Consider the following 62,363-nt stretch of genomic DNA (forward strand, 5'->3'; position numbering starts at 1 on the left):
TCCAAGAATGATTTCCTTAAATTATATGAGGCATTTTCATCATACAAAAGAGTCACTACTGGCAATACCGACATGTATTACACACCAGATGAATTCAAAGCACAGAGACCCATGTTTGTCATCAACACTTCAAAAAGAAAACAAGTTGTGGTTAATGACAGGACAAACATTAAAATTATCTGTGAATTCCACGATACACTCCCCGATGACACCATATGTAGTGTTATTCTCATAGGTGAAAAATCATATGTTTATGATATAAGAAATGAGAGAGTCACAGAACAATTCTAGAAGTCCGACTCAAACCCAGTAGCCTCTTGATTACAAGGCAATAATACCTACACTTTGCCGTCAGGGAGGCCCACATATAAGCCATGGAACTATGTCTACAGCACTTCTGCATTTTGCAGGAAAGCTCAAATACAGCACTTCTGCATTTTGTAGGAAAGCTCAAATACAGACAGCACTTCTGCTTATTGCAGGAAAGCTCAAATACTTACCTAAAAATTTAACAGCACTTCTGCTTATTGCAGAAAAGCTCAAATACAGACAGCACTTCTGCTTATTGCAGGAAAGCTCAAATACAGACAGAACTTCTGCGTATTGCAGGAAAGCTCAAATACAGACAGCACTTCTGCTTATTGCAGGAAAGCTCAAATACTTACCTAAAAATTTAACAGCACTTCTGCTTATTGCAGGAAAGCTCAAATACAGACAGTACTTCTGCTTATTGCAGGAAAGCTCAAATACATACAGCACCTCTGCATTTTGCAGGAAAGCTCAAACACTTACCACCCTGGACTTTGAAATATGCAATGAATATTCTTGTAAGTTACACTCGGTATATATTATCACAACAAGACAAAACCTGAACCCTTCAGGCTTGCATGACAAGAGGCCAATATTCTCTTTACTAAGAATTTTCCTTGAAGTTAATGACATGATGGATGGCATGTAATTTCCCCTGAAAGAGCACGTGTAGATTATATCTCTTGCATGCCAGCAGATATAATCTCCCAGGCATGCATGATTTATTGCTGGCCAGGACATGGGACTGATGAAAAGATTAGAAAGAACATGCAAGCAATTTGCACGCCTGCCCTTTGTCCTATTGTATTGATCTGTAAGTTGTAGCACATGAGAAAAATAAGCATTTTTGGTTTAGCTTCAAAACAATATCAAGAGGAGCATATTTTTGACAAGCTTATAGACAACAAACTAAGAGATTCAGCCTTTGTACACATGGCAGAATCAATCTGAGGGGGGGCTCATCTTTTCTACACTAGAATTCAAGATTCCTGGGATTTTGACAGAAAAACACACTGTAAACAATAAGATCATATGGGAACTTGGCATAATTTTAAATATAAGCAAATCTGTCTGTTGAGGCTTCTTCTTTTCTACACTAGAATTCAGAATTCTTAAAATTAAGAGCATATTACACTTGAAGAATTGGGGCATATGCCGCTCTTGACATTGTTTTAAGTGTAGGCAAATCTGGTTGTTCAATCAAATAGCCTCTTCTTTTCTACACTTATAAGTTGGGTTTATAATAGTATCAATCCCACTACTAAGATATGTTTAAATATGTACAACGACCAGTCCCTGAATAAATGATTACACCCCGTATATAACATGATTCGTCGTAGGGCAGTAGGCAAGTAGCCTATGTGGTGCACTGTAGAACGTAACAAATAATAATTCACTAATTGAAGTGTAACACTTTTCTGTCATGTATTCCGAAGCGGATTGAACCAAAATTTGCAATTATGGTAGTCTCAGCGGCATCTCTCGCACGACGTACATGTACGTGACACTGTGAAAACACTTGAATAAATATAGCACTGGTAACACTGATCCGAAGATAAGTTAGTAGGTCTCAAATGTTGAAAAAAATACACAAATAAGTTGATTGTAGACAAAATATGTTCGCAGGAAAAGTTCAGGAACAATATTAATTCGATGCGAAATTCTGCTTGCCACTTATGGATGACTTCTGGATGTACTCTGGAGAAATGACTTCACCTTATATCTATGAGAAGGTACATTAGTGATGACACAGCAAATGATGATTACTATCAGTGTTTAGTATGTCATAAAATAAAATTTTGAGCGTGAACAGGAGCAATTGGTAAATTTAATCAGGGTGTAAATAATGAGATTAGATACATAATATGCATTCGATTATAGCAAAACACAATGAAAAGTCTTCAGAAAAATAAATGGAAGTGCGAGTATCGAATATGTCATAACAGTTAATGTAAATGTGTCATAAAAATGGCAGATGTAACAATAAGAGGTAGGGACTTGATTTGGTATTTCTGTCCAAATCATGTGAGTTGTGTGTCGTATCAGTAAAAAAAATGTGTTTCTGTGTGAGAGTTTGGTCGGTTTTTAACGATGCAGCGCTCTCAGTTCGCTTCATCGATAGCTGGGACACATCTGCACGATAAAAATTTAGAAGTTAACATGCTGTCATATATTAATTAGATTGGTAATATTGCCGTTTATATGTAAGAAGTTATATGAATTGAAGAAATATGAAGAGAGAAGGTGGATAAGACGTTGGCCCATACATGCTCTGTAAAGGCATTTTGGCGTGTTGAAGGTAGTTATGAATTATTGAAAAGTCACAAAATGAGAATTTTACAGCGAATGGTGCATAGCGTGCCACTTTACCTCATCCCAATCTTCCTGCCACGTGTCAAGAAGGTAGCAACGAGTAACATTCTACAGGTCCCTGGCTGGCAGAAGGTGGAATAGAAATTCGCCGTCTGCATAGGTGCAATTGTCGTCAGTATCGACTGCTTGGTTTCCCCTGGATAACCACGTGACTAGGGACCCAGCAGAAGCAGAATTCAGCACTGACACAATGGTCGAACGATGAGATGCACTGAAGTTAGCCATTCCAGAGTCTGAAACGCAATGGTCGAATCAGAACACACGGACAATCTTCAGAGAACGAACATGAGAGAAGTCCACTGTCTTTAGGATTGCGTACAGTTCTGCCACGAGGCAACTGAATTGACTGACTTGGACCCATCCGTACAAAAGACTGTAAAATTGGGTTACTGGATCGAAATTCCACAAACTTCTGCTGATTTTTTACTGAAATACGCTAGAAAATATTGTGATCACCCTGTATTTGTAACAATAAAATAAAAACGATTCTCAAGTTCCAGGAGAAGTCAATAAATGCGATTTTGAAGTTGAATGGAACTGTTGATACTGAAGAATTTATTATAAACGTTCATGATGAGTAATACAATGAAATCTCGTCGTATTGTTTAGTTTATCTCCCTGTGGTAATGCGCACTTTCGCTTTTCATTGGTTATCGTTGATTTTAGAGACAAGATAAGAGGCAAATAGCCTATTTCAGTGTGTTATGTTCTTCCTTTACAGTAAAGATAATTCATATCGGAAGAGTATCAACAATAGGAAAATGGCACTTGTCAGAACAAAGGGTCAGCTATTGAAATCTTCCCTCTTGGATAAGTGCAACATAATTGTTGAAAAATATTATTATTACCTTATCTAATACTTACGAGTGCATTACAAACACTAATAAAAGAGCAATGCGTCTTCTCGGCCTTCTGTACAGATTCGCTGAAATCCAACACCAATCATCCATCAGCATATTTTACAATTCCCCCCCCCCCCACAACCTTATCTCCCCTATTCTTGAATATCTGTACCATGGCTTCAAAAACTAATCTCTCTCGGCTTGATTCTGTCCTCAACTTTCTCCTCGTCATTGCACGCCACAGAATACCTTCTCTGAGGCACCTTCACAAAACAGACATTATGTCTATCTTGAATATCAGACCACCACCACACACACACTCGTCGCGAATTATAAGACATAAATTATTTGCACAAAATCTTAAATGGCGAAATTAAATCAGAATTTCTGATCAGCATATTTCATCTACGAGACCCCACACGACCAACCCGCAACGTACAGCTCTTTCACAATTCCACCACAAGAGCCTTCTATAGCGGTCTCTTATCTACAGGCTTCGTCGCTCATATAATAACCTGCCTCCAAATATTGTCATATTTTTACCAGAGCACATTTTCAGAAAATTGTTAACAATGAATATGCAATCTTATTTCTTTTCTCTGCCATCTTGTACTCTAATGTTTTGTTGTTATTATTGTTGTCTTTCTGCTGTTACTGTTTTAGTATAAAATGCTCATTCTGTACCTGTATCTGAAACTTTTAGTAAATATATAAATACTTCTAATATCAATAAACGTTTCTCTATGTTTGATAAAATTAATTATAAATAAGCACTTACTCATTAACAGGGAATGAATTTTATGTACCAAAAAGTGTCAGATATCTAATTACAAGGTGTACAACTTTGCTTCCGCCGTTTTTCCCCAAAAATATGACGCTGGAATGAAAAACATTGCTTACCCAGGCATTATTCAAAGTATTGTCCATCGCTGGCCACTACTTTCTCCCACCTTTCGGGCAGCGTACGAATGCCGCGTCTAAAAAAATGTTCATCTTTGGAGGCGATCCACGAATCGATCCACTTTTTGACTTCTTCATAAGATCGGAAGTGTTGGTCAGCCAGTTCATGAGCCATTGATCTAAACAGGTGATAATCAGAGGGAGCGATGTCTGGAGAATAAGGCGGGTGGGGTAGGACGTCCCATCTTAATGTTTCCAGGTACGTTTTCACCACTTTGGCAACGTGGGGTCGTGCGTTGTCATGCTGCAAAATCACTTTGTCGTGCCTCTCGCTGTATTGCGGCCGTTTGTCCTTCAATGCTCGGCTCAAACGCATTAATTGCGTTCGATAACGAGCACCTGTGATTGTTTCACTTGGTTTTAACAGCTCATAGTACACGACGCCGAGCTGGTCTTCCACCACTATGCCGGTCTTCGACGTTAAAGTCACCGTTCTTGAAGCGTTGAAACCACTCACGACAGGTTCTCTCACTTATAGCGTCCTCACCATACTTAGTGGAGAGCATTCGATGAGCCTCAGCCGCAGTTTTCTTTACATTGAAACAAAAAAGTAGAACCTCCCGCAAATGGAGAGAATTTGGCTCGTACACTGACATTTTCAATCGTGAACAACTTCACGATGCACACACCACTCGACTAATGTTTTAGTGGGGTTATCTTGACAGAGGTCCAACCTAACTGCGTGACGTCTGCGATCTGCTTCTTAAGACCGCTACTTCCTGTTGTTGCCACCTGTCGGAAAACGGCGGAAGCAAAGTTGTACACCTTGTAGTTATTTTCATCAAAACATGGAATTCGAAATTCAAACGAGCTAAATAAAATGCACTACTGTTCTTACATGGTATTAATTGAATTGTGAAATTGAAATACAAAGTGAGCTGTAATTTTTGTTACGAGAACAATGAGCTTCCAATGAGCTGAAACATTAATTCTCTCCTGTTATCCTAAAGGACAGAATTGTGTTGACTGAAATCGCGTTGAATATCGCATGAAGAAATGGGAGTATACTGGTGAGTGGGTGACACGTACAGTGGCACAGTGTGACGTACGTATTTTAGCTTGATTCTCTCACTGTAAACTTTTTCTAGTGGTATGGGGAAGGGAAGGGTGTGATAGTTACATGTCCAAGTCTATAATTAGCGGTATTAAATGGACGAGTTAAAGTTACAGTGGTGTAAGTCACTTTCTTAAAACGAAAAAAAAAGTCTGACTCGCAGTACTTTGCTGATCAACACAACAGCTGTTTCCTTCATCACTAGACCTTAAACTGTCATCTGTCGACAGTTGAATTAATCTCTGATTTACTTCACGTTTTCTGTTAACAGATTGACTTATATAGATCTGGTTTCTGTGTCTAAGTTTTTTTTTTAAAAAAAAAAAAAACGTGACTTACACCACTGTAACTTTGTTCCGTCCAATTCTTCATTCCCCCAGTACTTTGTGGTATTGCAATGTGAAATATTTGGCTACCAATGACGCTCGTGCCAGTGTACAGCCTGAACGGCGCATCCTACGTTGGAAATTCAAGAACGTTAGATTGAAACTCACCTATTTCTAACAACTTTCATTTCTTTATATTTTTTGCCAAGTGCACTAATAACAGAGTTGCTTATGGGACCAGAATTTAGAATAACCCTGTATTTCTAATAACTGGGAATGTAGACATCAGCCTCACGTACGCTTTTTCAAACAATACTGTATTTCATTTGTGTTATACTTTTACTTTTGAAATATAGTAATTTGTCTATCAAAATATGTTATCATGCATTACCTACCCTTCCCTCCCTACCTTAACTTAACCGAACCAAAATCTATCATAACTCTGGATCTCAGTGGCGTCCCATTTTAAAATGTTGTACAGTTATTGAGTAGAAGCTTACCTACGACACACAATTTTTAAAAAAAAAATTAAGACCCGTTTTTCAGAAAATGTCTACCAACTTTCGTTAACACCACCTTCAATTGTTTCTCACTCTGACATAGGCATGCCGTATCAAGTGTAAAATAGCCCTTCAAGATCTTTCCAATAGAGTTGAATCACTTCCATAGGTGCCCCGATTACTGAACTATTGCTATTTAAATTTAACAAGATGTTGGGGGGGGGGCGGGTGTATGGTTCAAATCGTAGTTTGTACCACTGTAATTTCGGAAATGAAATCTATAAATTTTCATGTTTTCCCACATCAGCTGGCTACTTCAGTATGCCAAATTTCAAATGATTCAAAATCTGTGAGGTTCAAAAGTGCCTCTTGATTAGTTTATTTTATGTGGATCTTTGTCTTGATAAGTTTGAGAATAGTAATTTTATACTCGAAATGAAAAAAAAATGACGTGGTTTGGCAACACTAACAGTATAGGTGCTCAAGTGCTGACCATAAAATAGCAAAAAATACCATGAATGATAATTCTGTTTGTCTGGCTCTCCAACATAAGAATAAAGCTTATATTCAATTTGTTCCGTGCATTGAATTCCTAACAAAATGAAGGGCTTGACAAATTTATTCTAAGCATTTTTATTGTGGCTCTGTGGAATATTCCTTTCAAAGACATCGTTCCGTCATAGATTAAAAATAAGTTCTGTTGCGTCGACAAAGTTTCTGTGCGTTGTCATTATTCCATATTTCTACTACTTGACTATTACTTCCCTAGGGAAGATTGCATCTAAATGTTAAATGCGTATGAGATGCGAAGGTCACACCAAACGTGTCTTCGTATCTGATAAGAATTTCCGGTATATTTCCGTACATTTAATAATTTTCATCAATTCAAGTGTGAGTTATATTGAGATTTGATTGTCAGAATTAACATGACAAAACATTTATGTCAAGTGCTGCAGTCGTGTGACATTCCGATCATAAGCTATAAAAGAAAGCCTTTCGAGATCAAGCAATCATATATTTGAAGACTTCTTATCATTTCTCTGTATTTTCCACCAGGATTGAGAATAGAAAGTAAGTTTTATTTTTTGTGAGCTGTAGGTTAGTTATGTTGATTTTTAAAAATGTTGATAAATTAAATTCACTGTAAGTTTAGTACGAAAGGAATATTTTGTTGATATAAATGATAATAACTCGTTTTAACGTGCATAATTAATCGGACATTGTAATCCCGGTGTTCAAAAATTCACGCCTTATCAAATTTGTATGTATTAATTCAACCAGTAGTGGAGACTGGGTGTCTAGAATAGTTTACGATATCTTCGTAGACAAGGCTTAGCATTAAATGGCCACAGTGCGAGGGCAAAATTGGCAAGAATTGGGGGGCAACTGCCCCAAACGTCCCTCTAATCGCCGACACTGAATTCAACTATAGTATAAATATAGAAATTCTGGTGTTATGTTGGGAGAATAAGGAAAATTATTTTATAATATTAAATTCAATATTTACATGTGTAAGTTGAAATGCACACTATTTGTATTTAGTTATAATTATCACCAATCTAAACACACTCCATTTAGTCAAGATTACTAAAATTATCACGATGTTGCTCTAATTTTCTCACTATCCAAGAAATTTCAAATATAAAAACTGCTGTAAAGTAAAACTATTGTCCTCGAGTCACGAGGTATCCTACATGATACTAGGTGAAAATATATCAGTAGAAAATTGCAACAAAATGTTTTCTGAGCATTCATGAGATTAGAGTAAATATATGCATTCCGTCATAGCATAATAATTGAGGATTTCATTCCTGTATGCAAGAAAGCTGTTTTAATGATATTTTCTTGTCCTATTTTAGGTTATAACTTCTTAACAAGACAATGAAACTCCTGCCTGTCGTTGTGTTGGTGTCGTGTGTCATTTCAGCAATTGGACTCAATGCAGAGACCTTGGTGGCAAGTAAGTGCAAGTTATTTTCTCTTACTCCTATATGAGCTGATGGGTCAATTTTCTTCTCTCTATCCCTTTTTCATTCTTAAGCTTCACTGGATCAAACCAGTCTGTCCCAGTTCTTCTACCCTTCCACTATGAACCTTATAGTTAAGGGTAGTGTCAATATGGTCCAAGAGAAACAGGATCATTTTCTCGGTTTATGTATTATAATTTGTTACATTGTACTCGTAATACATAACTTAACTTAATTATAATAAAGATGATGATAATAATAAAAATAATAAATTCGACTGAATCAAAGTGAAGGAAAGACGTAAGTACAGAAAACTACTGTTATCACGCGTATATAAGTTACTTACTTTGTAGAGAAATTATTTTGTACATAATCTCGGCCATACAAAATAAGAGGTAATACATAAACAACAAATAAATAAACTTCTTCACATTCTTATCTAGTTACTATGAAACTTTAATGTGTGTTAATAATAAAGGCTAAATGAGTTTAGTAAAGGGAATATCAATTTCTTCCAAGGCAAAGGAGTTACTTGGTTCAAGAAGTAACCGAGTGACAGTTTCAATTACTCATTTAGAAAAGTCAGTCACTTACAGATCCAGAAAAATAACTCTAACTTCTATAGTTACTTCTCCACTGGGAATTGTCGTGCACACATATTCAAACAATCAATTATCATTAAGCACAATATAATAAAAATATGAGGACTTAGAGCAATTTCTGGTACTTAATTGGTTTAAGTGTTTATGTATTTATTGCGTTGATGCATAAGTCTGTAGCATTTTAATTGTTTCAATTTTCAAGCATTGGTATCGGTGGGAATCGATGAGAGTATCGATATTGACATGGCTATTGGTTCAAAGTGGAATCGGCACAACCCTACGTAGTAGTACTCTCAACTTGTAAATTATAATTGATTTGAAAATTTAGGGCGCGGGGAAGTAAGCAAGTGCCCTACTTGCTACCGCTATGTTACTCTTAGTAGAACTTCAAGCCCTTCTTGTTACTGATAGATACTTGAAAGATAGAAGTTTATTTTAAAATGGTTTCGAACATACCAAGCCTATACCACGTTTGATACATCCTGTCACGTTTCCCGCGCTTGCCGATCGTTGGCATTTCTAGCAGAAACCACACGACCTTGCCGCTGTAGACAGAGTGAACCCCGCCTTGGGGGAAGCCGAGGTCAGGTTGCGCATAAGATACTCAGGAATGTACGAATTCAACATCACACAAATCAGCACAACGCTTATAAAACACGTTTCTTGCAGACCCCAACAAAACACTTGGGAGTTAGACTGCAACGTGGCAACGCTGTCTACGTAAGCGCCTCTCTGCTGGCTTCCATTCGCTCCTCGCTGCCCAGCGCACGACTCTTTCCTCGTTTCTCATTGGCGTAGAAACTGAGGAATGATCGCTAGTGCGGGAAACTTGACAGGTTGTAACACACGCGGTATAGTTGGGCTGCTTGTGATGAAGCTCTATAGAGTGGATTTTTCCGTGCGACAAGGTTGAAGATGCTACAGAAACCGTGGCGCATTTGAGCCAACGTCGAGCAAGAATGTCGCTCAACGTGGGGTACGTAGCGACAAACTCGGCGGCAAAACAAGTGATTTATCCACACACAGCAACACCCTACAACACCCCCAAACATCCTCTCAAACTTTCCTCAACACCCCTTAAAATGTTTCACATTAGGCTCAATTTGTGGCTCTAAATATGTAGCCTCACACAGAACACAAACGTGTCAATTGACACATATATGTTGACTCCATAACATATTAACGTTCTTAAGCTGCAAATGATGAACTTTTTGGTGTATCTAAATATACACAGAAATGCATAAAAGGGCAATCACATCAGCTGGTGTTCCGTGTGATGTATTAAAAATGCACAGTTGGGAAGTTCAGACAAAATTACACATATAGCTGTGTCAATTCATGCATTAAAAATGAATTTTATAATTGTGTATTTTGATATGTTGCTGTATTTAAACCACTCGTACAATATGTATTCTCAAACTATGTATTATAAGTTTCGCCACTTTCAAAATATAATGGCCTTCAACGTGTTTTATCATGTTAGATGTTTGATCCGTTTATGTCACAAGTTTTTACATTGTGTTTGTAGAGAGAGTGTGATCCTGTCTTCCAGAATAGCACATGAGACTAAATTGCGACAATTGTTTCAAATTCCATCTATTGTAAAGGCGGATAATAAGACTTGATAGTTTTGAGAAGTGTGTTATTACCGAATTGTGGTTATTATAGAATAGTAAACTATAATTTTAAAAGCGTGGTGTTTTGATCATTGCAGATAATGGAAGCAAGGTGTTCGAATATGGACCAGGACACCAAGTGGGACGCCACATTTACCACACGGAGCAAAGAGTGTGGAATGATGCAGTAATTATTTGTACACTGCAAGGAGCATACTTGGCTGTCATCAATTCAGTTGGAGAAGAGACCGCTGTTTCCAACATTTTTTCGAGTTACGGCCCCCCTGCAGAAGGTTATGCGTTCATTGGATTTCACGACAGAAACGCAGAGGGACTCTATGAGACGGTTCTAGGTGAGTGGTCAAATCTTTCGCTTTTATTATTGTAAGTTCGAGTTTTGTACACTTTATGCACAGGAAGGATAATCAGGATTGGATGTATAGTTTAAAATGGGACTACTGGGCCTCCACCGGGAATTGAAGCTGGGACACCTTGATTACAAGCCGACGATGTTGCCACTTAGCCATCGAAGAAGCCATTATTATATCATTAAAACACAGTATAAATTAACATAATGAATTTTCTACGGACAAGCCGATACCGATACCAATGACTCGGTATCGCTAAGTATCTGGTGAATTCTTTTTGCCGATTCCAATGATCTTGAGTTGCTGAAGAGCGTCCAAGTGAAGCAATTCAAAATTTGTCCTTTTCAAAGATTCGTTCAACCTTCCTTGTGACTTGGGAGTCCAACACAGGAAGTTCCATGTAGATTTCCGATAAATCTGTACCCTCTTGGGAACTGTCCAAATTACAAACGCTCATTTATTCTTTACTATTGAAGAAAAATCAATGATTTTACAGGCAATCGGACCAGCTCGACCCTCTCTATCGGTTAAGTGGAAAATGTTCATTCCATTTATAATTTTCATACACGTTACCATGGGAACTGTAGTAACAATAAGAAGTTGAATCTTGCTGTGCACAATTGTAGTCGTTGCCATGGAGATTTAAAATATTTTATTTCCTGTCAGTCACGCCAGGTATGTCAGGGAATTCTTAAAATTAAGACATGGAAGTCTGTGGACGTAACGAAATGAAAGTACTTGGAAATAAGATTCTGACTCTAGAATGGACCAACCTGTTGCAGCATCTCCACGACAAATCATCACCACTATCATTTGAGAAGTAAGCATAAGGCTTTCATATTTATAGTAAAATTTTGGTATATTTGTCACTAAAGTTGTGACACAAAATAACTTTGAGAATGTTCATAATCACCGTGAAAATGGGTCGCATATATACCTATATTGGTGGAATTGCACAAAACTAACACAAAATGTTAGGTGCCGCATTCAGTATCGTGCTCTGCCACAAGCTAGTTGCAGACGAAATCATGTTATTATTGCATGTCGCATGGTTTTGATGTCTCGAGTTGCACAAGAAGTGAATATAGTTAGTAATACGGAGCAAAATGTCTTTGCAATACTAGCCGTGTTGGTATTGCTTGTCTGCGCCATCAGAGACAGAATCAAGAATTGTAGTGCCTTACGTGGCAATGTTGTTCCCTATTACGTTGTTCCACCGCTGGAGAGGTTCTGTTGTTCTTGTCCAGTCTTACGCCGGGCGGCTTACATGCTGGCAAGGGAAGTTTGGAGTGAGAAAGCGACCAATCCAGCACGATAAGAAACACAGCAGACCGTAGAACGAGGTGCGGGCAGCACCTCTTCCCGCGATGTCGTAACTCTCGGCACGACCGCTGTTGTCTGGTTGGTCTCCCCGCTACCAGCTCCACACTTACCTTGATATCATGCGTGTGTTGCCCGAATTCTCCTAAATGAGATTCCACGCTTATGCACGATTCAGTCATTTTATCAAACATTTTAGTCATTTTCGAAACGGCGCCACTCACAGAAGTCCCGTAAGCCTGATTCTTTCTGTGTCCAACAGCATAAAGGGTTGACTTCCGGTCTCGCTCCTGGAAGTGCAGGGCTTGTCAGTGACGGCAGGTAGTAAAAACAATGGACTTCTTTAGTGTGACGTCACAGCAGACGATGAGCTCGGACTGAGTCTAAACAAATAAAAACGTGATTTTCTCCTATTCAAATACACTGAGTCTCCCATTGCAAAGGGTAACTTTAAGAATCGTGACAGCAGTTACGAGACAAAAATGTGATATGCATCGTACATCAATGTAAAGATAAGATTTCGGGGAATACGTCTGTATATAACATGTACCTTACAGATGAGAATGTAAAGAATAAATGGAGTTAGAAAATGAGTAAAGCGAACGTCAGAAAGGAAATCCATTGCTGAATCGCAGCCAATGGGCGCCGCGGGTTTAATCGCCTGAGGCTGCTGGTCTCCCATCATCCATAGCGGCAGCGTGACCGACTTGAAATCGGGTGAACTTCGACTCGGCTTCGGCTGTGCTCGGAAGTGGAATGTTATGAAAATGCATAACTCCGGTTATTATTTACCTTATTCTCTGTAAGATATATGTGATATACGTGTATAGTCACATTCTCCGAAATCTCATCGTTACATCGATGTACAACATGCATCATAATTTTGTTTCATAACTGCTGCACAATAATTAAAACTACCCCTTCCAATGGAAAATCCCATTATTTGAATAGGAAGAAAACACGTTTGCCCGTTGTTTAGACTCAGTTGCAGTTCGTCGCCTGCTTCTGACGTCACAACTAATGGACTCCCTGGGGGACAGACGGGTGACGGGATTATTTTCTGGAAGGTGTACGTGGTGGAAAGAAATACTTCCCCAATAAGACAATTGGTATTAAGGCTATAAGAGGGAAGTATTTTTTTCCATGACTCACCTCACTTTGTATTCCTGAAGTTTGTTTCCTTATACAGCATATTTGCAGAAGACACAATTAAACCTATAAGTGTATCAATATACGCTGTATAAAATACACCATATTACTAACTTCGTTGTCCGTACAGTGGCATTCAGTATTCCACTTTTTACCCCACAGATCTGGTCAATCAGTTGGTGCCCTTTTGCTTGCATCACTTTGGCGCCGTCACTTTTTGAGTCCAGTCCTTAGCATGACAGTTTCTTTGTAAGTGTCCCTTCAGGGAATTCTTAGGCCCGCTTTAGACGAAATCATTTCCATTGACATTTTTGCTAGCATAAATGCTAGGTAAATGCTTCCTAAAATCTTATAGCAGAAACTACTTTACACGGAAGCATTTGATGTAATATTTCGGTTAGATTTTGCGATTACAATGCATAATATATACAGCACGAAAAACACGTCGAGTTACGCCATATATGTTGAGTGTACGATGTTTACGATGAAAACAATAAAATATTCTTCCATACGTGTACTGTATACGTTATAAAGTATGTGTAAGCAGCGCCATTCTTTTGTACCTAAAACCATTTAATATGAAACGTAATTCCTCTCGGTTGAATAGTTATCGTCTTTTAAAATTGTGAAGTGATACATTGTTTACATCTCACGCGGCAGCTATTACATCTGCACTCGTGACCTAGAGGTCGCTTCTGATTGGTTATGCTACGAAAATAGGACGGGTCTTATCCTTGGGAAATGCTAAGAAATATGCCACGGCATCTGAAATGTCATAAGACTTCTCTATTTGCATGGTAGCGGTTTGGTCATGGCATAAATGTTAAGAAAAAATATTAAGGGAAATGCTTTCGTCTAAAGTCTGCCTTAAGAAGTGGGAGATACTGTGGTAGCTTTTGTGTAACAATGTATTTTGCAAAGCCCTTTGTGATTTCTCGTAATCATCTCCACAAGATCGCCTTGCCAAAGAAGGTCCATTCATTTTTTAACCGCAAGAACCAATTCCTTCACCGATTCCGTGACGGACATTGCAGCAGACCTATTTCTTGCCTAAATCTTTGACTCGTGTTTGCGAAGAATACGTGACCATGTACTATATGAAAAGGGGTATGAGATTATCTGTGCCCATGGTAGATTTCACGTAGAATGGTTCCGGGTGCCATAATATCATGATTAACCCTGAACAAACTTTTCCCCTGATGCAATCTAATCACAACACTCGAGCGATGAACATGGATGAACACTGCGCGGAATTTTGTATCTAAGTAACTAACTGAATAACTCTCTAGCTTTCTTAAACCCGAGGGTTCATGGCTGCAGCAACACAAGCCTTCCACCTGTCCCTATCCTTGGTAAGATCAATCCAATCTTTTCCATCCTTACCGATTTCCTTTAGGTCCATCTATACGTTATCCCTCCACCTTCGTGTTGGCCTTTCTACAGGTCTCAACCATTAGGTTTCCCAACAAGAATCCTGTAAACTCTCCTTCCCTCTCCCATTCGTACCACATGGCCTGCACACCTAAGTCTTCTTGATTTGATCATTCTAATAATATCTGAACATGAATACATATTATGCAGCTCTAAATTATGTAACTTTCTCCACTCACCTGTCTCCTCATCTCTTTTAGGTATGTACAAATATATTCCTAAGGATTTTATTTTCAAATACTCTTAATTTATGTTCCTCTCTCGTATCACATGTTGTTATTGTTGAAGAGAGAAAAAGTATTTAATAGGTTTGTTTCGAAGTGCCGTACGATGTCGTTGAAGTGGCACTTAATATCTGCATCTTTGGCAAATTCTTTGCTGTCTGTTTTGACGTACTTACAAGCACCACACTTCCTGCTGCAGTCAAAGAAAGGATAGGGACACTGAGGGACGAGGTCCTCCAGCCTCCACTCGCCACTCACACATATTACCCTCTCTCCTGGCGTACTTGGCGTCGAATGCTAATCTAGCTATAATCTTACCAGGAGCGGTAGTGTCCCAAAGGAAAGGATGACCGGAGGATGCAGGTGATGGTGGAGAGGTAATTAACCTTGGTGCATATCTTGAAAAACCAAGGTGTGTTTACTGTTTGATGTTTTTTCTATGTATAGTATTTTTGTCAGAACAAAGATAAGAAAGAATAAATACTATGAATAAATTCAAACAACATATATAAATAATATAGAAAATAATAATGAAAGTGATATGTCAGAAATGATTGACTTATTCAGTCATGGTCCTTAGACCTATTCCTATGATGTTTGCTCTAGTAAAAGTATTTAAGACATCACAATCACAATTTAGAATCCCTTGTCCTTGCTTAGAAAAATATAATAAAATCTGATATGATATAAAATAGAATAAATAATATGATGATTATATAAGAAATATAACACAGTATACCAAGCACAGAACATTGATACATAATTAAGATTAATACTGTGGATCCTTAGATCCTTTAGCCTCCCAAAGTGAGCGGAGTTACTAGACCGGATGATGGCTTCTTCTTCAATCTCCTTTCTTCGACTTGGATTTAGTCTTCTGCATCTAGAGGTTCCTGGACGTCATCCAATGGATAAATGTAAAGTTCATGACAGATCCGTGGATGAAGTTTCGCTAGTCCATGGTCCATTACCAGGCTTCTTGGAGTGATCACACTCAGTATCCACATATCACACTTTACTTTTAAATCTACACTTGGGGATACTCATACAGTCTTCCACGAATACACTATCCATTGAGGTCCACTAAGGCCAATTGCGGACCGTCTTTTAGTCCATGACGGTGCCTTGGTTGTTATGTCTGCCAACACCAGCCAGAGTTACGTTGTTGACTCTCCTGGTATGGTCCCTCGTAGTGATTTTACATATAATTTCCATTGTTTAATGCTGTAGGGCCCATTTCATAAAATTTCACTTCATTGTATTCTTCAGACACTTCTAATTCTTGTTATTTGGGATTTCCTTTCCAAGTTACTGATTCTGCTACTCTTCCTTCTTGATAGAGTGAGTTGAATTGTGTCTTCATTACGCTTCACTCTCAATTCTGGGATGTAGCTCTCCTCTTGTAAGGTTGAGATTTTCTCTGCCAGCCTATTGATTCTTGGAAACCTTTCAGGTTTCCAGATGTCAGCTGCCAAGGTCTCATCTAGAAGTCCCTGCCTTAGACTCTCAATTTCATTACTAGAATGCTTAGTGCAGTTAACAATTACATTCTCCGGAGTATCTTCAACGCCACATTTCAAACATTGGTTATTGTGACTTAAGTTAAATCGCTTGAAGTAAGACTTGTATGGTCCATGGCCAGAAATCAAATGGACCATACCCCTTGTTGGTTTGAAAAACTTATTCCTTATCCTCACATCAGGAAGATATCTTCTGCTGTGGACTGAGATTTGCTGTTGACTCCATTCTGCCTGCCACTTATCCCATAAACATGAGTCTATTTCAGCAAGGGTATTAATCTGGGTATCCAGAATTCGGTTGGTCTTCATGTAATTTCCTTTTCCACCAATACCTCGAGGCATTCCTTTTAACCTCCAAGTCGATAGGAAGTACTCCTGCAATCGCTATGATTGATGTTGTGGATATAGTTTTAAAGGCTCCGAATATTCTCATTAGTACATTCCGTTGTGAGGATCTCATTTTATTAATCACCTGTTGTTGGTCAGTGAGATGGGCCCATATCGATGCTGGATAGCATATTATACTCAAGAAGATCGATCTATAATATGTCATCGATATTTCTTGTGGGAGTTTGTAAGCTTGATTCCCCATACTGAGGATCTTGTGAAGCTGAACCTTAGCTTTCCCAACCACATTTTCAACGTGCATTCTTAGCTTAAATTGGGCTTGCAAAGTTATGCCTAGGTATTCAATATGCGGAGCTACTTTAACAATTATATTCGCTCTCTTAATAATAGCTGGTCTTTGAAGTTTCCCTCTTAACAGAACATGATGGGATTTTTCAGTTGCTATCTTCATTTTCGATGTTAGGGTCCACTTCTCGACTAGTCGTAGGGGTTTCCCTGCATGGACTTCTATCTCTCTGCGATTGTTTGCTTCTATGAGAATCAGGATATCATCGGCGTATGCCGTTACTTCTGCCACATCCTTGGATTCAAAGAAACTAACGAGTATTATTTCATGCATTATTTTCCCGTGTTTTATTGTATGATAAATGACAGCAAAGAACCCATTTTCCCCTTGATGAGCCGTTTTGCCGCCGAGAAATTGAGCCGGCTTTGACTTCATGCTCTTTTTACGTGTTTCACAGCATTGAATAAAGCCTTGGGAAATTGCATCCCATAGTCTTTGAACCCCGCTTTAAGGCCCGCATTAGACAAAAAACATTGTCCTTTGCATTTTTCTTAACATCTGTGCCATGACCAAAATGCTACCCGTGCAAACCGAAAAACTTTATGGCATTTGAGATGCCATGGCATATTTCATGACCTTTCTTAAGGATAAGATCGGTCCTATTTCCGTAGCATTTTTCGTAACAAAACCAATCAGAAGTGACCTTTAGGTCACGAGTGCAGTTGAAATGGCGGCCGCGTGAAATGCAAACAATGTATCACTTCACAATTTTAAAAGACGATAACTATTCAACCGAGAGGAATAACGTTTTGTATTAAATGGTTTTAGGTACAAAAGAATGGCGCTGCTTACACATAGTACTTTATAACTTATACAGTACATATATGGAAGAATATGTTAGTTGTTTTTATTGTAAACATCGTACACTTAACATATATGGTGTAACTCGATGTGCTTTTCGTGCTGTATATATTATACACTGTAATCGCAAAATTTAACCGAAATGATTCCATGTAAAGTAGTATCTGCTATAAGATTTTAGGAAGCATTTACATAGCATTTATGCAGCAAAAATGTTAAAGGAAATGCTACATCACAAAATATCGTGTCATTCTAGGGATTGTTACGATATACAAGCCCCAGAGCACAAACCAGCGTACAACAATGCACTATATTTTCGTGGAGGCGAACGCTGACGAGCCCCTTTTCTCTCTCAATGACCCGTATAGCGCTCACAACTTAGCCCTTTTATTCAGCATTGGAAATAGCCTTCCAGCTGCTTTGCCGTCGTGCACCACAAGGAGCCAAAGCACAAAACAGAGTTTACTGAAAGATTATGTTTTAAATTTTTCGTCTGCCTTTCTTTTAATTCCCCAAGGTGTTTCACCTTTTTATAGGGGCATCGACAAGGCGGTTGGGTTATTGTAAGGTAATGGAAAATGACGGTTTTGGAAGAGCCCCAGCAAGGAGTGTGGATGCAATATTGGAGAAGTTTTTGCTAGGTTGTATCGTGACGTCAGCCGTCCACACCCCTTGGACGAGTGGGTTCACTCTCTTCTCATGTACTCACGAGGAGTTGAGATCATATTGAGCGAGTTAATATCATTTACATGATTAAATGGAGGCATCATTGACCGTTACATTAACCGGGGGATCTATGTAAATTTGGAAGTTACTGGTTACATCAAATGAATATTTCTGTTTCTTGTAGGAGAGGATCTGTTCGGCATTTACAATTATTGGGATGATATGGAGCCCAACAGCGAATTTGCTGCTGATGAAGACTGCGGTTCAATGAGCAGTGAAGGAAAACTGAACGACATTAGATGCGATCTCGAAAGAGCGTTTGTGTGCGAAAAGTATGCAAGTGAAAACATATAAATTTTGTCAGCTATTAGCTCTACTTACCACTTACCATAAATACCTTCTTGTTTTTCTTTTTCTTTTTCTCTTTTTACCATAAAGATCTGTTGTAAAATGAAGTGATGAATGTTCAATTTATTTTCATATGAAATCGTATGTTGTAAGAATGTTGAGATTAATACCATAGGCTTAAAATATATTCAATACATTTATCATACAGAAGGCCATTTAGAACATACGTACCGTATTCTCGCGTCTATTAGCCGCACGCGTGTATAAGCCGCACCCCCTTTTTTGGCCTTAGGTTTCAGGAAAATAAAACTTCTCGTGTATAAGCCGCACCTCGTGTATAAGCCGCACGATTGACTCTTTTTTTTTTTTTTTTTTTTTTTTTTGAGTAGGTAGCCAATTTCAAGTAAGTATTTTAAAGGTATTTTAACCTTTATTTTAGAGCAATGATCTACATATTAATACCGTATCATTCAGTTTGAGTCCTCAAAGCCCTTATTCACTGCCCTTGCTACTTACTACTCGTTGAAATATTTTCTGCACAAGAGGTATTGTCATCTCCATCACTAGCATTATCATTCCACAACATTTCATCCTGCGTACCACCTAGGGCATTGGATATGTCACACTTCAGAAAACCCTTCACAATTGTCTCCGACTTTACACTTTCCCATGCTGACAGAATCCATTCACACACTTGCTTGACTGTCGGACTTTTGATCTTTCCTGTTGCTGTAAGCTCGTGGTTTCCTGCACTAATCCAGTCATTATACAGACGCCGGAACGCAGCTTTAAACGAGCGAATTACACAAACGTCTAAGGACTGCAGTACAGACGTTAGACTCTCAGGAATCACAGCTACATCCGTTTTCAACTGTTGGAATTTTGTCTGTATTCTGTCTGTTAGGTGATCACGAAAGCTGTCCCACACCAGCAAACTCATTTTCTTCAGCAATGCACCAGACCTTCTATTCCACACTTGTCTATCCAGTCCAATACCAGTTCTTCTTCCATCCATCCTTTCTGCTGGGCACGTATGATAATACCCGGCGGAAATGCCTCCTTTGGCACAATCTTACGCTTCAGCACAACATACGGTGGCAGTTTCCTTCCATCCGCGAGAACACCCAACATTATAGTGCATCGTTGTTTCTCTCCACCCGCGGTCTTGATCGATGCGGTATGCTGAACATAACAGTGTTAGGCATGTCCCAGTAAATAGGTGTTTCATCCGCGTTGCCGTTCTGAGACAAGCTATAATCATTGGACTTTCGCATTCGAATCACGTATTTGTGAAATTTAACCATTTTCTGATCAAAGTCTGCAGGGAAACGTTGCGCATTTGTTGTCCTACGGCGAAGCGATAAACTTTTCCTACGCATAAAACGTGAACACCATCCCGCACTAGCTCGGAAAGCTTGACGACTGATGTCTAACTTTGAAGCTACTTCACGAGCTTGAAAACGTATCATGTCTACGGTTACAGCATAGCCAGCACTTCTTCTCTCATTTACAAAGGCCAAAACTTCTTCTTCTACCTGTGGAAATTTGGCTCCTTTTCCACGAAATGTATTTCTCTTGCCACTTGTTGCAGCAAGTTGTTCCTTCTGATTTCTCCATCGACGAATGTTAGACTCGTCCACATCGTAATATCGCGCTGCAGATCTGTTGCAGTTTCCTTCAGTATATCGTATCGCTTGAAGTTTAAAATGAGCATTCTTCTGCCAGACATCCTCCCTTTGATAGTACCAACCTTGACCTCAGGCCCACAACCTTCTTTAACAACTTCACTTTACTGAATGGTTTCCAGATCAATACGACAGTAAGGATGATTAGTGTTTAAAGATAAGATATTATCATATTGTTGCAAAAAAAAAGTTTGAAGATAAGACATCATATTGTTGCAAAGCCTGCTACAGATGCATTGTTGTTGGATTTGCTGTTAATGAATCCGTTATGTGATAAAGATAACAATTCAACGTACGTATTTTTAGTATCCTAGCAGTAGCTGCACTTTTTTTCATTCGCGTGTATAAGCCGCAAATGTTTTCTCATTCTTGTGTATAAGCCGCACATGCTTTTCATATCATTCGCGTGTATAAGCCGCACCCCATTTTTTGTTCCACTTTTCAGGGAAAAAAAGTGCGGCTTGTAGACGCGAGAATACGGTACTTCTGCTTGTAATCGAAATAACATATGTTTTTTTACTACCATAATTTAAGATTGAAACACTTCACAGTTCAATATCAAGCAATACAGTTTTGACTTACAACACATGAGTTGCAACTTAATTAAATTGAATTATCTAATTATATTTAGTTAATTTCTTGAGCTCGTAGAGAACTGTATTTCATAATCCCTAAAACAAACTTAACCTTACAATCTCTAGCAGGTAGAGATTCTGGATTCCTATATCCTCCAGGTTGTTTTGATGTCCCATTATCATTGTTCTTTCCTCTATTTTATCTAACCACAATTCATTCTCACCATCACAATTAGCCTACAGAAGTAGAAAAACGACATTAAATAATTGTCGAACAAGGCAACCACCATGAAATGTATTATATTCTGTTTATTTCATTTTCAAAAATCTAGTACCTCGAAATTCAAGATATGCTATTTACTAGGAAACCGACTTTTCAGTTAACATTTCATTGTTGCCTGTTCAAGGTAAATGGAAAAAAACAAAGGTCCAACACAACACTATGATGTATGACAGAATCGTCTCGCCTTGCGGAGAACACATTCCATGCTGATGTAGTTCCATTAACAACCCCTGCGTTAATATAGTGTGTTTATGTTTCAATGTCTTCTAATGATTCATAATAGATTTATTTTATTTGTGTGTTCTTTACAAAATATATACATTGCACATACACAACCGCCCTTCCCTGCCAGTGCTGCCACCTATCAAAGCAGTCTGGAACTCGTCTCGCGGACATGTAGCTTACTCCAACCTGGCCTACATATCCCGTACGTTTCATCGCTCTATCACTTTATTTCGCTTTTTCATGACATTAATCCGGTTATTTATTGACCGAACAATTCATATTGAGTGATAACGTCTTTTCATTTTAAATAAGCATGGATGAAGTAGCAGTGAGGGCGTATGGTATTGGTTGTTAGTGTATCTTATTCCCATTCCAATAGTCAGAATCTGTGAATAGTCCTATGTATGTGTAAATATATAATTCAATACATAAAATACTATTTACTTGCTCTCATTTTCCCCCAAATCGTATATGCTGTATCCTTCATTATAATAATAATAATTATTATTATCATTTGTGTTTGTTCTTTTCTTTGTAACCAGATTTTTACTTATATTATTATTATGATCTTGTTTATGTGCAACAGGTAAATGTATAAACGAGGTTAGGTGGGAGAACAGCCACATGCTGAACCTCGCCCTACAATAAAGAAAATTTGAATTTGAATTTGAATTTGAATTATTATTTGCTTTTCCATGCCTATAGTTCTCGGACGGAGTGAATGATGTAAAGATAATCAGTTAGAAGGAGGTAGATAGGATATTAAGATATGTTGTTTATCAGCAATGAGAAAATACAGCTGTAACAAATTATTGTGAAGAATACTTCAAGAATACAAGTCAACATACAAACGTGTGTTACAAGCTGCAAAGAAAGGGCATAATGGAAAATTAATTTCAGACTCTTCGAATAAATTCAGAGCAATGTGGGGCATAATAAAAAGGAAACTGCAGGGAAATTGCAAAAAACTACATAACATCACACTTCATCAAAATGACACAAACGTAAGCGATCCTTTGGTAGTGGCAAACTTGTTTAATAAATACCTAATCAAAGTAAATAAGGATAAAGTCAAAACCAATCAAAACTCTGGTAAAGGTTAAAATTAATACACCAAATGCGTGCATCAATGTTTCTACGCCCAGTTTCTGTTGAGGAACTTACAGACATCATCTTAAAAATGAAAAGCAACTGGTCAACTGACTTGGATGAAATCCCATCCTCAATTATAAAGAAATGTCACACCCATATTCTCCACCCATTATGTTATCTAGTGAACTTATCCTTTGTTACCGGTGTGTTCCCAGATAAACTAAAACAAGCAAAAATCAAACCAGTGTATAAAAAGGGGATAAGCGTAGTGTAGATAATTACAGGCCCATAGCTCTGCTTTCACCCTTCTCAAAAATCATGGAAATTGCAATGAATAAACAAATTACAACTTTCTTAAATAAAAACAACATAATATCTAAATCACAACATGGTTTAGGTAAAGGCAAATCAACAACTACAGCAATATTCGAATACATCGAACATGTCAGACAACTCCTGGACAATAGGGAACAGTGTGTAGGTCTCATTCTCGATTTATCAAAAGCTTTTGACACAGTATCACATAACCAACTTCTGCAAATTAAATCACTATGGAATAAGGGGTGTAGTAAACTACCTTATATGCAGATGACACAAGCATTGCGCTAACTGGCAAAAATTAACAAATTCTAAAATCAAATATAAAAAGAACCTCAAACGAACTCTGCAAATGGTTCCCCACAAATAAGTTGACGATAAATAAAAACAAAACTTTAGCAATAAAATTCCATCATTCAAGAAATAAGAACAATGAAGAACCAGTAATAGAAATAGAAAATGAACACGTCAAATATACAAATTCCATAAAATTCCTGGGTATTTGGAACAGGAAAATCTCAACTGGGACACACATATTGAGCACCTAGGTGGGAATTTAAGCAAACCCATATATGGTATACGAACCTTAAGAATCATAATAAACAGGGAGACAAAAAGAACAACATATGTCAGTCCTTTCCAGTCGCAATTAACATACGGAATTGTTTTTTGGGGGAATACTAGAAACAGGGCAAAATGTTTTTATTCTGCAGAAGAGAGTAGTACGAATTATGGCTGTAAAGAAAATAAATTAACCATGTAGGAAAATCTTCAGGGATCTTGGCATTCTACCATTACCTTGCCTATATAGCTGTATTATGTTTACTGTGCTATGTAAAGCAAGATATGTCTAGTTTCTCCAAACGTATCAAGGAAGTAGTACATCAATACAACACAAGAGAAAAATACAATCTGGTTATACAAACTCCTAATACCACTCCTTTTGAAGAAGGTCCTAAATTCGTAGGTGTCCACCTGTATAATAAATTACCTGATCACATGAATACAATGGAATCAACTACCCAATTTAAGAAGGAATTAACAAAATTCTAATTACGACATTGTTTTTATTCAATAAATGAATTTCTAAATTTGTAAATATTAAATTACATAAATTGTCAACAAAGAGAGTTCGATTGTACAGAAAATGTAATTATACTATTTATATTATCATATACGAAGTATTCACTATATGCTATTATTGTGCCTAAATGATCATTAATCGATTCTGTATATATTTTGCATTCTTCCATGTTGTGTAAGTTACATATTTACTTTTACATTTTATATTTACACTAAAAAAATGTCTTCGCTTATTATTGTGCTCGCCTTAAATATTGTATGTAATTTTATTCCCATAGTGTTTTCTTCCTTTACTTGGATTTCCTTCATGTAGAAGTTCTTCAAATCATTACTGTAATTCTTGTCTAAAATTGTATTAACATTTTATTACTGTATGTATTGTTATATGACGATTTCCTTAGCTATAGACATTGTAATCTGAGATATAATTTGAAACTGTTAAACGCATAATGGCTTCCTATTAATTAACCTATCTGATAAACTTAATAAACCTCGTATTACGCCTAACCCACCAATGAATGCATTGTATAAATTGGGTTGCCCAGAAGAAAATATCGTTGTCCGGAAAATATTGGTGAAGAGTGTAAATACTAAACTTATTCTAATGTAAATTATTTAGTTGGGCATTGTCGTAATTCTGATCTGATTGTACTGCAGCTTTGAGGCTGTATTTAGTATATTAGTATAGAAAGGAATTAGCTGAACTGAACGAAATAGCGCATACCTTAGCATAGTATTTGGTATAGGGTCAGGCTGTGTGAGAGAAATGTAAGCGGGTCCTTGCTGCTAATCGGGACTTTCTGGAGCTAATAGCTGGTTCTTAGAGGTGCAAACAGTGTTTCTACTGATAGTATTGATCCTGACACTGTTGACCTGTTTAAATACTCTCGAATAATGTCAGCAGACGTGCAGAAATCATTTTCTGTATTCAAAAACCTGTTCTCGGATAGAAAATTTGAGGAAGTACCTTGTTTTCATGTGCATTCAATGGCTGACGTGTGATGACAGTTATAATGTGCTATAATGAGAATGTCAATAATGTATTTTTTTTGGAAGTTCCCCTTATGTGAAGTGTACAGTAATGGAAGAAGTACTTCCCCATAGAGGACTAATACCAATAGTTTTATGAGGGAAGCATTTCTTTCCACGACTTTATATGCCTAATTACAGCATGATTTAAAAATGTATTTCATTTGGTAGAAACTTTTTACTACCTATTTTCTAGATTTTAGTGCCTTTTTGCTTACCTACTTTGAATATTTTTAGTGCCTAACATCTGGTCTCTAGTTATTGTATTGGTTTTTTAATAAGAACTACTCAAAATATTGTGGTCACGGTTAAGTTTACAAATTATGAATGGTCGAATGTTCTACTCACACACAAATTTCTTTCGTTGAAATGCAATGATGTTAGTTTTATTCTCACTCATAAAAAAGATGCACACCGCCAGAAAAAAAAAGATATGTGCGTGGGGGTGCGTATGTGTGTGTGTGTGGCGGGGGGTGTCTCTACTGTGGTAGGTACTCAAGGGCATTAGTACACAATCAGACACTGGCGTCGCACAGTCGTGACAAGTGGTACCGGGCACAGAACGTGTCTGTGCCGTGCTTGCAGTCATTCAGTGGAACAGAGTTGGTTGAGGTGGCCCCAATACGGGACACCCAATGAGGTCAGTTTAACTCCCTCCTGAAAAATATTTTAAGCCTAATTATAAAATTTTAATTATTGTTATTATTTATTAAAGCATGAATCACATAAATATTACATCATAGGCAATAAAGGAAATAATGATCTTCTGCTGTCAAAAGGTATTAATTATTATAACCTCAGTATTTATAATCTCACAATGTGTCTGGTCCTTAACATCTACCTATTCCATTGATTCTCATAATCTCAATCTTAAAATGATAGATAATTAAACCTAATTACACTTAATTTAATTTAATTATATATCAGATGTAAGGGACAATGCCTACGACACCCCGGTGAAGTTGATGTCTCCCCCCGGAGGAAAGCGTATGGATTCAACACTGCTTGAAACGCAGTCCAGCTATTTTGCCACATCAACATTTTATTAACATGAAATATCTGTCAAATTTAGACTTGGTTTTTCAAGCTATCTCCTAAACTTTTATAAAACGGGACAAATTGCGATTTTTAATAATATCGACGGGTGAGCACAGATTTTATTTTATCTCTGGGGCAATTTGAAATCCAAGGTTTACACCAAAAACCCACACACGTTGGACGACCTGATGGAAAACGCGCCGTCCCATCCGTTATATTGAAGTGGCAGAATTACATAAGGTGCAGAAGAACATGTTGTGGCACGCCCAGACGTGTATTGAATCTGCACACCATAATTTTCAGCATCTTCTGCAATCAGTAAGTACATACTTCAATTCTTTTCATGATCCTTGGGATATACTGTTGATCGGAGCCTGGCTACTTTTAATTGCGACACACTGTATACACATGTGTGTGTGGGGGAGGGGGATTTTATTCACGAAGTTTTTTTGTAATATTCTGTATAATCCTGTATTTTCCCTTCTATGTTTTTCTTTTATGGGGTTTGTTCAACCTCGTCCAAGAATAGAGCCAATTGAATTAATAATATGCGGCTTCAAAGTCGAGATCTGTTTGCTACAATATGCAGTTCAGCCACAAAGGTTTGCACTCTCTCTCATTTCCCCATCTTGTGCATAACTTTTAATAATTTGTTTTGATATCGCAATAAAAATTTGTTCAGATAATTATTTACGTCCGTTTGTCTAATGTGCTACACACCCAACTATATTGCTAAACTGTCCACTCAGTTGCCCTCTATCACGCCACGGAAGGTGTCAGGTTAGAGTCCTGGCCTGAGCGTAGGTGTTTATTTGTGAGTTCCCATTAATCAATTTCGTCATTCATCATCCTCGTCGCCACGACTGGCCAAACGTGGAAGAAAAAGCGAAGGAAAATACAATCGGAATTTATTGTTAACTTGCAACGAAAATGGTTTAGAATTTCTCAAAACTCAAGATAAAAATAATGAACTGGGGATGTTTGCCTAAATATTGGTTGGGATGTGTTTTATGCGCCAGAATGAGCACCCGTGTGTTTCCTTGGTAACTTTAGCATTATAAGGTTTTAAGTTCTACAAATCCTTTTTTTTGTTATTAAATTTGAAATATGACTGGGATATTAAGAGTAATAATTGCTGACAGCACCTACAACTAAATTTCCCTGTGGGGTCTATGATTGCTTGTTCATCCATATAATGTAACTGCAACACTGTAAGTGCATGGGCATGTGTGTAGGAGTGTACTTGTGTCTGTGTATTGGGGTGGAGGTGTATGTGTGTTCCTTGTGCTTAAATAACATAATATTTTTTAAAATGGTATTTACTTGAATTGTTATTTATATGCTTTTTATTCATTTTTTCGAATTTTTAAATTTAATTGCAGACCCATGAATTTGAGGTGAAATGCAGAACCTCAACTTTCCCCTTCGGTACGTTCTTAGTAGAGAATAAATGTTCTCTCAGCGAGTAGTAATGGAAGACAAATGCTCGAGAAGGATGATACAGGGGCATTACAGCGTTACGTGTGTGAGGTTTTACATGCAAAATTTGGTGTTCTAGATACGCTATTGGATTAAAATATTCATAATGTACTGATTTCATAGAATTATTAAGGACTTTATGGTCTCTGCTAAAAATTAATAAAAATAACTTAGTAAGAAGGCATACGCTGAATGCATGAAAAGCATTAACAAAAGTGTGTTACGTGTGTGACGCTTTAAAAATGTATAAAATTCGGACTTCATTTGTCTATGAAGTATATAGGCCGCAGATGTTAGTAACTTTTATTGGTAAAATGTTTAAATTATATGCATTCACAACATCTAAACCTTAATGCAATTAAAAACAATAATAACTTTCATATTAATATTTTTTTGTTATTTCCATGGAGTAGAACTATTTTTCATGGAAAGCCCCTGCAGTGGATGTTGTCTAAATATAATTATCATTCGGCTACAAAGTTAATTACACGTTGCAATTTCCACATTCGAAAAAGACGAAATGTTTTTAGCATCTATTATTTGTTTAAATGTGAATCTCCAATGGTTTCTACAAAGCAATAAATAGATGAATAATGAATAAAACTATGTTAATAATATGTTTATTGTAAGATGAATTATTACACACTCTCTAATGAACCACTTTCCACCATCATATGTTCCCTTTAACCTCTCTCCTCTTCACATCTTGACCTTCAGTGCTCTTCGATACGATATTTCTTGTCTCTAATTTCAATAACAAACTTCAAATTAAAAAACTGAAATAGCAGGGGGTTTGGGCGTCGGGAGGGGAGAGGGTCGAACAAGTTCTTCGACCTCCCCTTGGAAATTTGCAAATTTCATTTCGAGTTACAAGAAAAACAGAAAGCATTTTACTTTTATTGTTAATAACGGAAATACAGTTAAGTTAGTTATTATTTGAACTGAATAACGAAGTATAAAGGGTGTTAAATCGAAGGAACTGGGTATAAAGTCAGGGGTGAGTTGATATTTTCGTCTTCTGCATTCAAACCAAAGAATAAATGCTTTCATATTTTTCAAAATTCCAAAAATGAGAGTTCTATGTAAAAGATCACACAACATAAACACTAGGGCTAAAATTTCGTCCTGACTTTAAAATTTCGTTTTCTTTGAACGAGGTGCGTGTTAACGTTAATAAAAAATACAATAGCTTTACATTTCGGTACATTAACTGTGTGAAATGTAAAAAAAAAAAATAGGAAAAACAGTAGTGCTGAATATCCACTATTTGGTAGACCGAGTAAAAATAATAATAATAAGTTTGGAATAAAATTTGTCTCCATTGGTTTGTAATAGTATTTTTTTTAGAAAAATAATAGTAATAAATATTATTATTATTATTTCTATTATTCAAGTTTTATCAATTGCCTGGCCTCTCCCCACAAAAATTTCTGGCGATGCCCATGGTAGGCGTTGGCACACACCAAACGGTACTTTTATTGTGGGTAGTTTCAGCCTTTCGGCCTTGCCTCGTAATATTCATATGGGGATGTTCCTTGGCAGTGTTTTTTATATTGACTGGTGAGTAACGCCTCACAGCTGTCGCGGGCGATGTGTTGTTAGCTGTTTGTTATTCGCTGTCGGAGATTTGCACTTCTTGATTTGTTGGAGGGAAGAGCAGCCGCGCTCCTTCGCAGTCCGTCATCCATCCAACTGTTGCCCCAGCCCGACGCTGCGTCTCTCTGTTGTCAGGTTGGGTGGGTGAGCTGTTTTCTCACTTGCGACGGGGCAGTTTATGCGTTCGTCGTGCTCGTTGTACGTGCCCGATGAGTTGTACTGTCGGGTTATGGGGCGGTTACCTAAATTTTCTCTGTTATAGGGTCCCTGTTGTCAATAACACCCCCTTCGCTCGCAGCCCTGAAACATTTTCAGCTGAATTGTATTCAACCCTCAGTTAGACATCGATATTATTGCAAGATTGCAACACTGTGAACTATACTTTTCATGCGTGTTTTTGTGTAGCTGAACGTTCTTTCCTTTTCCTTGTCATAAGCTCGGCTAAGGGAAGCGACAAGCGACACGTGACGCATGCCGCTTGGGATCCAATCAACATCAACATTGCAAATCGTAACGTCATGAGAGGCCGCACATGCCTACGTCCGATTGGTGAAATCCCCAAGAGACACGTGTCGCCTATCGCTTCTCGCTTCGGTGTGAAATCTTCCTAAGCCAAGTAAAGTTAACGTTACTCGCATGCGTCTGAATAAATAACAATAATAATATCGAGACACTGAGAACACAGCAGATTTGGATGTTGCACTGAGATTGGTTAGTGAGGAAGGGAGCAGAGAGGGATATGTTGGTAACGAAAGTGTGCATGGAAGTGACCACATGTCCGAAAGAGAACATGACACCTTCTGTTATTATACGGGGTGTGGCTAGAAAATAACCAGATTGATGTTGCTGTCGACAAACGGCAAGCGCGTCAAGTTTAAGCGGTGCATTAGTGTATAACGAGATATCCTGCCTATCGACTGTGTGATTGCCCAGGGTGCGCGGTGCTCAGTTCCGTTGTAGCTGTGCTCCGTCGGAAAAAAGTTAAGTGTGAAAGTGGAACAGGTATCAATGTGAAGTTTCTTATGAAACTCGGAAAATCCGCCACAGACACTTATGTTTTGTTGAAGGAAGTGTACGGAGATGAGTGTTTATCACGCACTCAATTGTTTGAGTGGTTTCAAAGGTTTAAAGAGGGACGAGAAGTGATCGCGGACGACTCGCATCCTGGACGGTCTTTCACGTCAAAAACGGAATCAAACATTGCAAATGTCGGTGAATTGATTCGAATTGGGTACCCGAAGGTCAAACTGTCAACCAACATTATTTCATTACGGTGCTGACGAGCCTTCGTGAGCGAGTAAGATGATGACGACCTGATTTGTGGAAAAGCAAGTCATGGATTCTTCATCAGGACAATGCTCCAGTCCACACGGCATTGTCAGTCAAGGCCTTTTTGGCCAAGTATAGAATCCCAGTGTTAGAACATCCATCCTATTCGCCGGATCTTGCTCCGTGCGCCTTTTCTTATTCCAAAAAATCAAGTCAGCACTGAAAGGAACCAGATTTACGACCGTAGAATCTGTGAAAACAAAAGCGACGGAGGTCATGAACATGGTTTCAGAATATGATTTCCAGCACTGCTTCCAGCAATGGAAGATTCGTATGTAACGGTGTATCGATAGTGCAGGGTAGTACTTTGAAGGGGATAATGTTCATGTAGTACAAAATAACCAATAAAAGATTTTGTAGCAGCAGTCCGGTTTTTTTCTAGCCACACCTCGTATATTTATTATATTTTATTTATGCGTGCGGGGAACAACTGTCACCCTCTTGCAACTCACGTTAACTTTATATCATTTATACATCACTTAAAAGCGCATCAGATAAAGAAGTAGCTAGAACGTCCTCCAGTTGGACACCAGTTACAAAGTCAGTCCGCTGCTCCTTGTGTCAGACTCTCTGTAGCTCATCAGAGCATGCTGGGTAACAAGTAACACAACACTAATATATGAAATTAGACACTGTAATATGTTCACAAATACATATGCATTGTTTCAATTATATAAGTTTACAAATAACATTCACAATCCGTGCCTTCAGGCTAAATTCCTTAAGACAGAAAATATGAAAATATCAATTCTCATAACATTTCAAAACTAACAAATAAGGCACTAGAACATTCAAAATTATCGTTGAGCAATTCGCATCAATGTCATGAACGTTTAATCACATAATTAGCCCCGTACTTACAGTATCGGCAAGAAGGAAAACGCGAAAACCGAAAACCAATCTAGGATTTTCACCGTTACCAAGTTCTTGTTGATTCCTCCACTTCTTTTGTTTCTCCGACCCAGCCCGTCGTTAGTTGAACATGTTCAGGCGGGTTCATACACTTCCTCTGCCGAGATGGAAAAGTGACGTCAACACTAACAGAATATGACGCATTTCAAATCATATGTACAAGTTCCAACAACAACTGTTCCAGTCTAACTATAGTTATCTGTGACATCTTGCGCATTATTAGATATAAGTCAAGGTAACTTAATATACTATAAGGTAGCGCCATCCGAAAATTGCCGATCATGCACGAGCGCGTGACGTCTTATGGGAGGATCGGTTATGCTCGGTGCCCCTTCGGTTATGTTCGTTCGGGGCTTGGCCGAAGCAAACGGCCGCTATAATTTCTATACAAGGTTCAGAGAGGGAAAGTGTTTTATTACTTTGAGGAGGAGGAATTATTAATTATCGAAACTTCGGGATGGTATTGAGGCATTCCTTTAATGATTAGTAACATGACTGATTGATTGAGTTGGTGTTTCAACAAGTCCACTTTATGCACAGAGAGGCTAATCGGGACTGGATCTACAGTTTAAAGTGGGATCCGAACTACTATGTCCCTCCACCGGGTATTGAACCCGGGATTCCTTGATTACAAGGCAACGAAGCTACCATTGCGCCATCGGGGAGGCACTAGTAGTAACATAATTGAAAACTCGCAAACGTATTGTGAAAATCCATACTTTTCAAACTTTCTGATCGATGTGTTACAAAGATAGTTGCGCATGTTCTCATTTACCATGTCTTCATTCTATAATCATAGTATACTATAATTTTAACATGCTAAAGAAGAATTGCATGAATGAAAGAGTTAAAAAGGAAATGATCGTTTCATAGATTTATTTTGTTTATTTGTTTCACTCCGCTTGTCTGCCACTTTGGGCTAATCGCGAAGACAAGATAGTAAAATGTCACGTAATTGCCTTATAACGACAGTAAAGGATATTATACTTCTTGAATAAAATGTATATTCCGGTTTTATAACATTATGTACACGATATTGAGCATTGTATGAAATAAATACAATGCCCATTAATGAAGTTTTACTACTGCGTTCAATTTAATATTTCACAAATATAATGTGGATGATTTTGTACCTTTCTACTCAGTGTAAACAAAGGATGTCATACTCTCCTTTCGTGGAAAATTTTCTTTAAAACAGTAAGCTCTTTGTGGTGTAGTTGACGAACTATATACTTGTGCCACGAGCTCGGCATATAGAATAGTTTTTCCTGGATATAGACGACTAAAATGTATTTGGAAATGTAATAGGAAAATCCAAGACAAAGTCCAAAAATGAAATTTTACTATTTAACGATTCATACCCTTGTACAGTCCTTCATTGTGATTTCTTGTAACTTATTTGCTATATTTTCATTTATGCTTCAGATATATAATATTATCTTAACCTGTTCTAAATGTCACATGTACAAGAGAGAAATATAATTATCAACATTATTACCCTAATGTCAGTGAACATCAAGTTAAATCTAATTAATGATTATCAATTAAAGGACAGAGTTAATAGAAAAACTATTCTCTGAAGAATTAATTATGTCCTCTGAATTCGTAATTTGGCCCAAGTTTAGATTGCAGGGTGATAATCTCTTCATTACACACTTTCCCCAAGATATTCGTGAGTTTTCTTGTTACATTGTCGGTTAGGTTATGTTGAAGATTTTGAACTTGTTTAGTTTTTTTGGTTAAAGCAAGTTGCAAGAGCTTGTTCTTAATCTTTAACTTATTAATTTCTTTATGTAAACGTGTGTTGTTCTTCTGTAAGCGATTAATAGTGTTTTCCAACAACGAAACATTGCTAGCAGTTTATGTACCTACGTCTATTTTTATTTTTTTCGGCGACATAGTATTTAGCTTATTTAAGGAACGTTTCCTTATTTCACACCTTTCGTAGCGTACATCTCCACAGTCTTTATCAGCACATCCTAAAAATGATTCATGTTTTGAAGAGGAAGGTTCAGGAGAATTTGCTACACCACATTCTCTATTATTTTGCACTGAAGTACTATGGTGTAATTTTAGTGATGGCACTGCAGTTGGCTTCAGTACTTTTTTTGTTGGCAAACACAGAAGTTCTGCTCTTAGATCTCGCACATAGTCTTCTTTACAAAAATGGGCACTGCATACTCTAGTATTTTTAATATTAATATTATGTTCTCGATCACAAGCACGAATCCACTGTTTACTTACACGATTATCAGCCGGAGATCTATGATATTTTATATCACTTCCTTTAGTTTTTTGGTTATAATTCTCACAGCTTGTTACTGCACAATTAGGCATGATTATAGGTGGAATGAACAAAACAATCTCATTTCAAGAGAAATAATACAATAAAAATATATCGAATGCGACAAAATCAATAACCTGCTTGTTCCGATTTTTGCGACGTGTTAGTAGCTAAATGTACCCCGCACCAAACTTACTGCACATAGCAACGAGCACCGTCAAACCCGATCCTCCCAGATGACGTAATGCATACGTACTTCACATAGCAACGAGCACCCCCTGGATATAAGTAACATTTAAAAATTTTAACATTTTACAAATATAAAACCTCAGGTTTGTTACACGGATTACATTTAGACTATATATATCGAGAAAATACATCATCACATTTCTTTCGAGTTTATAATATGACCTACTTCTTTTGAAAATACAAATATTATTTTCGTTACAGCTAATCGCTAGTCTATTTATTTCTTTTCATGTTGTACACAGTGCCACGTTTTCGTAAAATGTGAACCTGTATTTGATCGTGTACATGTGCAGTTTCAGACCGTTCAAGATTTCCTGTTCAACGACTTTCAATTGTCGATTTTTGGCGTTCAATTCAACGACTTGTTCGTGATTCATTTGATCGTGTACAAGACGCTTAACATGAGCTACCCCAACTGGGCTACTTTGACATAAGAAAATCTAATGTTGGGGCAAACTGCAAGAACATAGATACACACATTTGCATAGAGGATATATATATACACAGAAAAAAACATTATACTTGGTTGCCGGCCAGCTTTCAAATAAATGTAATTAGAAAATAGCGAAGATCCATCCGATCTTTAAAACTCCCACAGGTAATCCTTAAGGAAAGATCGAAGTTGGACCTTCAATTATACACTGGAAGATAGCATTATTCATTAAAGAGACAAATTAGAAACTTTCGATCAAATACTTCTTTCTTCTTGTGATGATGCTAAGGAATACCTCCTCTTCTTTCGTATCTTTGGCAGAGAAATGCTGATTTGACATTGCAATGAATGGCTCTTAACCTTGCATCAACATCAACGGAACCGCACGAATCCAGGAATTCTGGTGCATAATTTGCCCGATGATCGTCTATTATATGATTTCCCCAATGATGGTACATCCCTTCAAGTATGTCTCCTGAAAGAATGAAAAAAATTAAATCGAATTATCCGACATCACTTATTGGACTTGAAATTATAAATGCGTCGGACCCGGCAGTGAATTAGGAATGTTGTGCGTTTCCTACGTCACTGCTGATCTTGCAGAGAAATGTTTGTTACGACTGACCGAGTTTCAATGGATGGCTTGGATGCCCACGCTCCGGAGCAAGGAGCCAGATTCTAAGAAACGGTTCACTCCGCTCCGGAGCGGAGCAGCGGGATTCGGAAGATTTCTCGCTTCGCTCCGGAGCGAGGAGCGAAATTTTAGGAAATGGTTCACTCCGCTCTGGAGCGGAGCGCTACCTTGAGACGCTCCGCTCCGGATTGAAGCAGAGGAAGTTGGAAAATTTCTCGCTCCGCTCCTGAACGAGGAGCGATATTCTAAGAACTTGCCCACTCCGCTCCATAGTCGCTCGGAGCGCTCAAGCTTGGATAATACGAGTGTATACAGAAATCTAACGATCAAAGGTTCCGAGTACATAAGTAATTTTGTTTGTGGAATTTGTACGGCATTTGAACATCGCCCGTTATTCTTGTTATAAAACTGATTATTACTAAAGCTAACGCCACGAAAACAGTCCAGTCGAGATCACGTCACCCACCTACAGTGTTGCCAATAAGCAAGGAATAATACTTATACAATACACCGTAGAAGAAGTGTGGCAAACCTGGAGAGCCAGGGATGTGGAGGAGGCAAGGGGAAGCTCCGATGTTCACTGCACTGTTTTCGTGAAGAGAGCGATAATACTATCCATATTGCCGGCCCCCTTGGCGGAGTGGTTAGCACATTGCGCTGCGATATCCGCTGTACCCGGTGTTCGTATCCTTATCACACCGCAAATGTATGACAGGCCAGTGATAGTGATTTAAACGGCGAGTACCTACTAGTAGACGAGACGTCCAGGTAGCCCCAATGTTAAATGTCTCTCCGTCAAGTCTTTTCCAAACGCGGAGATAATTTACATAAATGCAGTACAGGACGGAAAATCACAGAAATTCCTCCTAGATACGGGTTCTATGATTTCTGTAATTCGCTCCAAGGACGTTCCAGCTAGTGCAAAACGTTTCCAGTTTCCCACTCTCATACAGGGTGTGTGAAACATGTGTTAACCTTTTCCAAAGATGCATTTACATTCCGCCACCCCTTTCGGGTTCTTCCAAATTTTGAACAGGGAGCAATTCTGGGAAACGACTTTTTAACTAATCAGAAGGCTAATTTGGACTTCCATACAAATCGTTTCACTCTATATCGCTTTGGATCTCCAGTGAAATCTATTCAGGGCCACTAACCACAGAGCTTTTGACTTGTCTGTAAAAATGGCTCACATGATACGGGCTAATCTCACTCTCGAATTTGTTGCGCCGAGGAAGATAAAGGTAAAACCTCGTTCTCATCTTTGCATTCCTGTGCAATTGGTGAACGGTCTCGCCGATTCACACACGTTATTGGAACCTGACATGCCTTTTCAAAATAAAACTGGGTTATTAATACCTCGGGCTATATTAGATGCATAGACAAACCTTATCTGGATTACCAATCCAATGACGCATAAAATTACAATTCCCAAAGCGGTTGAAAGACAGTTCGACATAAATCCAGAACTTGCGCCCGTTCAGAAAAAAACAATTATTGCACCTCTTCAATAAATATTCCCACGTTTATTTGTGGTCCGAGACTAACGTCGGTCGAGCTACTAATTACACACAGACACCAGTCACGGCCGTACCCTGTGCCCATTCATTTAATGAAAGAAATGAATGAACAAATTTATTCCCTTTTGAAGCAAGGTGTCATCCGGGAATCTACGTCCCCTTACAAGTCGCCTGTGTTTCACGTGCGTAAAAATAACGGCAAATACCGTATTGTGCAGGATCTTAGGGCACAAAACTTTAATACCAACTTTGATGCTATAGGTATGAACTACCTCAATGAAACTCTATATCAAATGGGCGGCAAACGCTTCTATTGTAATTTGGATCTTCACGAGTCTTATTTTCAGCTAACAATTTCGGAAGACAGCAATCCCTATACGGCATTCACGGTGCCCGGCAAAGGCCATTTTGAACTTAATTTCGCAGCGATCGGAGCCAGTACTATAACTTGACAAGTTTAAAAACAAGACGTTGCAATCCATTGTTTGCGCACCTCGCATCACATTTCCCCACCCCATTGTCTGCGGCGACTTTAGTTCGCAGTGTTGCAAACCTGGAGAGAGAAGAATCGTCTGAGAATTTTCAACGAAATTTGAATGTGAAAGGCAAGAATTAGTATCCCCTCACCTACGCTACCTATTGATTACGCTAAATTCTAAATACATTTTGATATTTTCCCTTTAAACCTTAAATGAATTAAGTTATATTAGGGATATTTCTTACCAGCATAAGAAATGTAAGAAATAAAATGATAGAAAAATGAAAAATGTATAACCGATAGAACTGAGCTCACCTTCTAAATGTTTTCTAGTTCTCCTTCTTCAGTTTCACTCTCCCACTCATCCGAGTCTGTGTCTACCGATGAATCTGAATCGGCTTCACCAAATCTAATTATCAGTTCATCTACACGCTCGTCCATAAGTCCATCTCTTTCAAAGTAAGAATCTTCAATTTTTTCACGTGTTCACAACATTTAATCCATTTCTGTACAGAATATTCACTAAATAATTTTCCCAGCAATTCTTTCTTTGCGTCCAGTGAATCCGAAATGAATTCCCTTGCCTTACCCTTGATTCCCCCCCCCCCCCCCCACACACACAAGTTCAATGGGATATAAGTCTGCGTGGTAAGGCGGTAAATTTCGTGTCAATACTGTTTCACATAAGGTACACTTTGAATTTTTAAGTACAATTGCCTTTTGTTAATTGTTCACAATGCTTTCACTCTATTCTCCGAATCAATTTCAGTTTCGTTTGCAGGTTTGTCTGTCGCTGAGAGCCACTGTACCATGAAAATCGTCATATTTGTTTTAGCTTAATTTTGCTGAGCTGGCACCACTGGTACTCTCAACGCCAGACCACTGAGTAGAAGAGTGGTGGGGAGGATGACGTAATAGGAAGTGCTCCGCAGCGATCTGCGCATATCGGGACTTAACTCGTCAGGCTATAGCCCGGCGGGCCTCACGCGATGTACTAAATTGTGTTGTGTGAATATTGATTCTTCTACATTTGCCTCATACATGGATTACTTATTCTGTCTTGCGGAAGAGTTCTCAGGTTTATTGACCACCCTCGAACGGCTGTTCCAGTGTTTAGAAGTGGCGGGTCTGAAACTTACCCCGTCCAAGTGTTCATTTGCTTATTCGCAGATCATTGCCCTCGGGAATCGGGTTGGTCGCTTCGGATATTCTATTTCAGATAAGATTATTGACTATTACACACTACATCCAGCCCAAAACCGTCACGAACGCCGCTTTTTGGGCCTTACTTCCTACGTCTGGCGGTTTATTAAAGACTACTCGGACATTTGCTGCACTGCTTCAGGCACTGGTAGGAAAGAATAAACGTTTCAAATGGGAACAACCACAACAAGACGCCTTTGAAGCTCTAAACAAAGCTTTAATTACAGACCCGTTCTTTTGCCTTATAAACCTGAGAAAGAGGTTCGCGTGTATACTGATGCTTCCAGCTCCGCTATTTCCGGTATTTTGATGCAACAAAACTCTGAAGGAGCGTGGCTTTCTTGCGCGTACTGCTCACGAAAGTTGTAAGATCATGAGACTAGGCTCGGGATCATTTAACTCGAACTGCTGGCAATTCTTTATAAATTAAAAAGCTTCCGGTTCTATTTTTTAGGACGTCACTTTCATATGTTCACCGACAGTAATAGTATTACTTATCTGCGCACGACCCAGTCTCCCTCTCCTAAGATCTTAAGATGAGCCTTAGCGATAGATGAATACTCCTTTACGGTTTCCCATTGCCGCAGTACTCATAATCCGGCGGACTCGTTGTCCCGTGATACTGGCATCGAACCAACAGAAGACGCACCAGAATTGGAAAAGACCAGGGTTTTATTCATGCAGGACAAAACCACTGATATTGCCTCCCATTAACGCGTCGATGAAACCTTTGACGCTGTCATTCGTATTTTGGAGGATCCTAAGGGGGAGGGCAACCAAGCTCCCGCGCCCTTCAACGGCAGACATGTTATTATTCTATGGAAAATGTTCTGCTCTACCGTCTCCATAGTATGGCCTCGGTGTCACAGAAACTTCTGTGCATACCGACCGCCCTCGTTGCATTAGTTGCCCACCGGAGGTGGGCACATGGGCTTTTCGAGAACTTACAATCGGGCCCTGAAAGAAATTTATTTTCCGTATATGAAAAATTATATACGTACAGAAAAAATCCGAGAATGCGCGGTTTGTCAGGCCAACAAACGACCGATCGGTTATCCACCTGGCGAGTTATTGACTTATCCGCCACAAAAATCATTTCAGTTAATTGCGATTGACTTTAGTGGCCTGTATCCTGCTTCAGGACCACTGAAACATAGATATATATATATAATCGCGGAGACGGACATTGCAACCCGCTATATGATAGCGCGTTCGACTACAGACGTCTCCGCTCAATCTGATGCAGACTTCCTGTATGAGGACATTATTCTGCGTTGGGGGATCCCCGAGAACCTTTATTCTGATAAAGGTAGTGCGTTTACTTCTAAGCTTTTCCAGGCGTAAACCTCAAGTTCGCGCCCACCGCGTGTCATAATCCCTTAGGCTTTCAGGAACGTGGACATGCTGTGTTGCAACATATTCTCAAAAACTTTGTGAATAACTCGCACACGAATTGGAAATTATATCTTGCCCAGGCTCCGTTTTCATAAAACACGGCCCGCCAGCAGATCTTGCGTTATTCGGTGTTCTTTCTCTTGCATGGTTTTGAAACACGCACGCCCTGGTCTGTAATGCTACATAGAGGGATATATACCAATATGGAGAACGAAATGCGATTTAAAATCCTAGACAAGGCGCGTACAGCGGCCGCAGAGCATCTCCAGGCGCGCCACCAGGCCGTTAAAAAAGCTTATGACAGACGACATGCTCAAGTAACATTTAATAATGGCGATGAAGTACTTATTTTTTATGCCACGCAGCGAATTGGGACATCTCGCAAATTTTGTGGATGTTTCACCGGGCCCGGTACGGTAATGGAACGTGTTAACCCTAATTTGTTTCGGGTCCAATTTCTCGAATAAGCGCGGTCAGGTGATCATTGACGATATTGGAATCTAGCACGTTAAACTATTCCATCGCCATACGCCTGAGTCCGAAAATGAGTTGGGAGCGGAAGGCCCATGTGAATATATAAAAAATTTCAATTATTAAATTTCTTGGTTACTGGTATTTACAATTTTGTTAGTATAAATCCTTCACGTTATTACCTTGTATTTATTCCATGATTTTTTTTCTTGGGTCTTGACACCAAGTTCTTTTTAGGACATACAGGCATTATTTACATTTCAAAAGTGTCTACACAATTCGAGTGCCCCGAACAATGTTTAAGAGGGACTGTCCTCTTGACGGAATCTCGAATACGCCTTCGTTGTTTCTTTATTATTATTATTATTTTGACGTGTGGCAGGTGCCTCAGCGCGTGCCGAGTGTCATGTGAAAAATAAGTTCGTCGTCAGCGCTGACACCAGAGATTGCTCTGTCAGCGCCACCGGAGATTCATAAGACGCACGCCGTCTCGCGAACCGCAAATCGGTTCAGTATGTAATACAGGATGTTCATGTTCATACTCTGCGTGATATTGCGTTGTGTTTATTTTTTGGTTGTATACCCATTTTTGCCTTGTTTCATTGTTCTCTGTTTTTGTTCAAATATACTATTTTTCTATCCTTGACTGGACAGGATGGGTACCCACGACTATTTTTTTAGGCAGCATGATTACAAAAAATTAACTTCCCCACGTGAATCTAATTTTTTGCCCCAGGCCGGTGTGCCGTATCACGCCGTAGGCGTGAGTTCGAACCTAGGACCCGGGCAGCATAAATAAATAAGCTAATCATGTTATAAAAAGGGCTTCTTGAAAGATAATCACACCAGCAACCTTCAGCGAATTGGAAAAGACTCCGCTGACATTGCATTAGGCCGGTACAATATGGAAATCAGGAAATCGGCGTTTTTCCTCAGAATCGACGTTGCCAAAGAATGCGATCGAGTCAACTGTCTTAACGGCCGATAGTTCGAATTTAATAAATAGGTCGCGTGAGAAAATCTCTTTCTTAGTTGTCTTCTGTTTTTCGTCAGATGAAGTAGTTACAAAAGAACTCCGTTTCTAGTTACTTTCTGTTTACATTGAATCCAGGTATCGCGAGAGAGCTCGATAGTTGCTATAAGTTTAGAAAAAGGAGCGAACAAACGATCGGGAAGTTAAAGTTTATCGTTTAGAATATCGGTCTACAAGAGTACAGAGTTGCTCCCGGAGTTGCTCCCTCGTCCGTATTATTACGGAGTAGGGCTACATCGCAACGAGGACCGTCGGAGAAGAGATTGCTGCAGAGCTACTGGTAAACTAACATTCCTTATGTTTTTCCTCACCTCGCCTGCTCAGTCAAGGGTAGTGTTTTTAAATAGAAGTCCATGTGTTTTTATTTCACTGGGCTAGTCCCCTTGCAGTCTGAGTGTAGACGTAGGTCTTCAGGGCTACTCCCTTTCTCTTACAACAATCTTCTCGCTTATCAAGCAAGTGGCCAAAGGCTGTCATAAGCCTATCTACGATCTCCTTAATCTAAACAACGTTGTGTTTATACGTTATTAAGAGTGAGACAGATATCAAACATTAGATTATCATTAAACTTTCATGTTCTTTTAGTATTTGTAAAAAAATAATAATGATGCAATTTAAATAATTATACATTCCTCTTAAATACGAAACTTCATTATAAGTCTTGAATATTGAATGTGCCGTGAAAAATTATATTCATAAATTGAAGCATTCCACCGAATTACGCTCTATGGCACATTTCAGTGAACAATGGATGCAACCTGTTGTATGTTACTTGCCTACAGTAGAAAAAAACATAAAACCTTATGCAAACACAGTATCAATCTTTAGGCAACAACTTTTTTCTTGAATTTTCAAAAATACTTGTAGTAGAAATTAATACCGTAGGGACCAGATAAAAGTATATTATTCATTTCCAATTAAATCTTCATTATATTGTATGGAAAATTTTAGACAGATGTGTTATTGTGTGTTCTGAAGTAGATATAATATGCATAAATGAAGAATATTAGAAGAAGGATTTTTTTTAATTATTCAATCGGTTCTATTTATTATTAAAAAAAGGCACACCGGGTCTTCTAGCTTTAGATAAAGTAAATTGTTCACTTATTTGTCTTTAAACCTCTATCAAATGTTCTACCAAAATTGTAAATGAAATTAACATCTTCTTGCACGTCTCTAGTGATAATGTGAGAGTAAAAGTGTATTAAAATGAATTAAGTCAGTTTATTTTAACAACAATAACTTTTCGAAAACAAAACAGAATAAAAAATATTAACCTACCAAGTACAGTTTCGTGCATTCCAGCTGTGTTTGTGTCATGGAATCCTATTAACACAAGTCTTTTCAACACTGTATTACATGGAATTCCCCGCTTAGATAGAAGTTTGGCTATAACCTTTTCCTCCAATTGTGTAGAGATAACAGCTAAATGACTTCCTTGTTTTGCACACGTGGCCGCTGCCTCATCCCAAGTTTTTAGTTGTTCGTGGTATATGTAATTCCCAGCGTGATACCCCGCCTTGTACTTGATTTCCGGATATTCACATTCCAGTCGTAAGATTTCTGAAGTGGAAGAAGAAAAAACTCATTTTGGGTATTTCTTGTTAGCCTATTATTTGAAACTACTAAGTTCCACATTTAGCTATTACAACAAAACTAGTGCAGGTTGAGTCAAAAGTCAAGTTACATAGGGATTTATAGTTTATCTTCAATGTGTGCACCTTGAACATCAGAGCATTTGAGCACGTGCCGTTTCCAGTTCTCCAAAACCTTTTGCAGATCTTCCTGGATAATCATGTCTCGCATTACACAATGCGTTCCTTCAGATGCTGGATGTTCTGAATCTTAACTGAGTAGACGAGCGCCTTTAAATAGCCACACAGGAAAAACATCCATTGGTCTGGACACCGCGGCGGCCACTCAACGGGACCAGGAAACCTATGTACCAGGAAACTGAACATTCAACCGTTCACGAATTAATGACACAATGAAAATTTCCTATGTTACCTCAGATTTGACTTACCCTGTGTATTCATCCATAGGCCAGCCTCACACCATAGGCTGGGCAGAATTGCGCTGGTTCCACATGTGGGAAAAGAAAAGCGAGAGGGGAACAAAAGTGACTGGTTCCCGCGCACTGTGTGGCAACGTCAACCGTCTGCAAGTCTAGTTCGAGCGTCAGATCGGTTTCCTCGATGACGTAGTGCTGACGTCGTCGCCTTGTAATCAAGAACGTTCGATACCCGGTGGAGGCGAATGACACAGTGGTTCGGATTCCACTTTAAACTGTAGGTCGGGTCCACATTAGCTTTTCTGTGCATAAAGTGGACTTAAAACAACAAATAAATCAATCAATCAATCGAGCGCCAGGCCGGCCTCTCTCCCAGGCACTTTCGAGTCCCATTTGATACATAGATGGTTATCGTGTGAATTGGAAGTTCGTTACAGCCACAGAAATGGAGTCCCATGTCCACACGTCGGACTGTTCTTAAACCTCGGAACACACAGGGTTGTGCTCCGACGTGGCAACAGCGCAAACTTCTGTCATTCGCCTAATTTCATGGCCGTGTGTTTAGAGTCTTCTTGCGACGGTGTGCAACGGGTCGCGCCATTTCGTCACGCGATTAACATTTTTTCAATATTTCATCTCTTTTAACAGCCAATATATAGTCAATCGAACCATTCAGATTTACTCAACAAAAATGTTATTTTTGAAGACTCTGTCCCATTACGATGTGTAAAATTTTTAAAGTTTCAAATTCCAAATGTGAGATGTACTAAAATGTTGCAAAATGACAAGCAAAGAAATTTTAATCTTGTTTTTGTCGAATTAATATAATTTATCCATCACATGTAAAGGCTGTGTATATGACAGGCAGAAAAACACTTCCTGGGAGGGGGATCAATTGTATAGCTCGACCACAAGGAAAAACAACCTTCCCTCAAAAGCGTTCGCGCATCTTTCCTGCCGTTATCGTGGCTCGGGGCAGTGTTGCCACGTCAGACTTGAAAAAGTCAGGAGATTGTTCCTTGGGAAACCAGAATATCTACAAAATCCGATGATCTAAGTAGCGGATGAACTACGTTCTCGGGGGCGTTGGGGGGCGGCATAGGCGTATGGCAAATATTGGCATAATGCATTTTGGTTATTTGAGTTTGGTGCGTGCATAGGGGAATAAAATAACTCAACTCACGCCCAAAGACGATGCACTCTTGTAGTATAGAGAATTCACGAGAGGTGGAAGGTCAATGCAGAAAGAAAACATTGTTGCTTCCGCGATAACGCGAAGAGTCGCTAGATGGCTCTGACCGGTGTACATATTTGAATTGTAAATGCTCAATTTATGCCTCAACTAATTGTCAGTTGCCTAACAAAGTAAATTCCATTGTTGCCTAAGCCCAATGGCAGTTTACTTGGTCTTGGATTTATCATACTTGCCATTCCTTTGTCTGAATTCCAATTTGCTTGCGGTTGGCTTATGCACAGGGACATTTTGAAGTGCTGCATGCATGGGTAATTTGCAGTTATGGCGGTAAATTATAAAATTTACAGCGTTTTGATGTACGTGCCGTCGTATAGCTAAAGATAAAAAGTTCATTCCAATATGTATTACAAAAGGATTCTTAACACTTACACATGCATGTGAACGTGAGGTTACTTAAACATGTAAATTGTTCAGTTGTCAAGGAAAATCGTGCTGTGCAAAAAAGAAAGGGGGAACGGTCAGTAGAAGAAGAGGAAAGTTGAAGAGGGAAGTGGTTCCCGCGGAATGGACGCAAAGTGCACCGGAATGAAAAAGTGGGGGAAAATTGGCGGATTTCGGCGTACAGGCTTGAACTGCATGGTGAGGACATGTTGCCTTAGGACGAATAATGCCTAGTGAATGATACCAGAAGCACCGAACGTTGGTGGTGACGGTTGAACTTTGTCAGCAGTGATTAAAAAATGCAGGTAGTATGAAAATTGGAGATACGACTCGTCGCGGGACAATTGAGGTAAGCTTTATCTCAATCCTGGTATTGCATGTGTAGAGATTTGTAGGTAGATCTACCGATTATCAATGTGAAGATTAGCATGCTAGCGTGTGTTCGTGTGCTGCTTAAGGAAAGATTATGTCTTCGTTTTGTTCGGCGTGGTTTGGCGAGATCATAAAGGACGCCATTGTTGTTCAAAAATATAATTTTGATTATCTTGAGAGTAAAACGAGTGAAATCAGATCCCAAGGCTGTGATTTGGGTGTACTTAATATTGAGCGTTAATTTAATCACAAACTCACAAAGCATGATGTATGTTTTATGCTTTTAAATTCGTCAAGGTCACATGACCATATTTGACAAGGCATATGAAAAGCTGGTTCACAGCTGGTATACACCTGCCAAATTTCATGGAAATCGGAGGGGGACACAGGGATCAGATCTCCACGTCAATTTGTCCTCATCTTGACATTTGAGGCGGGTTTTGCCCCCTAAAACAGTTTTTTAGCCGAAAGAAACAAACACGTATTTCTTCCTTTGAGCTCCTCTATACACCTGCGAAGTTTCATGAAAATCGGAGGGGGACACAGGGTTCAAATGTCCACTTAAATTTGTCCTCATTTTGACATTTGAGGAGGTTTGCCCCTTAAAACAGTTTTTTTTAGCCGAAACAAAAAAATACGTATTTCTTCCTTTGGGTCTCTTTATACACCTGCCAAGTTTCATGGAAATCGGAGGGGGACACAGGGGTGAGATCCTTACTTCAATTTGTCCTCATCTTGACATTTGAGAGGGGTTTTGCCCCCTAAAACAGTTTCTTTAGCTGAAGGGGGGACACTTAGATAATCTCCCTTGTTAGTCTTACACACTTTGTAATTATATAACACTGCATATATTATAATGTTTTATTTTAATTTGTAAAATTGTAACTGTAGAACAATTGTATATTTTTTGTATAACATTTCTATCTTGTTAAATGTGTTAATGGTTTCATCCAGGAATGGAATGTCTCACATTTATGTGTGTTTCCATTTCCAATACATTCGAATGAATACATATTCGTTTCAATGGCATTTACAAAATCACCTCTGACATTTTATGTTAAACAAGTAAGATTATTTTTGTGCACGAGTGTGTTAGCCGATGCGTAGCAAAGTATTTTAGGAACAACACTTGAAAAAAATTCTTGTAGGACTAACTAATGAAAAATGTCTTTGTAATCGACTCTCGGATCCGGATCCGGATCCAGATCCTGAACTTTCTAATCCGGATTTTTATGGTGGCAAATCAAGATGGCGCTTTCTGGAGCTGAAAAAGTCCCTTTCAAAATTTTCTTGCAAAATTGTTGTTATAGATGAAACTCTAGTTGTATGTCCTTTCCTAAGATAATTTATTTTTTTCCAAATTGTGTTTGTTTTAAAAGATGGTAATAATGATTCACAGAATTCTTCCCATGCTTGCCTTTTTGCTTCATTAAATATACGTTTTGCTTTAGCTATTACTTGTTTTAAATTTATCTAATTATTTGGCAAAGGTTGTTCAGCAAATATTTCAGACAATCTTATTCTTTCTTCTTTTGCATCTTGGCGCTCATCATTCCACCAACTTATAGTAGTAGGAAAGTTGTTTTTATTATTAATTTTCTTCCGTTTAGCTACAATATCCATTGCATACGTTATTAATTGTAAATAACGTTGACACGTTATATTTTGTTCCTGTTTAATATCTTTCATTGAGATATAAGAGTCCAAAATTACAGAATATAATTCCCAATCGATGTTTTTAACCTGCCACCTTCTAATTGGTAATGAATATATTTTAGGTACTGAGTGTGCTTCATTTAACAGTGTAACGAAAATTGGCAAATGATAACTACCTCTATTCACAAAATCTACTTCCCAAAACAATTTCTTTATTATATTATTTGACACAATAGTTAAATCTATGGCTGTTGGTGATTTACCATTCCATGGATAATGAGTAGCTGACCCATCGTTCATGAGTGTGATGATTCTTGCACGAAATCCTCGCTATTATGCTATTTCAAAAGCACAGATTAAGCACCTAGGTACAGATGAGTCACTCTCTACTTACGAAAAGGAAGCTACACATAAAAACTGACATCTACATTCGCAGCGATTTTCAGCCACTCAAATTCAAATACGCTATCGAAAATTTGCATTGCGTACTTAACTTTTAGAAGGCATTGTATTTGTCTGTCCCCGGGGCATTTGGCGAAACGGGAGGTAAACCATATGTTGACGCCCTAGGTAAGATTGTGGTTTTACGACATCCCCCCAACCCCACACCACCCTCGCCCTACCAAGCATAGACATTTTATGTGCATCCTTCCTTATTTTCTTTTTATGCCATGGTTGGTGATATTTACATCCAGGAAACAAATAATATAGGTCGTTTTTTTTATTTTAAAATGTTAAACATATTTAAGAATATTTCATTTATGTCAGTGTCTGAAGAACATATTTAAAATCGTACTATTACTACTACTTTGGGAAACATAAAATTATTATCAGTGTGTTACTAGAATATAAGCCTATAAGAAAAGATTACGAAAAGTAGTAACTACAGTGTTCATTATGTTCTGAATTGATAAATTCGCAATTTAAAATTATTCAACTCTGATTGAAAAATAGCATCGGCACTCGCCATTCGAAGTGAATTATAAAATCTGACATATCTCAGAAAGTAAATAATTAGGATTGGTCTTTTCTTGCTTTCGATGAAGCAAAATCGTCAATTATCCTATCAAAATTGACTGTTTTTGCAATCTCCTTTTCAATTGACAATATTGAGAGATTATTTAACCTCTCCTGAGATTAAATAAAATTCGTCCTTCATGTTCATTGTTGAGCAAGAGCGCCAGCAGTAATTTTTCTCAGGGGGCAGGGTCATACAAACTTAGAAGAAATTATTTTATTTTTATTATTATTATTACTAATACTACTACTTTTATCATGTTTTTTTAAAATTATATACATTTATAATTTTCATATTCTGTATATCTATATACAATTTGCAAAATTGTATACTTAACATATTAATTCATGTAGGACAACAAGCTGTTTTTTATAGTTAGATTGTAAAATAGACTGTAAGCTTAATGTAACCCTACTTCAAATATTAATAATACTATTAGTTGGTATAACTTACGGCCTGTAAGTCACAGAAAACAATATGTTTTGTTATAAAATATCTCTATAATTTCACGATTCGAATTACATTAACTCTTTCCAGAAATATCAGGGGGGCAAGTACCCCCTGCGGGCGCCCTTGTTGTTGAGTAACAATCACGTGGCAGAAAAGTCGGCGAATGGCAAAAATTTCATAAAGCAACAACAACAATAACAGCGACGAGGCGTAGCCCGTATTTTACTTTTCGCAAAGGGATCACAGAGAAGAACATTTCGGGATAAGTTGAGGAAGTGAGTAAGTAAGCATAATATACATAATGTATATAATGTACAGGGGCGGCGCCAAGGGGGCGCGAAGGGGTGCTTGGACACCCCTTACTTTTCTTCCGCACCCCCTATCCAAAACCTAAATACCGAAAATATTACCTCTTGCATATTATGGCATGTCGTTGTCATATTGAGGGCCCAATGTTAGGTACTGATGTGAGACTGCTGTTATTATTTACAACAGGCAAGCATTGGTCCTACTCTGAAAGAGATTCCACATTCATTTTCCTGTACTGTCGGCAGTCTATATAGATCAGCGGCCTTGTCTTTATTTCTTTAGATTGTTGTAAAGAATTGTTTCTTCCCATTTCGACCCTTGCCTTGCTCGCCTCACCATGGAAAATGTCCTCCAGTCGTCCATATATGTCATTGGCCTGCCGTGAACGAACTGTTCTTTTGCCGTCAGATGGTTGGGCGCTGGTGTTCAATGTTGAATGAAGGGAGGCAAAGTGTGGAAGATGAAGACCGATCTGGGCGCTCCTCCACGTCCACGACTGCAACAAACGTCAACAGAGTACAGGAAATGGTGTTAGCCAACAGACGCGTAACTGTGTCGCATCCACATAGGGTGTTAGACGTGCTGAAGCCCACCACATAATTCACGACTTGTTGGGATATCGGAAGGTGTCGGAAAGATGGGTGACGAGAAACCTCACCAAGACTGCAAGATTGACAATAAGCCTCAGACCCTTGTACGAGCGCGAGGGCAATGACTTCCTGTTCAGGATCATCACAGCCGATGAGATATGAGTGCACAACTTTACCCCAGAGACCAAATCCGCCTCAATGAAATGGAAACATCCCAGCTCACCCGTCCCGAAAACATTCAAAGTGTCGCAGTCCGCAGCTAAGATAATGCTGACAGTGTTCTGGGACGCGAAAGGTGTTACTTTGTTTGATTACCTCACTACAGGGACCGTCAGTCCGGCACACACTAAGCAAACTGAAGTTCACCATTCGACGCAAGAGACCAGGGCTCTTGAGTCGAAGGGTTCTGTTCTTGGACGACAATGCAAGACCCAACACAGCAAGGGTCACTGCAGAACACATGGGATGGGAGAGATTGAATCACCCGGCCTACAGTCCCGATCTTGCCCCATCAGACTTCCACCTTTTTCTGCGTTAAAGTCAGCACTATCGGGACGTCACTTCGGAAGCAACGAAGAGGTGCAACAGGCTGTGAAGAACTTCCTAAAATCGCTGGGCACCGATTTGTACCAGGAGGGTTTCTTGAAATTGATTTCACGGTACGACAAATGTATCAATGTCGGTGGCGACAATGTGCAAAAATAGCCAAAATATTGTTTGTAATAAAGCTTCCCTGTGAAAAAAAATTAAACTTACTTTCGGAATGTCCCTCGTATGAACTGATGGAGTGAAGCTCATACGAAAGGAAATGTAATATATAAACTGTAAGCAGACTTAAATTTATCTTGATTTAAAATTCAATAATTTGTGTAGGCAAGAATAGTAAACATTTTGTGTAGAATGATATACAAAATACTAATCATGTTAAACCACAAATAATTTCATTATCATCAAACTGAAAATAAACATGACAGCTGATATTTTCCAAACTATCATTTAAAAAATGCCGAAATTCAGCTACAAAGACTTTTTAAAAAATTTAAGTTACAAGTAAAAGTACATCCAGAATGTTTTATTTTCACTGGAAGAAAAATTACTGAAATTATTACAGTTTCATTAACGTACACATCAAACATTTCTATAGTAGGTTCATAGGTACAGTATCAGAAACAGAAATATGTCTATTTACATACAATATCATATTTCCTTTAATTAAAATTGTTCAAATATTTTACAGGGCCATTTACCAGAAAAAGCCTTTCTATAAAAGAAAATACATATCTATATGAGTGTTGCCAAAAACCATACAAGCAATTTAAGTGTTTTTTAATTAAAAATCTATTTAAATACAAACAAATCATCACAAATAATTTTTAAAATAAAAATCATGAGTTTTATTCACCCTGTCTCCGTATGTGTAAGAAAAATAAACAATATATTTTCCTTACCTTCCTCCGAAAACTTCGATCCTGTCTCTTCTGTGGATATAATGACAGATAATGTCAGTATTATAAGGGATGACAAAAATATATCCATGTCAACAGCAAACGTTAGACACCTGAATGGAGAATTAAACATTAAGTATCACAGTGTATAAAATCATGTAAACATATTGTTTTCTTAGTGTTTCCAGTATCAACATAACTAATCATATATTAATTTTTCATATTCGTTAATGCCTGGGCCTCTCCCAGAGTGTAATAGCTAACACAGTTGCCTTGTGATCAACTGGGTCTAGGTTCGATACCATATAGAGGCACGTTGTACTGTGGTTTCGATCTCATTACAAACTACATGTGCAGTTCCGATTAGCCTATCACTTTGATTCATGCAATACAAGGTTCATGAATTTAAAAAAGGGCAAAGAAGCATTTGACCACCTGTCCACTAACATTTCATAAAAACTAATATTATCTAAGAAAAAAATAAAGGGAATCGTGATGTGCTATTTTTCGAGTAATGTTATTTACCTTTAACAAGAGTTTTCATGTTTCTATTAAGAGCACTAGATAATAACTCTCCAATTATGTCAAGTAAAATTTACATTAAGTTCTATTATGTTCAGTAACTTCCTGTTATTAATATACGGTAAAACAAACACAGTACGCTGTTGCTTAAAATTTATTCAATATTCTTGAATTTTAACTTGTTGCATGTTAATTTGTGAAATCGTTCATAATTCTAACGATATAAGTTAAGCAAAATAATTATGAATGCAAAATTTACCTAACCAGAATTATAAATTCTTTGCAAACAAACACATAAATTAATACCTATTTTTTAAAAAATTATGTTGTTTCACCTCTACTCGAACATAGTGAACATTCCCGAGCGATCTATCGGTTCTTGGCCTATTTGATAATTTCTAATTTGTAATTTTCTTCATATTATTATTATCATTATTATTCATGTGTAAGAATAGTTTGATTTTATATCCAGAAAGGGATGACATCACACTGGTATCCCTTCAAAAGTGAAGTTTTTTTTTTCTCCCACCCAATCCACATATAACCTATATGAACCAGCCATATACAAATTATAATAGAACTGTTAAGTACATGAGACATGATGTACAGTGAATTATGAACCTTACTTCGAAAAACGAGAATCAAAGCTTGAAACAAGCAATAATTGAAATACAAATGTCCTTCCTGAATTTTGACAATGCATCATGTTAACAATAAGGAATAGAAAACATAAATAAGAAATATCACATTCAAATGCTGACCAAGGGAAAATGTATTGTAGAAAAGAATTATACACTAAATCCTAACGCTTCCACCCTTAACAGGGTCTTCTTCAAACAAAGATTCAGAATAATTTGATCTAAAGATCCAACCTTCATCTTATCTGTTAAATATCTGAAGGGGTCCCGGGTTCGATACCCGGTGGAGGCACATAGTGGTTCGGATCCCATTTTAAACTGTAGGTCCAGTCCCAATTAGCCTTACTGTGCATAAAGTGGACTTAACCTTTGCAGTCCCAAGGCCATTTTCACAAGTAAGCCTCTCTGTCCCGAGCCGATTTTGAGCAAAATGCAGAGTTTCAATTAAATGAGTGTAGATCGGAGACTAATTGCCCTAGAGAGATGAGTGATATACCGTTGTACGCGGAATGAACCAGAGATTCAGACTATATGAAATTTATGCAAATTTGGCGTATATGTGGTGGGGGAAGGGGCTAACTCTCAAAATTCCAAAATTTCGGAAACAAATTTGGTTCCCCCACCCTCCCTCCAAGAAAAAAGTACATGACAGTGTCGACATGCACATGGAAATGATCGCTGAAATGTAAGGAACACAAAAATATTTGCATTATTATCATATGACCAATGTAACTTGAGTTTTACCTCCAAAAGGAATGGTCGGCACGCCACTGATTCAAGCTTCAAAATGCAGCGGTACCTTGAAATGATTTTAGCTCAGAGACTATTTGCCCTGGAGATATGAACGATATACCGTTGAACGCAGAATGAATCACAGATTCAGACGATATATAATTTATGCACATTCGGCGTACATATGAAGGGGGAAAGGGGGAAATCCCCTCAAAAATACTTTTCTTTAAAAAAATGTTGTTTCCCCCCGTCCCCCCGAAAAAAATGTCAAAATGTACAAAATGCAAAATTTATGCAAATTTTGCGTATATATGGAGGGGGAAGGGAGAAAACCTCCAAAAATTATTTAAAAAAATTCACTTCACCCAAAAAATGTCCTCGCACTTGGGCACAAAACGACACCTACGCACAACATTGACAGACGAAAAGCTAGAACGCAGTGAAAAATGAGTACCGATTCTTGCAGCTGCTTGAAATTCTATTTTTAGACAATGCAGGGTAACCCCTGTCGCAACTTGTGGACACTTGTGCTAAAAAAACAAAGGTTTCTTTCAGCGCGCTTCGAAATTCCATTCTCACAACGCAGATTCAACAACCAGTCTTCCCCCTCCCCCCACCCCCTCCTTGCGCCCTCATGGAAAACTTTCATTTTGACATCGGATACTGATAAACAAGCTTCCTTCGAATGCAGTTCACAGGCGGGAGTGAAAAGCATTGCTTTAGAACAACACAGCCGGTCTTCCTTTGTCGGCAAAAATTTGACCTTGAAAAGAGACGCAAAAGAGAAGTCCCTTTTCCCGCCTTTTCCCCACCATTTTCATGAAGACAAAAAAAAGTGCAAAAAACATTTCTGTTAAATACATGTGTTAGGAACAATATATAAAAAAATCGAAATTCTAGCCAAAAATAGAAACGTTATAACGTAAAAACTACGACCTTGACACAGCGTCTCGATCGAGACGCTTGGGACCGTGAGGGTTATATTTGGGTATCTCGATCGAGACGCTTGGGACTGAAAAGGTTAAAAAATCACCATCACCAACCAACTGTTAAATATCTGTTAAACACCTTGCGCAATGTGCACTGGTTCTTGCAGTTTTAAATATTTTGAGATGATCCCTGTCCGTGTTTAGTGATTCTGATTCTCACATCAAACTACTGCCCTCTTTAGAGGTTGTGTTCATTTCTCAAGGTGGAAAGTACTCAAAGCGCACTTACTATAAATTTGAATTTGTCTTGCTGACCTCCGTGGTGGAGGGGTTAGCACATCACATTAGGATTCCAGAGGTTCCAAATTGGAATCCCGAAATCTGCATAAAGTCTTTTTGTGAATGGTCATTCATGACTTATCCATATCAACGTGATTAGCCAAAGTTGGCAGAATGGAAGCGCTAAATAACAAAAGTGAAATGAAATTGGATTTTGATTGCTTAATATGCTAGGTAGCCAATGCTACTTCCCTACCTGCCTTTGCCTACTAACGGCCCTGATTTAAGAATAGGAGCATTCCACGCTTGATTGATCGAGATGGGTTCTTAAGTCCACTTTATGACAGATAGGGTAACTAGGACCGAACCTACAGCTTTAGTTGGGATCCGAACGACCGTGCAATGTGCCTCCATCTGGAATCGAATCCGAGACCCCTTGATTACAAGGCGGCGACGTTACCACTGAGAGACCTGATTTAAGAATAGAATGGTAAGTTTCACCTTCCATTCGTTTGCTGGAGCGATTATTAAGAAATTTTAGAATTTTGGATTACGAAAAATCATAAATAGAACTAAGAAAATATTGAAGCTGCTTCATAAGGTTATGGTCACATTGCATCCGGTTTCGTTCGAACAATTAATATTTTATTTCGTCACCGAATGTCTAATTTCAATGCAAACTTTTCTTAAGTGTCGCGAGAGCGCGACAGTGTCGGACGCGGAGAATCGACTGCAGGGCCGCCCAGAAGCCGTGGGGCCCAAGCCGGGGTCTGTCCAGAGGCGAGACCCTCAAGCGCCCAGCCGACCGTTCCAGCGCCCAGGCGATCCCGAGATAAGTAACTGCCCCTTTATGGCGCTCATCCTTTCGCCCCTAACTTCTCCCTCTTAAATGATATATTGTAGTGCTTACTAAATAAGCTCAGTCACTTAAATATTCAATTTCTGTTACATTAATTATCTGCTCTACCGCTGACTCGTCCTCCATTGGTCAACGGGGTCCTACCCTCTAATACAGAGGGTGAAATCCCAATTGTGTCTCCGGGGACCAGCCCTGGGACAGAACCTTAGCTCGTAACGCTTTGTATCTCTGGTAGTTTCTCAGTAATCGATAAATATTTTGATTGAGTTAGATTGTTGACCAGCGAATTGTGAATATGTGTATCATATCAAGTAGAAATTTTACGTATTATTTACTCAGTAAATTGATGTTCGTAATAATTAACCATTATTCGAAATCATACATGTCTCGCGAAACTAGTTGCTGAGGGTACTGCGTGTAAGTAATGTACTGAAGGACCTTACAATGCTTTCTCAGAAAGTCATCCGGGGTGACTTCAGCCTCACTTTCCCACTTTCTGCTTTCAAGACACCGAGACTCTGGCGCCTTGGTCCACTGCCAGGACAATCCTCTGTGGAGCAGTGGTGTCCTGTGTTTCTCCATGTGTGTGCTGAGTGCCCTTTACAGGTTTTAATTAAGCTTTGGAGATTTTATCCTCAACGATTACATGATTTTAGTTGTTGTTAGAAGTCTACGAGAACATTAATTAGCAATTGACTTAGCAACAGACATATTTTTTTTATTGCTCAATTTTATTCTTGAGCCTCCCCGATGGTGTAGTGGTATCTTCGTCCCCTTGTAAAGTGCCCGGTGGAGGCACATTGCACAGAGGTTCCCATACCACTTTAAACTGTAGGTCCAGTCCCGAATAGCCTATCTGTGCATAAAGTGGATTTAAAACAACAATACAAACAATTAAATTTTGTTCTTGCTAAGGGGGTTATCCATGTATTGTGTGAAGGGGAAAAATAACCTGTGCTTATATTCCTATAATATAAGAACCAATCAATCAGTTATCCAGTTGATTTGCTATGCGTTCAACTATTACTTGATAAGTCGATCAATCCAATCAATGTCAATGGCCTTTGTAGTTCTTGTAGTTTTTGAGGTATGATAGTGATGGGAATATACTGACAGATGAACGATCTTTCAGGATTCTTAAATTACAAACTGTTGTATGAATGGTAGAAGCAGAGTGTTAAAATACGAAATATTTTTCTCTACGAAAGTAATTTGATCTCATATAATATCTGTTGGTCCTAAATTTTCAATATAATTAAAAAAAACTTATTAAATAGGAAAAAATTCCATGCACAATTGCCACAGAATTCATACCAGATAATACTTATAATCAAGGATACCTATTAGGGCGTGTTGAATTTTTCATCTTTAAAAATCCTGATTTGAGGGGTGTTAAAAAGTTGTGGTATGATTAGGTAATTTGAAATATATTTTGGTTACTTGTAAATATTTAGGTCTTGCTTGGTAAATATCTATGTGAAAAGTTCCTACTTTTTAATATTTTTAAATTTTTCTGTCATTTAAACGTATGGGTTATTCCCAAATTTTCATGAAAACAGATGTTGATAAATGCCTAAAATTGATTACAAGTTATTGTAGTTCTCTTATATATGTATTGTAGTTATATGTAATATTAATATTTTACTATTATTATGTTATATTTTGTACTATTAATATTAATATTATACTCCTTTCTTTTTTCCAACAGAGACTGAAGAATTTCCATTTTGAGAGTTGCAATCGGTGTCAACTGTGTCAATGACAGTGTGGCTGTGGCGTGGCAGATATGTGACATTTTTTTTGCTTTCTACAACCAGTGATAACTGCTTCACTATGACTACAAAGAAGAGAACAAGACAGGGAACATTCACACATATGAGCAACCTTATTGGAAGTGGAAGAGACATGTTGCCTTCTGAATTACCAACTTTGCGAGACGTGTTAAGATATGGACTGTTGCTGAGAGAACCAAGTAGTGAGGATATGAGAAACTATGCAGCTGCCAGTGTTACAAAAGACATATATCCTAAAAATGGGAACGAGCAAACTGTTCTTTTGTTTTCCCTGTTGTGAATTCAAGAGTTACAGTATTAGCAAAGATTCAAGAAAGTTGGGAGCAAGCAAAAAACATATCTCTTGGAAGGGGCAACTTAGATATTAAAGAAGCCTTTGCTTCAAAACTTGACAAGCTCTTTGACATTCTCAATTGCAAATGTGAAATCATTATGTGCTCTGAATTTGGCTGTGCTACAGATTGCACAAAAGAAGCTCACATTAATTGACAAGAAGATCCCAGTGAAAGAACTTGCTTTCATTAAAGGCCAGAGAAACAAGATTGGTTCTATTGGACCACACCAAATTGGTTTTCCAGATTTTCCAGAACATAACAGACTGATAAAGAAGCAAAAGCGAGGAGAAGTTGAGAGAACAAGACTTGCTGAATATAAAAAGGAATGCTTGCAGACTTCTTCACTTCCATCACATGAAGAAAGTTCCTCTGGGGTTGGAAATAAGGAAGAAGAATCTGATACAGAAGATGGAAGTGAATCAAATTATGATTTAGCAGCTCCTTCAACTTCTAATGGAGAGAAACAGTACAATACATTAGATATACCTAATGTTGCTATGCAGAGCATCAGATACGGTGTTGGTCTTCGTGGCACAGCTGCAATTACCACCGCTGCATTTATTGATATCGGCTTGATCACCGAAAAAAACGAAACTTGTTGTTGACCCCAATAAAGTAAAGAGAGCACAGGAGAAATTGACATCATCATTAGACAATAAATTTGAAGAAATTTGTAAGAAGGTCAAATTGATTGCATATTTTTCGATGGTCGTGAAGATTCAACTAAAGTTATGCTGAAGGCTGAAAATTCAGAGGGGCAGTTTCCCAGTACTATGAAAGAACAACATTATTCAGTTTGTAGTGAGCCAGGTGGGAGATACCTTTATCACTTTACACCAGAGAAAAGCTCAAAGAATGAAAAACCAGCTGAAATAATTGCTGACAATTTACTGAATTTCATGAAAGAGAAAGGTATTGATAAAACAATACAAGCAATTAGAGGTGATTCAACAAATATTAATACAGGCTGGGAAGGTGGCACCATGCACTGGGTAGAAGTCAAACTAGGCCGCAAACTTAACTGGCTAGTTTGTGCTCTTCACACCAACGAGTTACCTCTTCGCCATTTAATCACAGCCCTTGATGGGAAGACTTTGTCAAACAACAAGTGGACAGGTGACATTGGTAAAATGTTAGATGCAGCTACAGAGCTTGATATTAATCCTAAATTTCCAACAATTTCAATTGGAGTACCTGTTATTGAACTCAGTGACAGTATTGTGAAGGATCTGTCAACCGATCAAGCGTATGGATATAGAATTACACAGGCCATAAGAGCAGGTAAACTTCCCAATAATCTGGCACTTCTTGAAATTGGACCAGTGAGCCATTCAAGGTGGCTTACAACAGCAAACAGACTTTGTCGCTTCTGGGTTTCCAAACATGGCCTAAAAGGCAAAAATCTCGAGAATTTAAGGCTGATTGTGGAATACATCGTTGGTGTGTACTATCCGTGCTGGTTCAATGTCAAAGTAAAACATTTGTAAATAGAAGGCCCACGTCATTTGTATTTTTCAATTGCAACAGCTTAGACTGCAAAACAAGGCTGTAGTAAATGCTGTTTTGCCGACTGTTAAGCATTCAGCGTGGTATGCATTTAGTGAAATGTTAATTCAGACACTGCTGTGCTCAAATAATAAGGAAGAAAGGAGGCCTGGAATTCAAAAGATCATCGATTTGAGAGGTGGCAATGATGATACATTTGGAGACCTTTCAGTACGTCCAAGGAAGACACCTTCTATAAACACCTCTGCTTCAAACTTATTGGAGTTGATAGATTGGTTTGATGGAGTTTATGAACCTCCATTAACATGCAAAATGACAGAAATAAAGGAATTTATTGACAAGCCTATGCAAGTTCCTCAGTGGCCTTGTCATTGTCAAGGGATTGAAAGGGATTGTGTGAAACAAGTCACGGAGGCTGCAGGAAAAGTGTATACACAGGAAAAAAGGAAGGCTACATCAGAGGCCAAGAAGCAGGTCGTCGGCTTTTGTCAAGAAATGAATCAAAACGGGACTTGATGAAACTTGTTATTAATTCTAATTAATATTATTCTTTTTTACTATAATTGGACGTTATAAGATAAAGTAATGATATGTTGTTACAGCTGGAAACAAAATTTATTTATATTTTTGCTTATATAAAATGATTAAAAACTTCAACTTCGCTTTAAAATGAGAGTTTTTGGCTTTTTTTAGTGCATTTCAAACAAACCTCAATTTACCAAGCTAATCATCAACCAATCATAAAAATAATTGCAGATTTGGATTGCTCATGTCCAATAACATATTTTCAGAACCCCTCATTGAGCAAATTCGCAAAAGAAAATTTTCCGTCCTTAAATGACACGCCCTAATACCTATATCGGCATCTTTCAATTTGTTGCGAAATTTCATCTTAATGCTGTATTCCTGCTCATGCACAGAAATGGAAAAAGATAAATCTTACCACAGTTAACCAACGCGCAGCTAATACCAACTTCTCAGATTTTATAGAGATGACTGTTGTCCAAACGAATGTTTCAAGTCGATAAATAGAACATACGCCAAATGTCACAAGGGCTATACAATGCCATCAAGGTCATCAATGAACTGCAACTCACTTATTTGTCTATGATAACAGTTATCTTTGTACGGTGTTGACCCTTGAGAGACCGTCGTTTCAGACTCTATCTTTGTCCAGAGCTATATGGTAGACTGAGTGCCCTACCAAATCATCCGAGCCATAAATTAACTAGACTGGCTCATTTGTCTATCCAGAGAGACGAGTTGATCTAAAATGTGTTGTTGATGTATGTATCAGTGGTGTTTCCTGGCAGAGAACTTAAGGCGTTGGCAAAGAAGGGAAGTGATAACTCCCTACACCCCTCTCATTTCTCTGAACAAATATTTCAAATTTTCTCCCATTTCAAATACATTTTTTAGTTTATTATAATACATTTAACTAACAGTAAAATTGTTTCACTACATATCACTCGTAAAGCCATTATGAAATTTCACAGACTTCTTTGATATGATCCACACTTTGGCGACGTCATCAATTCAAAATATGTCACTGATATACAGATGGGTTCACACTATTTGAATGTTAATAACAGAGAAAATATTACAGATAACGTGATGGAACTTTTTGTCTGGATCTGTCATGATTAGTGCTTGTTGCCATTCATTTGTTTTTATTTAATTTTAGTTCAGTTGCCAGTAGTGACAAGTAATTGACAAGATGGCTGGGAACCTTTCCGTTGAGCAACGGAAGTGGATTTTAAAGTATTTTTGGAAATGTGAGAACATGAAAGAAGTGCAGGGACGATGGCGGGCAGAATTTGATACTGCGCCACCGTCACGTGTAACAATTACGAAATTACGCTACAAGTTTGAGAGGGAAGGAACTGTATGTAATCTGGGACAGTGTGGCAGGAAGAAATTAGTATCGGACGAAAGAGGGATAGAAGCAGTGGTATAAACTTTCACAAGATGCCCCAAGAAGTCCATACATCGAATTCTGCCCGCCATCGTCTCTGCACTTCTTTCATGTTCTCACATGTCCAAAAACACTTTAAAATCTACTTCCGTTTCTCAACGGAAAGGTTCCCAGCCATCTTGTCAATTACGTGTCACTTTTGGCAACTGAACTGAAATTAAAGAAAAACAAATGAATGGCAACAAGCACTAATCATGACAGATCCAGATACAACAAGTTCCATCAGGTTATCTGTAATACTTTCTATGTTATTAACATTCAAATAGTGTAAACCCCTTTGTGGGACACTCGGTATTTATTTTGTAAAAGAAAGCGTAATTTTCGTGTTATTATATGGAAAGTGCACCTTGTTTGTAATATATAGGCCCTATCTTTTGTTTAATATTTATTGTATATTATGCTCTATTATGAGTAATTCAATGTATCTTTATATTTGAGAGGTGCACTGTGTGGATTTGTATTTCTAAACTTATGTAGATGTCAGTTTTGTTGGTAGCATCTTTTTGTAGATAGTGAATGATTCATCTGTACTTGAATCTGTGATCTTGAAATAGTATAAAAGCGAGGATATCGCATAAGAAATAACACATATTCGCCACAGATCGTCGAAGATTTTTAACTTAAAAAGAACTCTTCGGTGTTGTGCATACATCTTGGTATGGTAGTTCGGGGCGCAAGCTAAGCCTGTGTGATCATAGGCATGCCAATAGCCACGCATTGAGGTTATGCGTTTTAGTTGAGTCAAGACATCGTCAAAGCGAAATCCTCACCTTCGTACTAAGCCTATTTGAATTATAATTGCAATAAAGAAAGAATAAATCCTTTCGTATTGTCTACTGCAATAATGTGGTTTTATTCGTCTGTGCTGTGAAGCGTTGTCTTTGCCTAACACTATCCCTGTACCTGAGAGGAGTCTGTGTACTTCGCCGAGTCTCATCGTTCACCGCTGAGTATTACTGAGTTATTATTAATAAGTATAATACAACGACATAATACCAAATCTAATAATATTTGAAACGTCTTGTGTTATGACCTATCATTTTTTCGAAAATGTCTCTCAAAACATTCTCCTGCACCACCTTCTTCCTCTAACACATGTCTACATTTTGATATTAGGATGATCGACCATTACCAATAACTTTTTTCTTCTCTTTATATGAAAGCGACGAAAGGCAACTACGAGGGGTGTCCAAGCCGAATTTAGAATACCATTAAAGGCGAACCATGTAGACATGTCATATTGTGACATCTTTTTACATATACTCAATTTTTTGTACTCTGTTAACTCATTCCACATCGGTGCCATGGATTTGGAAAGTGAGCCACGTGAGTAAACTGCAATTGAAATATCGAGCAGTTATACTGCAATAATAATAGTAATAATGATAATAATAATAATAAATTTATTTATTAAGCGGGCGAGGTTAAGCCTATAGGCTGCTCTGCCACCTAACCCTTGACAATGTAATGTAATAAACTGCATGTGGAGATGCAACTGAGAGTTTGTCACCTACCGATTCGTCCCCAAAGTACCATAACTTTCGCACACACTTTAAAATAAGAATCTGGATGAATAGAGAAGAGATGATCGAGGAGAAAGGGTGGGGTTGGTATGTAAAGAATAATTCCTGCTATGCTGTACACCCACTAAATTCAGATTTCCTCCTTAAGATGATTTGCTGTTCCTGCACGTCGAACCTTGATGATACTTCACGATGTGGATGTAAGTGTAATTGTCCTCTTCAACAGCTCGTGGCGAATGGTTGCAATAATAATATGAAGGCAGTCACTAGAGTACGCAGGATTCTTTTTCTTTTGCGGGGGGGGAGTGTTGGAATTGCAAAAACGGTCACTACCTACGTCCTATTGGGGGGGGGGTGATACAGAATAAAATATT

General features: G+C 38.2%; 2 protein-coding genes across 2 annotated transcripts; one reads left to right on the plus strand and one right to left on the minus strand.

Annotated features, from left to right (window-relative positions):
- The first annotated feature begins 7,341 nt into the window (after positions 1 to 7,341).
- On the plus strand, positions 7,342 to 22,472 carry LOC146005385 (hemolymph lipopolysaccharide-binding protein-like). Its single transcript, XM_083144609.1, has 4 exons — positions 7,342 to 7,435; positions 8,224 to 8,324; positions 10,648 to 10,902; positions 18,907 to 22,472. The coding sequence occupies exons 2-4, from the start codon at positions 8,246 to 8,248 to the stop codon at positions 19,074 to 19,076; spliced, it is 504 nt and encodes a 167-aa protein (XP_083000735.1). The 5' UTR covers positions 7,342 to 7,435; positions 8,224 to 8,245; the 3' UTR covers positions 19,077 to 22,472.
- An 8,946-nt stretch (positions 22,473 to 31,418) lies between these two features.
- Positions 31,419 to 59,508, minus strand: LOC146005314 (hemolymph lipopolysaccharide-binding protein-like). Its single transcript, XM_083144464.1, has 4 exons — positions 59,435 to 59,508; positions 50,902 to 51,011; positions 42,693 to 42,974; positions 31,419 to 35,155 (listed from the first exon to the last, which is right to left on the minus strand). Exons 2-4 carry the CDS (start codon positions 50,987 to 50,989, stop codon positions 34,965 to 34,967), a joined length of 561 nt encoding a protein of 186 aa, XP_083000590.1. The 5' UTR covers positions 50,990 to 51,011; positions 59,435 to 59,508; the 3' UTR covers positions 31,419 to 34,964.
- Positions 59,509 to 62,363: the final 2,855 nt, after the last annotated feature.

Source organism: Lepisma saccharinum, chromosome 23 (genome assembly GCF_977018435.1).
Source record: "Lepisma saccharinum chromosome 23, izLepSacc3.1, whole genome shotgun sequence".
Classification (NCBI taxonomy): Eukaryota; Metazoa; Arthropoda; class Insecta; order Zygentoma; family Lepismatidae; genus Lepisma; species Lepisma saccharinum.

Bases quoted from the DNA above. Each gene is read 5' to 3' on its own strand.
- LOC146005385 (XM_083144609.1), top strand. From the start codon at position 8,246: ATGAAACTCCTGCCTGTCGTTGTGTTGGTGTCGTGTGTCATTTCAGCA. The intron at 8,325-10,647 runs GTAAGTGCAAGT...TGATCATTGCAG, and splicing joins TGCAGAGACCTTGGTGGCAA to ATAATGGAAGCAAGGTGTTC. The intron at 10,903-18,906 runs GTGAGTGGTCAA...TGTTTCTTGTAG, and splicing joins ACTCTATGAGACGGTTCTAG to GAGAGGATCTGTTCGGCATT.
- LOC146005314 (XM_083144464.1), bottom strand. From the start codon at position 50,989: ATGGATATATTTTTGTCATCCCTTATAATACTGACATTATCTGTCATT. The intron at 42,975-50,901 runs GTAAGGAAAATA...CTTCCACTTCAG, and splicing joins ATCGAAGTTTTCGGAGGAAG to AAATCTTACGACTGGAATGT. The intron at 35,156-42,692 runs GTAGGTTAATAT...TCATTCTTTCAG, and splicing joins AATGCACGAAACTGTACTTG to GAGACATACTTGAAGGGATG.